The sequence below is a fragment of the Anarhichas minor genome, unplaced genomic scaffold, assembly GCF_050575085.1.
Source record: "Anarhichas minor isolate MPS153535 unplaced genomic scaffold, ASM5057508v1 ptg000007l, whole genome shotgun sequence".
NCBI classification, from domain to species: Eukaryota; Metazoa; Chordata; class Actinopteri; order Perciformes; family Anarhichadidae; genus Anarhichas; species Anarhichas minor.
The window spans coordinates 3,019,452-3,090,564 of NW_027466453.1; the positions used below are offsets into that span (position 1 = coordinate 3,019,452).

General features: G+C 43.4%; 3 protein-coding genes across 13 annotated transcripts; 1 reads left to right on the forward strand and 2 right to left on the reverse strand.

Moving 5' to 3' along the window:
* The first annotated feature begins 216 nt into the window (after positions 1 to 216).
* Positions 217 to 49,924, forward strand: hdac5 (histone deacetylase 5). 10 transcript variants are annotated; one of them, XR_012950116.1, is made up of 32 exons: positions 217 to 579; positions 8,954 to 9,122; positions 15,157 to 15,421; positions 15,593 to 15,649; positions 22,906 to 22,992; positions 23,116 to 23,372; positions 23,467 to 23,626; positions 23,739 to 23,844; positions 25,404 to 25,537; positions 27,309 to 27,440; positions 27,616 to 27,725; positions 30,604 to 30,720; positions 31,134 to 31,245; positions 31,440 to 31,553; positions 31,672 to 31,865; positions 31,943 to 32,061; positions 32,159 to 32,354; positions 34,955 to 35,066; positions 36,928 to 37,061; positions 37,453 to 37,573; positions 38,123 to 38,172; positions 38,274 to 38,381; positions 38,478 to 38,533; positions 38,698 to 38,785; positions 39,803 to 39,922; positions 42,694 to 42,791; positions 42,888 to 43,006; positions 43,163 to 43,296; positions 44,233 to 44,314; positions 44,405 to 44,585; positions 44,852 to 45,170; positions 45,282 to 49,924. XR_012950116.1 is itself a non-coding variant. In XM_076082783.1 (31 exons), the coding sequence occupies exons 3-31, from the start codon at positions 15,265 to 15,267 to the stop codon at positions 44,889 to 44,891; spliced, it is 3,495 nt and encodes a 1,164-aa protein (XP_075938898.1). In that variant the 5' UTR covers positions 217 to 615; positions 8,954 to 9,122; positions 15,157 to 15,264; the 3' UTR covers positions 44,892 to 49,924. The 10 variants fall into 10 exon arrangements, 9 of the variants coding, with proteins under 9 accessions (XP_075938898.1, XP_075938891.1, XP_075938909.1 ...); XM_076082783.1 differs by having other exon boundaries at positions 217 to 615; positions 44,852 to 49,924; XM_076082776.1 differs by having other exon boundaries at positions 44,852 to 49,924.
* Positions 49,925 to 52,291: 2,367 nt separating this feature from the next.
* On the reverse strand, positions 52,292 to 61,885 carry spdl1 (spindle apparatus coiled-coil protein 1). The gene is made up of 14 exons (XM_076082812.1): positions 61,141 to 61,885; positions 59,979 to 60,140; positions 59,523 to 59,699; positions 58,595 to 58,789; positions 58,276 to 58,425; positions 57,612 to 57,710; positions 56,869 to 56,979; positions 56,629 to 56,769; positions 56,338 to 56,444; positions 55,145 to 55,265; positions 54,160 to 54,226; positions 53,852 to 53,989; positions 53,595 to 53,658; positions 52,292 to 52,826 (listed from the first exon to the last, which is right to left on the reverse strand). Exons 1-14 carry the CDS (start codon positions 61,312 to 61,314, stop codon positions 52,709 to 52,711), a joined length of 1,824 nt encoding a protein of 607 aa, XP_075938927.1. The 5' UTR covers positions 61,315 to 61,885; the 3' UTR covers positions 52,292 to 52,708.
* A 1,360-nt stretch (positions 61,886 to 63,245) lies between these two features.
* pex12 (peroxisomal biogenesis factor 12) lies at positions 63,246 to 67,485 on the reverse strand. 2 transcript variants are annotated; one of them, XM_076082813.1, is made up of 4 exons: positions 67,245 to 67,485; positions 65,907 to 66,034; positions 65,115 to 65,638; positions 63,246 to 63,948 (listed from the first exon to the last, which is right to left on the reverse strand). In XM_076082813.1, the coding sequence occupies exons 2-4, from the start codon at positions 66,027 to 66,029 to the stop codon at positions 63,519 to 63,521; spliced, it is 1,077 nt and encodes a 358-aa protein (XP_075938928.1). In that variant the 5' UTR covers positions 66,030 to 66,034; positions 67,245 to 67,485; the 3' UTR covers positions 63,246 to 63,518. The 2 variants fall into 2 exon arrangements, with proteins under 2 accessions (XP_075938928.1, XP_075938929.1); XM_076082814.1 differs by having other exon boundaries at positions 65,907 to 66,066.
* Between the last annotated feature and the right edge of the window lie 3,628 nt (positions 67,486 to 71,113).

Consider the following 71,113-nt stretch of genomic DNA (forward strand, 5'->3'; position numbering starts at 1 on the left):
TGGCCCCCGAGCTAAAAAGTTTGCCCACCCCTGAGCTAGACCAACTCTATAGTGTGTACTGAGGCACAATATGAGTAGGAAACAAGGGAAAGTAAGGTGAAGTAGGAGACAAACTAAACTGAGTCTGTCTGCCTGTCTGTCTCTGCCATGTCTGTCTGCCTCCGTAGGTTTCTATTGGGTCTATTTTTAGCCCCAGCAGACTGGTCACGTGGCAGGAGGAAGACGTCAATAATGTTGTTGTTGGTGGTGGAAGAGAGAGAGAGAGAGAAAAAAAAGAGAGAGAGGGAGGGATAGAGAGGCAGACTGTAAATATGGAGGAGGTTAAAACGATAGGAGGCGAAACACGTCCTGCTCGTTGAAGTACACGTTTTAATGTATAAATAAAAGCGCAGAGGAGCTCTACGGCGGGGGGCGAACACACACCGAGCCTCGGCGGAGAAACCAAAGCCGAGAAGAAGCGACCTCTGCGCCAATACGCGTTCCAGCAGGAGGACCCACCGACATCCACGGTACCGAGAGAGCGTGCGTCCGTGCGTGTGACCGTTCACGAAGGGATATACCGACAGGCAGTTTTTAAAGGTTTGTCTTCGAAGCAACGGTCGCAGAGTGAGAAAGGTGACATTTTCTGTGCTTTTCCTAAGCCATTGCCTGCACTACAGTTATAACACAGTGGCTAACTTAGAAACAAATTGTCACACGGCTAACTTACGGCTAGCTAAAGGACACACGCTGGGCACCTGACCGACACAACAGCTAACTAACTAGCTAAGTTACTGAACAGGTAACACTTTACGGAATGCCATTATTCGCGTTCACGCAACAGTTGCCTGTGTTCTGGCAGTTATTGACCCGGGGAGTTTACGTCACAGCTAGCAGCTAACGTCACAACTAACAGCTAACAATTAAAAGTTAAACAGCGGTTAGTAGTTAACTCCTTACAGGATGGTTAGTGGACGGCTAGAAGCTAGCAGTGACCGGTGTAGTGCAACCAACCGAACAAGCTAACAACACAACAGCTACTACCAGCGAGTATCATAACTCAGTAATAAGAAAATATACGTACAACGTTAGTATTGTGTACTGTATTATCTTGTCCAATCTACAATTACATTCATGAATGAGGTCCCCTTATTAGATAGAACCTGACATACGGGTACATTGCTCACTCATTGCTCTTCTTAAAACTGTCTGACACTTTGCAGAGGCTGCTTGCAGTTGCATTGTCCCCAAAATGATCACGTTGATGCTCAGCATGAAATATGGCAAACTTTTGCTCGCTAACATAAGTTTAGAAATGTATATCTTGCACGGTGTTGTTCATGTTGCTGTCAAACTTCATTATTATCAACTGTCACGCTACCTGGCACACATGCCACCTGGGTAGGCCAGAGGCCAGTTGTGGACTATGCACAAGCCTACGCTTGTGCATAGTGAATTGGAGAGCAACAGGGCATAGCTGACTCTCAAGTATTTGTTTTTTATGTCTATAATTGTCAAAAAATCAGCCTGGTACAAATGGGCCCAAAAAGGTAGGTATAGTTACAGCCACTGCTGCTGCTGTAGAAACATCTACAGTCACGACTCGGCTGTATTTGGCCAGTGCAAAGTACGGTTTGCCGCTTGGATTTAGAATATCCTGCAAAATGCTCCTGTACAATCTTGTAGCCATAGCAATGGAGCGAGGGGGCCTCCGCCGACAGACAATCGTCCCCTCAACCGCAGTTGTAGCCTTGAGTAGTGTTTGTTTATTTTCATTAACAGATACATGAAGTGTCACCGAGGATTTTGCCTCAAGGTGGTAGTTTAAGAAGGATGCAACTTCCTTCCAAAAGAGGTGGACTGCCGGATGGCACCATAGCGTATGAGAATGAAACCTGTTGACAACATCTGTCATTTTTTGGCTTTCAAAGAGAAGTAACGGTGATGAAATAGTCGCTGTTTACATTTCCTGGCCTGCCACTGAAGGGGAATTTAGGAAATGTCCCAGCAAATCCTGCAAGTTGCCAGCCTCAAGGGATTTTTGAACATTTCACTTCCTCCAGAAAATTGGACGTCCATAGTTGGTTAGGAAGCTTTCCGCGGGATGCTTTGTACTGTAAATACCGTGTCAGCGTGTTGCGACCCACCCGAAAACATTGTTTGTTCTTGGGTAATGATTACCCACGGTGTCAAATTTATTCACAGTGATGGATTGTTTATTGATTAATGATGAAAGTCCCCAGTCTGGGTAACAGCCTGTGCCAGTCAGAGGCCACACCTTTTCAAGTTGATTGATGCAAATTTTAGCATGTGATAATTACACATTCTGTTCTCCAAGATTGCTTTAAAAAATGAACACCTCTTTAATGGGTTTTGCGCAATTACAATCGCCAGAAGTAAAAAGCTAACGGTAAAAACAAAGGAAAGGATGTAAACAAACCACGCCATGGTCGCATGACTTCGCTTCACCACCGCTCAGCTAAAGGCGGACTAGTATCTTGCGAGGTGATGATGATTTGTAGTCTTGTTCAGCCACCTGTTAGCGACCGCCTTTTTTAAAACATGACACACTTCAAAAATTCACGAGTGGGATATCTGCCGGCATATTTTATCTTGTAGAACAACACGTTAACATCCCTTAAGCTTGTGTCAACCACATACCATATTTCAGGCGTAAATAAAAGCCATTGACTTCGAGATGAGGGAACTCATTTCCGGGTTTTAGCACTCATTCCGGCAGAATTATCCATTCTGGTTGGAAGGGCGGTGGAAAGGGATTTGCAACTCTGTCATGCACAGAGATTTTTACTAAAGCCCAGAGGTCAAACCTCACGGGTCAAAGGTCACTCCATTAGTTACATAAGAGCTTTAGGGCCATGCCACCAACTTTCAACTTCAGTGTCTGGATTTTATATGATACCTATTATATTCTATTCTATTCTGGGTTATATGTCAAATTTATTTTGCTTGTTAATAGTAGTTTTACAAAAAGTCGTGATATGCTACCCGCTAGCTTTTCCTTCGGGTTATGGGTAGAAAGGATCCGTCTTGTGTAAAACTCTCGCGAGAGTTTGTATATGTGCGCGAGAGTTCGTGCTCAAGTGTTTACGTTCGACAAGGAAACTTGAGGGGAAGGTGGCGGTTACAGTTCTTCTCGTGCTAATTTGAATGCAATGTGTCAGTGTGCTGGTCGCTGATGGAGGACCCCCCCCCCTCATCTGTATTCTAAGCTGAAGAAGTTTTCTAGCAAACCTGCATGATTTCGTCTTGATTTCGACCCGGTGAATAGCTACGTAGAAAAAGGCCAATCTTCTCTCTGATGGTCTCGTTGACTTACAGTATCGGTCATATAGGCATCAGTGTTACATTGAGACTGTTTACCAGTTAAAATCAACATACAACGTTAATACAGCAGGAACAGTCTTCATAAATATATATAATATAATATAAATCCAATGTATCCACTGCAATATAAATAATCTATGCAATCTACTGTGCAATATTTACAACCATTCAGTCCGACTAGATCATATTTTAGTTTTTGTTTCACCGCTTTTTTTACTTGTTTATTATACCTTTACTGTGTGATTACGTATTTATTGTACTTGTTTTGATCTTGTGTTTCTACTTGTTTCTTGTTTGTTCGTTTGCACCGTCCACTCTGCTGCTGTAATCCTGCACATTTCCCCGCTGTGGGACTAATAAGGGATTATTTTATCTAATCTCCTCCCCAAAATGTTTTAACTTTTTGTTTCTGCTGCCCTCAAGTGGCCACATTTTGTTTTTTATTATCATTTAAACAATAATGATCATCTAAATAATTCACAGAGGGAAAGACGAGTAAAGAACGTCTTCAGTAATATGTCTGCTTTCCTCCATTGTCTTATCGTCTTGTTGCTCCTGTTGTGGATACATTTTTCTGCCGATCAATCGACTGATCTTTGCAGCTCTGCATATAACGGTAATCGTTCACATGCAGTCCTGATGTCACGTCTGTGAGGACAGATACTGTGTGTGTGTGTGTGTGTTGGACAATGTGTATTTGTCTTCTTTCTCCTTGAGCCTGCAGAGAGGGTGAGAAAGAGAGAGATAAAGAGCTGCTGTCTTATAGGCCTGGTTGAACAGATGAGTGTGTGTGTGTGTGGGTGTGTGTGTGTGTGTGTGTGTCTGCGTGTGTGTGTGTGGTGTGTGCACATTTGTGTGCGACGGAAAAAGCGAGCGAGGAATACAGACTATAAACAAATACTGCTGAGGGGCCGACTACGGCTCCACGTCCCGCTCGCTGTTTGTTTAGGGAAGAGGTGTTCAGGTGGAGCGTTGCCACGGCAGCCAGCTCCCCGGTTGCCAGGCAGCACTTCCTGCTCCTCTCCAGAATGGGAGGGGCCAGGTATTTTGGGATATTTCGGTGTGAAGAGGAAGAGGAGGCAGCAGGGAGAGTGAGAGATTTATATTTCTTGATTTGTTTTATTTATTTTTTCCAAAATGGACTCAAATGTTGCTGTGTTCTATTTTAAAACAGGCTTTCTCTTTCTGTGTGTGTGTGTTATTAGGTTAATGCGTATCGTTGGCCAGCAGGTGTGTCTTGTCACCGTCACTACCTAAGCACAGACTCACCCGCAGCGTTCCATCCCATTATCTTTTGCCCCGACAGACGACACACGGCGCCCGGCCAAGTGTGCCTGTCGGGACACGGACTTCCTGTGACTTCTTTTTGTGGAGTTGGGGGGGGGGGGGGCGCATACTGTAAAGGCGGCGTGAGCCCCAAAATAGACGGACCAGTTGGACCCGGGCTTATTATAGCTCAGAAGCGTTGCAATCGTTTATTGTTTTTGATTTAGTTTGGGATTTTAGATTGTAGATTTCAGTTTGGCTTCTGTTACTTTTTTTCGTTGTGCTTTAACTGTTTAAAATATTAGGTTTTAACCTTGAGAACTAACCAGACCAGGGCTGCATTAAATGAGTATTTGCATTAGTGAGGAATTAATTAATGTTTTGGTTCATAAAATGTCATGAAATATAAAGGAAAGTGTCTCGATTCCCTGGAGCCCAAGATAATGACTTCCAATTGTGTTGTCTGACAGAAATAACCCAGAAATTAATATTTGATATCATTTGTTATGGGATATTTCGTGTCGATCAACTTTAGAGCTGCAACGAATAGTTGTCACTTATTAAATTAATCACAAACTATTTTTAAATCGATTCATCGATTCAAAATAAGTCTGATGCCAGCTTCTTAAATGTGAATATTTTCTGGTTTCTGTACTCCTTTCTGACAATAAACTGAATATCTTTCAGCTGTGGACAAAAAAAAGACATTTGAGGAAACACTGATCGACTATTTGTTTTCCACCATTTTATGAAATTTCATAGAGCAAACAACTCATCAATTGATCAAGAAAATAATCTCTTGGCCTTTAGGAAGTTGTCATCAGTGTTGTTTTATTGTTTTCATTGGAGAAAGACCAAAGACAATAACCGTCCGATTTAACTGTAAAGAAAACTATACCACAGACTAGGCACCATCATTTCGGGTCAGTATTGAGATTACGATTATTCGTTGACTTTTGAAACCTCATGCATTTAGAAAGAAGGAGTTCTGTTGCCTACATTTTAAAGGTCAACGCTGCATGCTGTAAAGCGCCACCTTCACCTCTGGCCTTTCCAAGTTGAACGTGAGAACTGCTACTGGAGGTCCAGGGGAGAGTTCCTACAGGGGGGGGGGGGGGGGGGATCCTCCCACACTGCAAAAGCACACCTGAAGGAAAGGTTGGGCTGGATTTTTGTAACAGAAAGCAAGACGAGAGCGGCCGTTGCAAAAACGGAATGTGGCACGATGATCGTTTAATGGCAAAAATTGGATTGATGCCACGGCCCGAGTACGGTCTGCGTTGTTTCCTCTGGAGTTCTTCCTGTTCAGGCTACCTTACAGTGCCGAATCGATGGCAGGAACTTGTACAATCTTCCTAATGAGGTTCTTTGTCTTTTTTTTTTTTGGTTGGCTGCCAACTGTCATTTTAGAGATGCTGTGATTTCAATAATGGTATAATAAAAACCTGCTGAGGTAATACTCAGTGTTACCTTTGCATATTTTGACGTTAGAAGGATTTTTTACCCCACATTCATCAGCAGAAGGGGGCAAAAGCTTCTCTGTGCTCATATTAAATCTTAGTTCATAAAGTGAGCATGAGTTGTGACATTATATCTGGTTCGGCAAACCAATCACAGTCCGGTATGCAACCTAGTGTGGATGTGTCGGATGGGTTCTGATAGCTGGTTCTATTTTTGGATACGCTTCCTGGTCAGCAAAGTACCCAGAATTATGAAGCTCTGTCGTAACAAGTCTGCTTTAAAATCTTCTCTCTCATTTTTTTTTTTTTTTCATTTTCCACATATTATGCCTCATATCTCAGTTTCAGTGAAGTAGTGATGTGCAACGTAATCCTCCCCAGATGCACGTATGGAATTAATTAAGTGGGATGTAATGGAAATTCAAATTACTGGTGCGACATTTTGCGTTAATGTCGAATTTTCTTTTTTTTTTTACTTGAAATTTGAGGAAAGAATATTTTCAGGAGTTGTATGTCATTGATTATGTTGCACTCAATTTAAATGGTTTTTTTCACCTTCACACCATCGCATACACGACTGAGACACAACATTAGAAATACCGCCACAACTGCAGCTTCAAATGGCACCATAGAATTGAATCACTTTGCTAAAAATGCCGCATTTGAATAGTGATTGTGGGGCTGTTGTATTGGATCGCATTAGATTGTATACAGCTAGACCAGTTTACTGCACTGTACAAGTAGTTATTGTCACATACGGTCCTCTCTTGCTCTCTCTCATGCTTCTATACACATAGATTGCACCGCACATGACCAGTCGGTGGTGCCAGAGGACCAGGGGAGCCTCGGTGAGCAACAGGGTGCAGCGTGTTCTTTTTAATTCCGTGTAATTCCTGTTCAAACACAAGTGTCGCTTCAGGACACGACATACAGATGCAGGAACACTCTGATATGTAGAGCAGTGAGACGCAAGTTGAGCTCAGGCCAGAAGTTCTGAGTTACATGGAAATATATATATATATAACTATAACTAAAAACAAGCAGACAAAACCCAAGATAGGATACAATTCTAAAAAGTAAAAAGGGATGAAACACAGAAATTAGATAAGAAATTAAAGAAACTACATTCAAAACATACATTATTCACTTTATAACAGGGGTTATTCACCTTCTTATCACTTAAGGCCCACTACTGATTGTTAAAAACAAAAATCTGAGAACCACTTTCTCACATAAATAAGGAAATTAGAACATGAAGGTGAAAAAATAAACATGTGTTTAGCCTCTGTCAGCTGCACCCATCACCGCCTGCCATTATGAATCCAAATTGAATGTATTCAGGGTCGTATTTCCTCACCAAGCACTTAGGAGCTTTTATTGACGCAGGGTCGTCTCCCACATCACTTTGTTTTGTTTCATAACCGATCCATTTTGTGTCACTGCATCCGAGGGAACGTTAGCTAGCTTACAGTAGAAGCAACACGTTTGTCTCTAGCTGATGATGTGTCGTGATTGGCGTGGTGATATTCAAATGTCACTAGTCATTAAGAATTATGCTCTGAGTGAGTTACTTAGTTTTTTAAATATTTATATTTATAACATTTAGATATTTTAATTTAATCCAACCATTTGATCATGTCTCCGTGGCCCACTAGATAGCTCTACTGTAGCTCCTGTCGTCACTAGTTATGACATCACTGGTGTCACTAGAGTTCTACTGTAGCTCACAATTTAGCTCTCATGTGATATTACAATCAAAAGGCCTCTTATGTAGCTCTCAATGATAGTTCTGCTATAACCTTCAACATCAAAGGAGGTCTTGTGATGACACAATTGTGTCTTTTGGTTTTCACAAACCACTCAAGATAAATCATGACCAGGATTACAAAATATGAAAGTTAAGTCGAAAAATAGGGCTTTTCTCCCGGGACGTGTCAAAATCTCTTCATTCGGAGACAATAAAGAAACTAAAGTGCAGTGAAACTGAATGCCGTAGCAATGCAGGTACTAGTTGGACAGACTGAAAGATCCGAGCATTTGGTAAACGACCTTATCAACTGGACTCCAGGAAATTGTTGCACAGACTGCTGGTCATTTATTGAGCGCATTTCTTCCTCCATCCTTTCCTCGTACGATGTTAAAACAAAAATAGACGCAGAGGAGGAGAAGCCACCGGTAAACTCATTTTAGTGGAAACGCATTCTCGCTCAACGGCAGTCCAGTTTATGTTCATTAGTATTTGGCTACTTAGCTCACATACTTGAACAAGCAAGACAGAGGTTGGATTTATTCTCGTATTTGAAACTGTACGTTTCACTTTTAACACAACAGGGGAAAAGGCTTCTAGGATGAGGACTAATTGACGTAATTGGTAAAACGTAAATGCTATCTCAGATAGCTGCTTTGGTTGGGGCTGCTGGGAGTGTAAGCTAACCCAAATCCAAGAGACAGCAGGACAGAGCTGCTAACGTTAGCCTCAACTCTGACATCCCGGACGAGCTTCCACAATGTGAACGATGAGACGAAAATACGACAAACTGGAATTAATTTGAAGACTTCGACCCGTCTCCTTGGTCAGATGGGTTAGGTCACTACTGTAGTTAGTAAGCTAGCTAAGTATGTTAGCTCCTAACTTACAGTTAGTTAGCTGCTAACTTACAGCAGCTATAAATTAGCGGTTAACGTTAGAAATGCATGTCGAATACACTAATCCATTCCTTACACTTTTGCTCTTGTGTTTTTCGTTTTAGGAAGGTTAAATAAAATGATACCACATTCAAAACTCTTGATATAACACCTATCACCGCTTCAACATAGACAGACAAAACAATAACCGAAAAAAATGACAACCAATGAATAGAATGACTAGCAAGTGCTGAAAAACGTAACTTTCTCTTTTGCAGAAAAGCCGACATTGAGAGGAAAGCCTGATTCGTCTGTCTGCCCGTCCGTCGTCTGTCCCCCAACACATGGCCGACTTAGAGGACCCACTTTAACACACGCGTGCACACAGTGGAGGGATTGGGGAGGGTGGTCCAGGTTCGACCTTCATGAATTCCTCACACGCCTCAGGTAAGTCTCGTATCAGTCCGTCTTCCTATCTCAAAGAGCTGCCGTGGTTAATGCCGTTGTAACTGGAGAGAGACCGGTGCCTTTGTGCCGTATGCTGGTTGAACGAATGAAACGGTGTCCGACTGGTTGTGCTGGTGTTGAGTTTAACGGTGGCGGTAGCTAAGACATCGGGGACTGGTTTTGCGACTGGAGAGCATCTCTAGTTTTTCTGCTTCGTCTCTGTTTTAATCAAGAGTTTCTATTATTCACATTCTTTCACATTACCTCTGTATTTCCTGTTTTGTTAAAGTTTTGATATCTCAATTGAATCCATATGAGCAATGCAAGCTTTGAGCCTCTCTCGGGGTCGGATTACTCAGTTGTGTTACTTTATTGTTGCACTTGTCAGCTTAGTACATTTTTATAAAGGGAACCTTTTTAAGCTAACAGCTCAGTATACGAACTCTTCATGTAATGTATACTTTGGTCCAGTTTAAAATATCTATGACTTTTGCCTTGATTGCCAATAGATTTGGCAACAGGTTGAATTTCAATAACTTTGTTGACCCTCTGACCAAATTCCTGCAAAACTAATGGCATCGCCATCAGCTTCACCTGCACTTTCTGTTTAGTGCTAATTAGCCGATATTAGCATGCTAACACGCAAAAATAAGGTGTCTAACGTGGTAAACGTTCTATCTGCTAAACATCAGCATTATAGCATTAGCTGTGTCCAAAACCATCAATAATAATAAATATATATTTTATTGCAGAAATGAATATAGTCGCAGTAAAAGAAAATCAGTACAGTCAGAAGAAGAAAAAAGGACTAGAGTGTACAGTCACGCTAGCAGCTCTGTGAGGCTGCACATAGGCACAATGGTGCTTTAAGCTAAATTCTAACATGAGCATGCTAACAATGAGGATGCTAACATGCTGCAGATACAATGTTTACCATCGTCACCATCTTAGTTTTGCATTTTGGTATGCTAGCTAGCACTTAACACAAAGTACAGCCGAGGCTCATGGGAATATCAGTAGCTTTGCAGGTACAGTATTTCGTCATGTTTATATTTGACGACATTTTGACCCAATATTGCTGCTGGATGAAAATGTACTACCATTTATTCTGAGGAGGAAATGAATGTAAGAAAAAACGTTCATGGCAATCCATCCACTAAATATAAAGTCAGGGGATGGTCACAGTCCAAAGGGTTCATCCTCTTGGGACCAGAGTACAAAGTTTTGGCACACATCAAATATGTTATACATACAATTAGGGCTGGGCGATAGGGCCAAAATCTTCTATCCCGATAAAGGTAATTTCATATCTTGATAGCAATATACCACAATATAGTCCATGTGAAATAACTAAATGGTAAAGCCTATATTTGTATGTCTCCTGTGTGAGCATTTCTCATTTTAATCAGAACTGTAGTGCAAAATGAACATAACGGTTTCAAGTAAAATTAAAGAGAAAAATAAATAAACAAATACAGGCCTGGCCTAGGGGACAGAAAATGTAATATGGATCAAAAAACAGCTGATAAATGCATTTCACAGGACAGTTGGCAGACATTAAGACCCATAATAATTAGAGAATATTTTCATCAAAATTCTTATATTGTTTTGAATATATATATATTTATAATATATATATATTATATATATATCATATCAGCCAGACCTACATCCAATTATTTAGGAGGATGCTCTCATAGATCAGGATGCCCCAAAAAAACATAGCGCAGCAGTATTGAGCCATGGATGTGTTATGTGCACTGACTGCAGTTTGATTAAAATCTGTGATACAGAGGACCGGTGGTTACATTCAACATTGTTAACTGATGTGAGATGCGGCCATTTTTTTCTCAGCAGGTAATGTGCGTATTATTTACTGTATTAGTGTGTTAGTTGGATGGCAGACGAATGCATTTTTTGGTAGCAGACAGTCAAGACACCTGTGCGGCCCTTCCGTTGGTATTTCTTGACACTTTTTGTCTCGGCTTGAGTGACTGATCGACTGACTTGACTGTAACGCGGTTGTCATGGATACAGATGTAGTACATAACGCTCGCACACTCACACACAGACACACACACACACCCACAGAAACACACACACAGACAGCAATGTGACTCCAGGGGTTGATGCGCCTCAAATAGAAACGCAGAGATGAGTCATCTGCTGAGCTACTGCAGTACACACACACACACACACACACACACACACACACACACACACACCTTTAGCGATGTGTTTAGACCATTAAGATGGGAGACATGTTGCCCGGTCAGTGCCATCTCTCTCCGTCTCTCTCCTGCTGCCAAAGTGATGTGAAAGGGCGACGTAAGACAGCAGAGCGAGTCTTTAATATATAACCGTTGCAGCAGCTCAAGTCAATGTAAAAACAACGGAGAACTCCGTTTATCAGCCTTTACATTTCCTCCTCTTTCCATGTATTCGTCTCTCTGTGCTTGTGAGTCACTCCGAGGCAGCCCTTAGTCTGCTCGAGGGACACGTAGCTGTTTAACACAGGAGGTGGGGACGAGGAGGAGGTGGGATGAAGGTGATGATAGAATGGCTTAAATATTCTTCTTCCTGGAGCGAAAAAGGAAACTCGTCACAGCGGCGACGATGACGCCAGAGCTGAGAAGCTGAGGAATACAGAGGTGTTAAATACATCCTTCTTGTCGAAATGATCAGAATTGACCTGAGCTGATCCGCTGGATCTGTACTGGGACCATTTATTTTTAATATATGAGCTCATTTGTCCTGATCCTGTGTTTTTTTTTTTTCTTTTTTTCTGGAATCTTTCCAGCAGTCAGCGACAACAGCGTCACACACGTTAAAACACTGGAATCTGTTCCTTAAAGCACAGCGTCACTCAGGACTGAGCCACTGAATGGAACAAACAAATACTATAAATAGCAGCGAGCTGTTTCAATTAATAATACCCGACGACAGCCGAGTGAGAAAAAGTGAGCAGTGCAGCTTTTTGGTTATAAAAACACAATTTCTTGATTCTCCGTCAGTGACATTTGTGTAAAAACAACCCATTGTGGTTTTCCTGGGGGTCAGGTGTTGGATTGTTTCTTGGCCAGGCACAGTTTCTGATGGGGGGGTCTTGACTTTGGTTTTTACTAGGGCTGCACAATTCATCTGAATTTTTATCGAAATTGCGCAAAAAATTTTAAATATGTCTCAATATATCATTTTAGATCAAATATTGTGGTGCTGCAGAGATGTCCTGGCCTTCACATCACATTACAGACTTAAGGATAATCCTTTGTTTGGTACAGATCCCCGGAAGAAATCGCACCATAATAATTTTGATATATTTTTCAATGAAAATCTGAATAATGATGTAAATATTATTATTCATATCGCATTTGCAATATCAGTCAAAATAATCTCGGTTCGATATTTTTCCAAAATCATTCAGCCCGAGGTTTTACATATTTTGCATTGATTAAACACTAGATTAGTCCCACCCCTCGAACGCAGACGTGCCAATTGTAGCGTTGCATCGGACATCTGCGACAAGAGTCCGGCAACTATCCGGCTCTGCTCCGTAGACTCTCATGCCGCTTTTCAGATTTTCGTCATTTCTTGGCTGGTTTTCTGAGCTTGGAGCTAGTCCTGGTTAAACGCTGTGTAATAGTGATACTCGTTACCTGAGAGGTTGGAAGGAGATAAACATTTGTAAAACGTTGCGTTTTCACCTAAAGTCATCAGAATTCTGGATCCATCGAGTAGATGTTGACACATTTTGATTAATAATTGACCTGCTAGATTACAGATTAGATGAAATGTCACAGGAAAAGTCAGGGGACCTCCCAAGTCATCAGGATTCTGGATCTGGGGACCATGAATGTGTGTACAAAGCTTCATGGCCATCATCAATTCATCTTAGTGTTAGTCAGTCTGAAGTATCGGAATATAAGATTTGACTCAATGATGATGCTGGATGGTTGAGGATCACCGACAAAGTCAGGAGTCATCCACTGGGGACCACGAGCTTCTTGGCTAAATTTAGTGCCAGTCTATCAAGTAGATGTTGACACATGTCAAAGTAAGTGAAAAACATTGACCTGCTGGTGGCGCTAGATTACAAGTCAAATTATCACCAAATTTATCCAAGAGTTCCGTCCCTATAGTGTGACAATGCTGGCACGGTGAATATTTAAAAAAAAAAAGGAACCACGGCATGGCTGTTGCATCTCACCGTACAGGACTAGCTAGCATCAACACAAAATCAAGAGGAGGAAGAGGTCACAGTCCCGCGGTGCGGGAACATGACAGCGCCGAGTGCCTCCCCCACCGCCCCACCCCACCCCAGAGCTGTAGGCTTAGTGCTCCCTCCCTCGCTCTCTTTCTCTCTCTCTGTCTCTATTTTTATCTCTAGCTCCTCCTCCTCCCTGCCAGGCTATTTTCAGCTACAGCCTGCCCCCCCCCCCCCCCCCCCCCCTCATCTCCTGTGTTGGTAAATGCGTCTATTCTCCTCCCTTCTCTCCCCCCTGCATGTCCTTTTTAATCTTTAAAAAAAAAATCATAATCATTTTAACAACAGACACAAAACAGTCAACAGAGAAAAAAAATGAATGAATGAAGGTGAAAAGGGAGGGATGGACATTGAGGGAGTGTTCCTCCTTCTGTGTGTCGCGAGGCTTCTGGTATGAAACGAGCCGTTGTTGACTTTCTCCTCATCCGTCCAACTTCCTTTCCACCCAGTGATCCACTTTTGCCCTCCTCCTTTCTCTCTCTCTGTCCCTCCCTCTCTCTTCAACGTTCATTCAGCAGCTCAAAGAGCGTCACACACTCACACTCTGACTCTCAGACAGTGAATATTAGCCGTCTGACCAGCAGCTGTTTCTGGTCGCTGCTCAAAGCTCGACTGCCCCCCCCCCCCCCCCCCCCTCTTTTTTCAAAGCCGGGGATAAGAAGACAACGTGTGGTCCCTTGCTGTTTTTCTGGGGAGGATTCTAACTCGCCTACTCGTCCTCCTCTCCTCACAATTCCTCTTCTCTTCTCTTTTTTATTTTTTATTACACTCCCTCTCCCTCCCTTCCATTTCCCTCTCTCTCTCTCACTCTCTCTCTCTCTGTCATTCTCTCAGCGCTTCGTTTCTAATTTTGGAAGCATGGAACCTCGGGGAGCACTCTCCCAAAGCTATTTACGTCCTCGCCTCTCCTCCTCCTCCTCCTCTTCCTCCTCCTCCTCCTCTCCTCTCTCTCACGTCGGCCAGGAGGAGAGTGGCATGAGGATCCTTTGATGCAGCCGAGCAGGGGAATTCTGCTTCTCCTCCTCTCCTCTCTGTATTTCGTGTTGTGCCGTTAGCTTGCGGGTGAGAAGGAAGCAAAAGAGGCTGCAGCGCCCGATCCCTCCCATCACTCCCCGGCTTGTGGGAAATGCACGGTTCCACACGGCGAGGGGATTTCGTCGATCACCCCCCCTGGTCTTGCTTTTGCCTCTTCGGTTTGGTCGGTGGAGACTCGGTGCACCGGAGGAAACTTTTTTTTTTCTTCCATCCGCAACACGCCAGCCACCGTCACTGTTTTCGGGGGAACCAGCAGCGTGTCAGGACTGCAGGTGATGTCGACAAGACCAGCTGACCAGAGAAGTCACATTTCAGGTCAAGTCTGCACTTCCTAAATTTGGTTTCATTCCTCAAAGCCAAGCAGAGGAGGAAGGGGGATTTCTTTGGACCTGCAGCCAGGGCTGCAACAGTTAAAAAAAAACAAAAGGAGGATTTTAAAGAAGAAATGAAAGGCAGAGGCTACCTGCAAAAACCCCACTGAGACTGCAGCCTGAACAGGATATGTTTGCTGGATTACACAATAAAAGCAGAGAGGAGTTTTATGGGGGAGTTGTTGATGGAATTCGCTGTGCTTTTTCATTCAGATCATTTTGCAATAGAAGCACAAAACATTTTGAAGTTTTCAGTTTCGAAGTAACCGATTATTTATTCCATCCTGGAACGATTAATCCACGATTTAATACCTTTTGACAGCATCTTTCAACATTTGTGTCCCCCCTTCCCCACTGTCTCTAGCGCCCTGAATCCTAACCTGAACCATGCCGATACCTCGGAAGACGAACTGACCGGGCCTTATTTTTTTCTCGTTTGTGACAAAAATCGAGCGCCGCCTCTCGTATTGGCATGCTGTTGCATCCCACGGTGTCAGGATTGTGCGCCATGTTGCAGACAATCTATGAAACGGAGTCCTGTTTTTCCTCTGCCAGCACAGACAGCCACCACCAGCCTCTGGAGCTCCTGACTGGCAACCGGGGCTCCAGCACGGCCATGCCCACCGCCGGTGAGTCATCATCTGGGAAAGGAGAAGATGGGGAGGGGAGGGGAGGGGGGGGGCTGCTGTGTGCTGGAGGTTTTGATGGGGCATCGGACTAAAGGTTTGGATCTGAATGTGAAAAGTGTAATTTATAACGTCTGGTGAATACTTTGTTTGTTGTTGTTGTTTTTTTCAAAGGAAAGGCTTTTGCTACCCTTTCCATACTATGTGTTGGTGGATCACAGAAGCTGTCAGGTGTGTTCGGGTGTTAGTTAAGTTAGTTATCATGGTTTTATCAACACGGTCAGCCGTTTGAGGCAACCATTGCTGCCTTTTGCTTCACAGTTTGTGCTGCTTCTCAGAGTCATAACTCAGTCAATGTTCACACACGTTTTTTGTTCTTAAATAGAATCGACTTCCACTTTCCGTGGATCTCATCACCTGTGATGTCCATAAACTTCTATGAATCTGCTGAGGACTTGCCTGAGAATCACAGATTTTTCTTCAGTGTCAAAGTAATCAAGTGATAGCTGTCCGTACAATCATTGGCAAACAGGAATCGATAATAGCTTAACACATTTTTGCACTGTGTGCGTTTTTTTTTGTGCGATTCAAATGTATTTTATTTTGATATATTTTTTGTGATCTGTTATTTTCGTAATGAGTACTTTAACACAGACTGCGAATATTACGCAGCAAAAAACAGTTACATTTTTTGCAGCTTTCTCACCGCGACCAATCAACCAATCACGTTGTGCGGAACGGACTTATTCAGAACGGACTTATTAAAAACATACTCTACAGTAGACAACAACACAGAGGCCCCGTAGTCCGAACTGAAGCGGCAAACCTTATTACTCTTTTCAACCATGACAAAGGCAGTGCGGACCAGATCCACTCTTTCCGCTCTTGCCTTTCACAATAAAAGCCCTTGACATAAACACAGCGTTACTGTTTATCAGAGGGAACTCTAAATTCACTCAATAAAATAGCCCACAGTAGCTTCAGGCTGTGCAACAATTGACCTCAGACCGCCAGATGCTGCTCCGGGTCAGTAGGGTCCTGGTAGTTGGTCCTCTGCCTACGCCAACCGCTTCAAACCTTCTTATTGAAAAAGTCTTCACGCTGCCGCAAATTCCCATCAACGCCGGTATGAAAATACTTGCAATGAGTATTTTACTGCCAATTTACCAAAATGTAAACAAATGTAACAAAATGTAATAAAAAAAAAAAAAGTTGTAGCCCACAGCTAACTCACTGACTCCAAGGCAACAGAACACTTCCTGTTTACATCCCCTAAAACCCCTTCATTATAGGAAATGTAGTTCCAAAGCCGAAAGCATGAATATGAAAGAATAATAAGAATAATAGCCACAAAATCCCATCTCAAAAATCTCATGATACTATATTTACTGACCCACTCATCTATCCATTCACAAACCCCGTGGACATACAAAGAAAATAACTCAATCATTTCTAATTCCAAATATAAATGCAACAGAAAGGCATATCAAGGAATCACTCAAGACGTTCAAGGCAAAGAGCAGATCCTTGAAGCACAGTAACGTCTCGTCTTCACTTTTTGTATTTTTTATTCTTTTTAGGAGCATGAATGCCACGGGCGCTGCTCCATAAATCACACTCTCTCGTGATTCCCCTGCAAAGTTCCATCCACAGCTCCGTGTCGGTGTAGGCAGCGTGGATGGATGACCTTTGTTTGGGAACCTTTCTGAAGAAGAGTTTATTTTTAACACGGACGGCGCGAGGACACTACCGTTATCTTTATTTTTAGTCCCATTTAAGTGATGGCTCCGATGCTGAACGCACATCTAAGAGTGGGAGCAAAGAGAGACCAATGTCTCGTTGTCGGTATTCAACCTGAGGAGCCTGCCCAATGGGTCTCGGCTGCCAAAGCGAGGTGAGCCCTGCGCTCGAACCAGCAGGTTGTTAAGTTCCAAGCAGGACGTACTTCCGCGCTAATCTTCTTTTTTTTGGTGTGTGTTTGTGTTCAGACTTTAACAGGCTTATGCGTTTAGCGTGAAGTCGGCGAGCGCCTGTGCACTGATTCGATTGCTTGGCTCCAAAAGAAGTAAAAATAAACGGCCAGCGGCCACAATTGTTGTCAGAAGCCCGGTGTATAACACCACAGACAGCATCCTCTTTGGATGACCTACAGTCTGCCAGCCCATAATACTTCTGACCCACCCAGCAGTCTCTATGGCAACACCACACATGTGACTCCCCCCTCTCTCTCTTTCTCTCTAAGCTTCTAATTTGTCGAAAGTACACACGGTCATTATACTATTTTCGCCTCTCTCTCTGTCTCTCTCTCTCTCTCTCTCTCTCTCTCTCTCCCTCCTCTGGCTTTTTTTAGTGTTTTGCAGGGCTGGTGTCATAGTGCCTATTTTCTTTTAGCGGCGCAGACCGAACAAGACAAGGGGGTGGCGGGGGGAGGGAGGGAGGGAGAGAGAGAGAGAGAGAGAAGTGAAAAGACGAATATTGGTTTCCAGAAATACCTCCCAGCAGCAGCTGTGTGAGATCAGAGAAACAGGGGTACAAAGAGTGAAAAGTCCTCTGAACTGGACATCAAACTACACACCTCTGTCTTCTGTCTTTATGAACCAGTTTTTCACAATCAGCACTCGGTGCAGCATCTTTGTGACAGACAGACGATGGCTATACATGGTTAACGTAATCAGAAGAAACGGATAAAAGAGCAAAGTCAAGATTTAGGTTAAAACGACATCCGGTTAGCTGCTAGACCAGTTGTGTTTTTGTTAAGTTCCCAATCTTCCTGGCTTAGTTCATTGCTGAGATCAGTTTCAGTGTTTTTAGGTGGACCGCTTTCCTTTTGTTCTGGTCGTTAACTTCTTCTTCTTGAGTGTATTCCAAACTTAGTGGACCCATAAAAGTAGCGGTAGCGTTCCTGTCTAAGGCAGAAGTTGGAACATGAAAAAATAAGTTACTGAAAGTCTTGGACGGAGCTGCAACCCGGGGAGTCAACAGGGGTCCGTCGCCGGTGTCAAATTGATTACAAATAGAAATGATTGTTGCAGAAGTGTTGGTAGCAGTTCAAGGAGGAAGTCCACTCATATATTATAATCTGTGCTTCCTTATTAGTCTTCATCAGTTTTAGCTAACTATGCGAAAATGCGTCATGATTTTGAGTTTTGAGTCATATTAGCACCAACGGAATAATAAAATCTGTTTGTACCAGGATTCACTGGCTGTGGACAAACTGAGTCCGTCTTTCATTCTCTCCACTGCGTCCCGCCCCGGGCGCTGGAATGTGTAACTGCAGCGAGCTTCAGTCGGTTAGATCCCGACATGATTGACTGAAACGTTGCCTCTTTGTCAGACAGCGCGTCAAGTGCGCGTGTGTGTGTATGTGTGTGCGTGCGTGTGTTTACCAGACTATAAATGTATTCGGTTTGACGTCAGACACTGGCTGCTGTGGAATGCTGCTCTCTTGCCAAAACGGACCATTGCGCGTATGTACACACACACACACACACACACACAGACACACACACACACACACACAGGGACAGTGTGTGTGCTGTAGTGGAAAGGGGAGACACGTGCGTCACAGTGAAACGCCAGAATATTTGTTTAGGTAATTTAGATGTGAGTGGCTGCACACAGACACACACACACACACACGCACACACACACACACACACACACACACACACACACCCACACACACACACACACACACACACACACACACACACACACAAAGACAGTTTGAGTAAGGAGTCTGCACATTTTTATTTCCCTATAAGACAAAATAAATGGATATTTGGCAACTACTAGAATCAACTATTGTAAAGCACAATACAGACACCACGTGTTAAGTGTGAAGGTGATGACTTATTTATCCTCTACTCTCAGTTTTGGGACTTTTTAAAAACTTTTTTTTCTGGAAACGGCCGCAGTGACTGAACCAACCAAACGGTTACGAACCAAAAAAACCTGTGCTGCTTTGTCGAACGTGTGTGTGTGTGTGTGTAAGTAAGAGGAATGTAGTCGCTTCATTCTGCAAGATGTAGACAGAAATAAGCTGTGATGAGGGATTTGATTAGTACGTGTTTCTCTCTCTGAGGTCAGAGGTCAGATTGTCGTCACAATCCTCCCCTCACGGGGCTAATGAGGTCGGCCTAATTGCGGGTGTCGATGTTTTGATCAGCTTTTGGACCCACGTGGGACGCAGGAGCAGAAAGTATAGGGATGCGCCAAAGCAACAGGATGCCTCCGTATGTAAAGGTCGTAGGTCAGACTACACAGTAGGTAATTCCTGATTGGATTTCCTCCTTGGCGAGCAGACGGGTAACATCCTCCTGACATCCCGACACTGATCTAATAGCAGGGGGGGGATTGGTTAGCCGAGGCCAGGAGAGCGTAGTCGGCCGGCACAGGTCGGGGTCACTGCCCTGCTCAAGGGCATGTCGATGGGATTCCAAGAACCCCCCCCGCCCACCCACACACACACACATCTCCCCCCCCCCCGTCTGTCTATCAGGCAGTGTGCTAACATATTGCAGCTAAGCTGATAGGGGAGCTTCCTATCTGAGTGCTAGCATTGTAGCTACACATACACTGATGCCGTAAAAAGCTAAACAACCGCACACAGAAAGTGTGTTTCCATCCAACATCATGCTTAATATTGCTTTTCTATTTTAGTTTCCATCAGGCACAGGTGTTAGTATCACTTCTTATACACTTTATATTTTTTACTCTTCTTTGTTGTTGTATTTAACTTTTTGTATTGTAGTTGAATTTTTTACTTTATTTGACCGTACTCTTATTGCTATTGTGTTCTATTTTTCCAATGGTGTCGGTATTATTTCTTTTACACTTAGTTATTGTTATTCTATTGTTCGTATGTGTTTATATTTCTACTCTATTGTTTTTTTTTGCTATTCTTCTGTTGAAATCTTTTATGAAACTCTGGCACAAGAATTTCCTTCGGGATTAATGCATTTCTCTCTTATCTTCTTGTCTTATCTTATATGCATTTTCTATTATGTAACAAAAATCTGAGCGGGGAAAAATAGAGCTTTGTAGAGTTTGAAAAATTTGTGTATCGATAAAAATCGAAATTATAATATCATAATTGTGTGGATTTAAACGTCCACTGAAGAGACAGGGTTTTGTGTGGTGCAATGAAGAAACTATAACCTTCATAAAGGTAGATAGAAAAAGTGTGCGTGGTGAAGAAGTCAGCGCAACAAAATTAATGAATTAATGAAAGAAAAAATGAAGCATGCATCACAATGGAGACATACAGAGAATCCTGCATTATACATGATACAAAATATAATCAAATATGCAAACAATAGTCCATATTCAAGTTCCAAAACATACCGTATCTTTTTTGAATTCACCGTCTACCAAATACACCCACTTAACCTGCAGGTGTCCACACAAAAGCAGGACCCCCCCCCCCCCCGAAACGCTACACTTCATGGGTCGAAAGCTTCAATGAAGTCGATGAAGATTTGAAACGATCGCGTCTTTCCCGCGTCATTTCGTTTCACGAGCTCCAAAAGGTCAGCCAGCGCTACTCTGGCGCCCGCTGCAGGAAATCCATTTCAATCCGTCACGCTGATTAGCTCGAGTGTCGACCCCCAAATCCAGATCAGCACCAGACGGCGCAACACCGAGCAACTTTCAGCTACAGATGACAGCAGGCTTCTCTGACACATGTTAACATTTACCTCAGTGTCCTTTAGCCCTGTGGCTCTCTAACATCTTTGGGCCAGGGACCCTTAAAGAGGAGAACACCCCCCCCCCCCCTCTTAATCATAACACCTATTATGCGTATGCTTACTAGCGTTTGTACTGTTAGATGCTATTGGAACTACTCGTATTATAAAACTTACCAACTATAAGTAATACTTCATGGTGATAAACGGACAGACATTTCAATTTGAATCATGTTCTGATAAGATGCATTAATGTAATCTTTTATTAGTCCCACGGGAAATATGCAACTTGTGTACCTTTTTAAAGCGTCGATCCTTAAGATTTCAGTCCCAATTTGTATTTGAATGAAAACAATGGAGTATTGCAGTCTGGAGTCTTGGGCTGCTTCCGAAAAATTCCATACGAACATGCTATTTCTCAGAATTGGGTGCATAGTTCAAAGAAAACTGTAATACAGCATTTTTTCCCCGGGCATGTCGCCACAGTTGGTAATACAGCAAATATATAAATCTTGCAATACTTTCCTCACCATTGTGTTACCTCCTCCAGCAATAGATGAGTGACTAAACAAACATTTATCGGAATGAGAATCTTGAAGATTGCCACTTTAAAAAGAGGTTGTTTTTATTTATATTGCATTTGGACTCATCTTGACAGCATTTATAGCCCAACAGTAGCAGGACCAGCATAGTCCAAATAAATCCAGATGTTTAAACTATCTCGTCTGCAGCTGACATTCTGTAAGTGCTTCAACTTAAAAATAATGAACTTACTGCTGCGTGTCACAATCACAGCGGAGTTTCTGTTGGTCCAAAGCTAACGTGAGTGGGCGTAATGGAGACTATATGCTTGTTTTATTGGCACAAATGGTAGATGTGCACAGTTTTAATAATACAGCACAATTTTATAATTCATAGCAAATTATTTAGCAAACCCCCCGACAAAGTGCCACTGACCCCACTTTGAGAACCACTAGATTAGCCCATAGACTGCATAATAGAAGTGGACGTAGTCGTCGTGACGTCACCCATTGGTTTGTGGATTGCGGTTTTCGAGCCTGAAATTTGGCTTTTTGGCGGTCGCCATCTTGTTTTTTTGCAACCAGGCAACAGAACTGACCATATTTGGACTGTGGAAGAGTGACGGAGTAACGTAGAGACGCCGTATACGGCTCTGGTAGCGACCTGTCAATAACAAAGTAATCCCGCCCTAAAGCATACTCTGCTTTATGGTCTATGTGACTCTAAATGGATCATCATTTACTAAATGAACATCATGCTGTATTGAAGAAGACTTGAAACTAGAGATTGAGATCATAAACTCATGTTTACAATGTTTACTGAGGTAATAAATCAAGTGAGAATTAGAGTCATTTTCTCACAGACTTCTATATAATCTGACTTCTTTTTGCAACCGGAGGAGTCGCCCCCTGCTGGTCAGTAGAGAGAATGCAGATTTAAGGCACTATTGCATTGGTGTCACTTTTTTTAGAAGCGGAGGTTCCCGCCTGGTTTAGCCTAGCCACGCTGAATATTGGATTAGCTAAAGCCGAGTGTTGCTAATAGTAACACTTGGGTGAATCTAAATCAATGCTAGGCTAATGTTCGTCTTGTGGCTATTTTTAGGGTGGCAGCACGTTGGGTTCTTCTTCTCTTACAACGCTATCACATCTCATCTGAATGAAACGGGAACTGCCTGTGTGTGTGTGTGTGCGTGTGGATCGAGTGATGTAATAGTCTGACAACATTGTCCGGACTAATCAATCGGTCTGTCTCTCTCTCTGTTTGTCCGTCCCACAGTGGTGGAGGTGAAGAGCAGCCTCCCATCGGGCATGCAGAGCCCAGTCGGAACAGCAGGCGAGCAGAGAGGAGGAGGCGGAGAAGGAGGTGAGTAGGGAGTCAAGAGTTCCTTAAAGGGGAACTCCACCGATATATGAACACAAAGTGAAGTAAGCAAACAGAACAACGTGATCAGGATAAATAAAGACGACCTCTCGTCTTTTTTTCCAGGTGGGGGTCCAGGAGAAGGCCCAGGAGGAGGAGGAGGAGGCCCAGTGGATCTGCGGACCGAGCCCAGGGTGGGGTCTCTGTCTGGGGGTGCAGCGGCGGCGGTGGACACGGCCATGAGGGAGCAGCAGCTCCAGCAGGAACTGGTGCTCCTCAAGCAGCAGCAGGAGCTCCAGAAACAGCTGCTGTTCGCGGAGTTCCAGAAGAAACACGAAGTGCTCACGAGGCAACATGAGGTCCAGCTGCAGGAGCACCTGAAGGTAGGCATCCGCGCGTTTCGGTCGCTCCCCGACAACCCCCCTCTCTCCTCGTCACTTCAGTAAAATGTGAATGTGTGTGTGGGTGCGTGTGCATGTGTGTGTGTGCAAGCAACAACAGGAGCTGTTGGCGGCGAAGCGGCAGCAGGAGCTGGAGCAGAAGAGGAAGCTGGAGCAGCAGAGGCACGAGGAGCAGGAGAAGCACCGGCTGGAGCAGCAGCTGCTGCTGCTGAGGAACAAGGAGAAGGGCAAAGAGAGTAGGTGACGCCGCCACCGCTGTCCACCCACGAGACGTCGGCACAGAGACGCCGAAGCCCCCCCGCCCCACCGCCCCTCACTCTCTTGTGATGTGCTTTGTTTCCCCTGAAGGTGCCATCGCCAGTACAGAGGTGAAGCTGAAGCTGCAGGAGTTCCTTCTCAATAAGAAAGAGCCCGGCATCGGCGGACTGAACCATTCCTTCTCCCCAAAGTGCTGGTGAGGATTTTGTTTTTGGAAATAAATAAATATAATGTATATATTTTCTTAATGTGAATTTAAGCTGCGTCTTCTGTACTAGCAGTTATTTAGCGATTCCAGTTACAAAAGTGAAAACTGTTTCTCAGTCCCGGATCAGAGTGTGTGATCCCTCCTCATCGCCTGGGGTGAACAGTGTCCCTTCAGCACGGTTGTGTAGTCTGGCCCCAGGCTTAAAGGGACAGTTCAGATGTTTTTTGAAGTGGGGTTGTATGAGGTACTTATACATAGACGGGAGGACCAGCACAGGAGCAAAGCGAGGTACTGCCGCAGAAAAATGTATACCTAAAAATATCAAAATCAGTTAAGGTTTGTATGCTATATTTAGAATATTTTACCGCTTTATTTTGCCGTCAGCCATTTCCTAAGTGGGAACTGAAGACATTACATCACACCCTTTAAAATATCAGAGTCGAAATGCTGAAAAATAGCACCAATTTATTTACGAACATGAATTATGTCGATTGGTAACTTTTCCAAAATTGGTCTCTATACGTGTATATATACAGTATATATATATATATATATGCAAGTATTTGACGGCGACACTAATTCAAATGCGTCAGTTAGACCGTAAGTAAACATTAGCGGGTCACTCGCGTTGCTTTAGACATAACTGTAACCTATATGTAAATTAAGACAGGAGGTGATTTGTCTCCGATGACACATCATTTGATAGTCTATAAAAGTGCCACATCTTGCACACATTGCACATTTCTGTAATGTCCCATCTTTTGGGAAATGCCCCACAATATAAATTGAACCCTCCGATAGTATAGCCCTGCTATTATTTGAAAAAAGAAAAGAAAGAAAAAGGGACTGGACATATTAAACTGTACCTGTTGTCATTTCGGTTGAGATATCCTTTATTAAATAGATGACACAGTCTGTTCTCACTGAAGATCCCTGTTCATGTTATGAGGCACATCATTTTACCACTTTGATCTCAGAGAACATCCACGTTTTCTGTCGTAGATTTGTGACTTTAATCTCAGGAATGTTTTTTTCTCAAAATATTACTCACCTCCCCTAGCACCGCAATTATTTTTAATATTTTGCACCATCGTACTTTTTACTTTTGGCCTTGAAAGATCATTTTTTTGCCATGTAAGAGCGATTTGATACTCATAGTGGCTTGAGAAATACATAATAAATAATGAATACAAAATTATCACTTTTTTCCTTATGTTTGAATGACAAAAAAATACATTAACAGTAATATATGTCTGAAAAGGGCCAGAAAAGACACGATGTCACGTCCAGTTCATTTCAACAGTCCCTACAGGAAGAAAACGTCAGGTTTTGTGTCGGTCCTCGCAAAGCTTTTTCCCCAAATCCATTTTGAACCAACGTTGAGAAATAAAACGTCAATACAAAAATATTTCCACAGCAACAGGAAATAACAGGAGAGGCATTCTAGGAAATGTAGGAAACGACTAAGTTAAGTGGAGAAAATGACACTTAGCGGCCGCCTAATTTGCTTTCTCCTCCTGTGTGTGTGTGTGTGTGTGTGTGTGCAGGGGAGCCCAGCACATCTCCCTAGATCAGGGCTCTCCTCCACAGAGCAACACCCCAGGAACTCCTCCCTCCTACAAACTGCCCCCGCTGCTGGGGAACTACGAGGGCAAAGACGACTTCCCGCTCCGCAAGACAGGTAGGAGACGGATGCAGACAGTGGGAGGATACGTGTTTTTGTGTGTGTGTGTGTGTGTGTGTGTGTGTGTGTGTGTGTGTGTGCATGCGTGCGTGATTTGTCCCTTTGCCATTAAAAAGTTATCTGACGAAGGATTTTGCGGAGGTGGAGTGTGGTGTGTTTATGTTATATATATATATATATATATGTGTGTGTATGTGTGAGTCAGTGTGAGTCTGACTCACCAGGGAAGAGCTAGCCCAGTTCTAACCAGGCGGCAACCTTCGCTTCTGAAAAGTAAAGCTAATGCAGAAGTGCCTTAAACTTGCATTCTCTCTAATGGCCATCAGGGGGCGACTCCTCTGATTGCAAAAAGAAGTCTGATTGTATAGAAGTCTATGAGAAAATGACTCTACTTCTCACTTGATTTATTACCTCAGTAAACATAGTAAACATGAGTTTATGGTCTCAAAGGTCCTCTTCAATCCAAATACCGTCACTTCCATTTGTTGGTTGCAAAAATCCAAGAACAAACTCGATGTTTCAAAACGGCAGTCCACAAAGCAATGGGTGATCTCACGACGACTACATTCACTCCTTATATACAGTCAATGGTTCTAACTGATAGACATGTTCAAGATAGTCAGATCAATCATTGGCCGCCCTGATCCCACATAGTCCATAGGTAAGCAGTGATAAGACATCCAGCTTTTCCAGCTTTTAGGACCGCTGGAAGCTGTTCAGGTGGCTCGAACCAATAAAACCTTGATGCTTTTTTTACCCCTCTTGCTGCTCTTTGCCCTCAACCCTGACTTTTAGACCAAAGCCACCTTAAAATACACCTGCTGTGGCTGCTCATCCAGCAAACCAGCCAGCCGGCCAAAATGTAATGTAGGATTTACCAAGACAGCCTGCTCTCCGATAGTCTCCTGTTGGCAAATCACCAGGCGCCTTAAATACCCCCCACCAAATACTCTGTCGAGCAAAACCCTGCCCTTGAAAAGGGAATGAAACAAATAGCACAAGATTAAAAGCTACAGTCACGCAGTGTATATGTTTAGGGCTTTTGTTGTGAAAGGTAAGAACGGAAGAAGGGGATCTGATCTGCGCTGCCTTTGCCGAGGTTGAAAGGAGGAATAAAGTTTGCCTTCTTGGCTCGGACAACGGAGCCTCCGTACTACATAAGATTACCTATTGAAAATATCCGTTCCGAATAACGTGATTGGTTGATGCCTTTTCGCGATGTTGAAGCTACGAAAAATCTACTTGGCTCCGGAAAAAACAGACGTCGCTTTTTTTATGCACCTTAATATTTACGTTCTGTGTGAAATGACAAAAACGGAGGTTTGAACAAATATATTGTCGTGTAAATTAGGTCTGGGCGATGTGGAGAAAAAGTATTTGTAAAAAGAGTATTTGTAACAAAATACCTCACTATCGGTATTAGGACGATATTGTAGGGTTGACCATTGGTGCTTTTACAAAATATCTACATTTTAGATGAGATTTCTGATAAATAATCAGCAACAATGTGGATATGATGACTGAGTGCGTAAAGGCAAATAATAGAACTGGTAAGTTCAGAAAATGACATCATTCTACTGTAATGCAGCCTAGAAAAACCAGGAAAAGACAACACTTATATAACAATAATGGGTTATCCAAAATCTAAGAGAATATCAGTATATATAGCCCAGCCCTAGTGCCAAGTAATTGCACGGAAACACATTTTTTGGCACCGAGCTGAGCTGTTTTCACCCCCCCCTCCCTCTCTCTCTCCCCCTGTCTCCAGTCTCGGAGCCCAACCTGAAGGTGCGTTCACGGTTGAAGCAGAAGGTGGCAGAGAGGCGGAGCTCTCCGCTCCTCCGCAGGAAGGACGGAACCGTTATCAGCACCTTTAAGAAGAGAGCCATAGAGATATCAGGTGAACACACACAATGCTGCACTTGACAGTGTTCTGCATTCTGAAAGAAGCGCGAGGTTGCAAACAGTCATAAAAACACAGTAATAGTGTGTTTAATGTGTAATTTGGATTTTACGAGTTAACTCTCTCTCTCTCTCTCTCTCTCTCTCTCTCTCTCTCTTTGTCTCTCGACCAGTCTCCTCTCTCTGTAACAGCGCTCCAGGTTCTGGTCCCAGCAGTCCCAACAGTTCCTACTCGGCTATCGCCAATGGCAACACGGGGTCGGTCCCCAACATACAGACTGAGGTACATCAACACTTTATTTTTATGGTTCCTTTACACTCACCGACTCATGCTGGTTACATTTACACCAGTCATGTCTTCATACGGGACACACAGCTCAGCCTGCCCCCTACAGTTCACTGTGGTTTGTACATTTACAAAATAAGTGTTGACCTTTACTGGAAAAATGTAAAATACATCAAAACCTTTGCAGAAATGAAAAGGTAACAAGCTGTAACAGTTTGAACTAAAGCGATTTTATAGTTACGAAGGGGAATTCTAAAAGGGTGTGTCTTAATATCGAATTTTAAATATGTGATAGATGGGATGGAACAGTGAGGAGTAAAATGTTCCACAGTCTGACCCTTTAAAAAGCTCTCGCGGGATATTGTTCTTTGCATTATTGAAATAGTTGAAATGGCTCTAAAATAACAACCATAACAGCTCAAGCGTTCAGTCTTTTCGCAGCAGAAGGCTTCTATCATTACCTCACGTTACGTGCGGAACATAACGAAACTATCAACGCCTTTACAGTGTCAAATATTTAAAAAAAATGGCTCAAATTATGTTCGTTCTGTTGAAAAATATTCTGTTCATGTTTCTAAAGTTTTAATTCAAGAAAGAATATGCATATTGTGTATCTCTATTCAAATTTGATGACAGATTTAAAAGTCAGATATATTTTACTATTTAATAATTCATTACTTAAAACAATTATTATGGTTTGTTGAATTCCATAACCTTTTAGCTTAGGTTGTACAGATTTTAGGGATGTGAAGCATTTGAAGATAATCCCAAGAAATTAGATTAGATAGATTTACTTCCATCATCAAAATGTCTCAACCACCGGTGGACACTTTTATTAAGATGGAGAATATCTTGGGCATCCTCGAGTCAACTTAGAAAAGACTCAATATTATGTGTTTGGTTTGGTTTTTAGGGGAAATATAGCAGCACGTCGTCAGCGTAGCATTGATAAGGAATGTTTTATAAACTGATCCCAGCAGAGGCATGTTTAATGCAAAGTAAATAGGGTGTAAAATATAACCTTGGAGTAACACAAGAGACAGTAGCACAAAAGTCTATGTTGTAGATAAGAAACAAACCACTCTGAGGTGTTCAAATTGAACGCCTAATAAACATTTGAATCAATACTTTGGTACAGCCTGAAACGTCTTAGATTATCTCTCCAGGTTATTTCATTAAAGGTTGAATCACAGAATACTCAAACATAGCCACTCACTCGGGAGGAGTTTATTATGGGCTGCACTGTATCAACTACTTCCTTAAGAGGGCACTGAACAGATGTTAACAGGTTGTGGGTGTTTCCTTGTTGGAGAGCATGGTCCTCCTTTTATAAACGGGGATAATGAGGCTTGTAAATACCGGCTCACAAGCATCATCATCATTTATCCCAATATGTGCAGGTTGGCTTTTATTTGAGGATTGAAGCCTGGAGACAGTTGAGATCATTGGCAGATGTGTTTGATAGGGATCAGGGCTCAGCAGGAACTTTTAAAAGCGGGCTGCCACCCTGGCAACCGGGCATCAGCTTTCGGTTGCTTCTATCTTTCTATTTGTTTAAAACGCTCCTGTGTGCACGTAAGTAAAGGCACCAGCGCAATGTCAGCGTTGTTTGGTTCCGGTTCTGTGACAGCAATATTTAAATATCACTAATGTAACAAATACTAAATATTTATTTTAGTGCTGGGCAAGTTAACGCGTTAATTTCGCGTTAACGCATTCATTAATTAACGCCGACAATTATTTTATCGCGCGTTAACGCATTTTTTAAATTTATTATAATTTTTATTATTTTTTTAATTTTTTTATTGAAAGACAAGAGACAATACATATCAATAACAACAATAGGATGATAAGAACAGTGGGATAAAAGCCAGCAAACATCCTATAGTCAGACTGTCTCATGTTTATCGTTTTGTATTGGAGATATGATGTCCCTTCAGGGTTGCCGTAGAGAAAAGGCGACTTCCGCTTCTGGTCGAGGGGGGGGGGGGGGCAGAAATAAAGAGAGAAGCTGCACCAGCTGTTGCTCTCCCTGGAGACTACTGGACATCGCTGCAGTAAAGTCAGCAGACACTCAGATCTCCGTGGTCAACTCAGCAGACACTTACATGTTAGTGCACCTATATGCTGAAATTCACGGTAAACGCATTTAAACGGCACAGATCGGGAGCGAGCGAAGGACTTTGAAAGTTAGCGGAAAGATTAACGTGAGACAACATCCGGTTTCTTCAGACGAACATCCGGTTTTCAGAATAAGATGCCAACAAAGTATGGATTATATTCACATTAAGTATAAAACATGCTACCTGCATCTCGTGAACCAAATGTTATTGCCCTTTTGTTCATATAGCAGTACTTTTAAAATAAAAGTGCGCAATACACTACTTTTGAATTAATTATTGAACTTTGCCATAACAATGAGATTAATCGCATTAAATATTAAATATTTTAATCGTTGCCCAGCACTAATTTATTTTTATTTTTGCTGTTTATTTTTATTTTTTATACAGTTAAAAAGTTAAAAATTGGTTTCTAATTTCTCAAAATGGTGGCCAATGGCGACCTGGCAACTGTTGCTTTCGAGCCCTGTGAATATTATTTAGTTATTAAATATGCATTGAAACAGCCAAGCCCAGGAAAGAAGCACTAGAAACAGGATCCAGAGAGTGAACAGACTTGGTTTGAGAGAGAGATTCTGTTCATCGGTGCTTACGATAGATGTTAAAAACAATGGTTACCATAGCAACTTGGAAGAATCTACAGTGAATCTATAGCGAATAACCGTCAGACCAACCCCTCATCGTCCGCTGAGACTCCACGGAGCAAGACTCTGCAACTAACCAGTCTGCCGACGTGTCTGTCTGTCTGTCTGCAGCTGAGATCTCTCCATCAGACGCTGGGGGCTGATGGGACATTGAGTCCTCTGAATCTTTACACCTCGCCCTCCTTGCCGAACATTTCCCTGGGCCTCCCTGCCAACTCACACATCACGGTGGGTCAACGCAGCACATACGCACTCCGAAAAACACAGAGGCGCACAAAAACACATACTGAATATATGTAACACCAGCATCCTGTAGAGAATGAGACGATTAGTAATGTTATCTTCACAGTAGACTAAATGTAGGGTTGCTGCTTCTGTTCTCTCTGGGGCTCAGTGTGCAGGACAAGACAGAAATACTGCACAGTTGACCGTTCACTAGTTAGTTACCGTTGCAGATGCAGTTTTCAATGCTTAAGGAGGCAGATTTATAACACTGTCTTAAATAGTATTTCACCCAGAAGTAAAAAAAAAAATAGAAAAACAGGCTGAAATGATGGCTGTTCATTTTGATCAGCTCTCGTGGTTGAGTGGTGGCTGCTTTAACTTGTCTGTGTGGTAACCATGGTAATGCCCCCCCCCAGACCTCCCAGGCACTGTCCAACCAGCAAGAGGCTGAGCGTCAAGCCATCCTATCGCTGCGAGGGGGCGGAGCTCTAACAGGGAAGTTTCTCTCCACATCCTCCCTACCCGCAGGTAAGCTTTACCATAGCTCATAATTATAAGTTATTACACTTTAATTATTATGTTTCAGCAATATACATTGTAGCCACTGTATATAAATATGTATGTGTCGTTCAATATGATTTATTCACATGGAGAAACATTTAGTTTTCAAAGTTGATTCTATTATTTGGAGCGAGTCATGACTTATTAATGTTTCTTTGCAGGGGTGGGGCATGAGGTAGAGACAGCGCCCCCCAGCTCTCACTCTGCCCATTCCTCATTATTGCAGCATGTACTACTGCTGGAGCAGGCCAGACAACAGGCTGCTATGCTAGCTGGTACCTACACACACACACACACACACTCACACAAGTACACTTACGTGCATGCTAACATCCAGGTTAGTGTCCACCCTTAACTCATTGTCTGTCTGCTATGACCCTTCCGCCTACTTAGTCCCCATGTACAGCCAGTCGCCGCTGGTTACGGCAGAGAGAGGCGTGTCCAGCAGCATGCGGGCGGTCAACAAGTTGCCTCGCCACCGGCCATTGGCTCGGACCCAGAGTGCACCTCTGCCCCAGTCCCCCCAGGCCCTGCAGCAGCTGGTGGTCCAGCAGCAACACCAGCACTTCCTGGAGAAACACTACAAGGTTAAAAAACAAACAAAAAACTTTCACACACGAGCACGCTCACTCACTAACATCACCTTGTGTGTGTGTGTGTATAGATTCTATCGAAAGTGGCGGAGCTTCCTAGGCCTCCGCCCACTCACCCGGAGGAGACTGAGGAGGAGCTAACAGAGACCAATGACATGCAGGAGGACGACGAAGGGGCGAGCCTACACAGGTGTGGCATTTTTGACAGCAGTCAGCATCAATGACTGAGCAAGTGTCTTTATTTCTATGTACTGTATGTTACCGTACCTGTCACTCTGACCAATCAGGCTTCAGAAGGAGGGGTCAGACGACAGCACACCCTCCTCCGAGCGGCTCGGTGTGCACGTGAAGAGTGAGGAAGAGCATGGGAGCGTGCACGTAAAAGGGGAGAGCACAGAGAGTGAGCTGGATGAAGAGGAGGAAGACGACGACATCATCCAGCTGAGGGAGGGCGACGAAGAGGAGAGGGGGAGCTACACGCAGGTTTGTGTGCTTGCAATGCTTTGCTCTGTAGAGGCTGGTGTGATGCTAGTGAGGCGAGGGTAATATAATAATAATATAGTAATAAATGGTTGAAATAATTAGCCAAAGTAATGGATGAATAATTGAAACACTTGTAATGAATATTTTTTTACCTAGCTGGCTAGAAGTAGTGGGTAAATGGTTGATACGTCCAGGATCTGGCTCTCCGAGTCTTAGTAGTTAGACTGCAAAACAATACCAACCTAAGCGCTGTTCGTTTGTAACAATATCCACTTTTTTTTATTGCGTCCCTCAACGGCCACTTTGACATCGGTTGAAACGAACACGTTTAGAACATGATGGGACGGATCGACGAAGGGTTACTTGAGCTCTTCTGATAGCAATGCGGGGGCATCGTCAGGTTCTTGGGTCAGTTTTAAGCTCGAGGCCTTTTGGTTGCGCAGAATCTTCATCCCACAGAGGGATGAGTCACACAAACGCATCATCGGCCCGACCTCCTGCTGTTTTCAGCCTCACTGTGTTTGCTCCGCTGCAGATGTTGCCGTGTTTTAGATATCTTACTCATCGCAGCTGACGGCCGGCCTTGTTACAGTACCTCAGTCCAAACCCGAGATGGCTCCGGGTGCGTTTTCGCCCTCAATTTTTTCACACGCAAAAGTCCTGAGTGCGTTTGCATGTCACTCTAGTTTTGTATTTTTTTTTTTCTCTTGTTGTGCTCCTTCTTCAGAGAAACAACACATTGTGTGCAGTTGGAGTGTGGACTGCTGAGGCCCTTTTGATCTAACCAAAAGAATGAACAACACAAGTTATTACTCTAACTATACAGCATATCAACCTTCTCAAAACTGTTGCCAGTGGAGGATTTATGATCTACTCCTCCTATTTGTTCCGTCCTCTTCAGCCATTTAAATCAGGTGATCATTTCACATTTCCACTGTTCTGACTCCTGCTACCGAGACCATGTCTCCTTGAAACGCCAGAATAGGAGAACATATACTGTATATTCTGGGTTGCTCGTTGAGCAGTATTAGCTGAAGCCTCTGGCATTTAACACTGCATAAATTAGCCTAACGGCTAGCAGACTTTTTCCTTACTCATAGCTCTTCTTCTCTTACCTGGTTTAAGGTACCGTATCTCCCCGACGGAGCACCTGAACAAATCGAATTTCGGCCTGCATGCACGTTTTTATTTGAGTGTTTGAGCTCCGTCCCCGCTCCGCAAAAAGCCCCGCCCACGATGAAACACAGAGAGCAGAGGAGAGGAGAGAAAAATAATGTGGCAGTTAAGGACACCGAAACGTGGTCAAGACTCTCACACTGAGCTGAAAGTGCACATAAATTAGGGAAATAAAATATGAAAAATAGTGGAAACGTTGTGTAACCCAAGTTGAAGCACTGTTCTTATTTTGCCCAGTGAATGTGTACGTTTTGAAAAGCATTATATTTCACGTCTGCATCTGCCCCTGGTGAGTCATTACGATAAACAGAAGGCATAATAATATATAATTCCACCCCGGAAGGAACTGAATGTTCTCTCTCGCAATTAGGTGGAAAAAAAAGATATGTGCGCACGGCCACAGCAAGGTGACTGATGACTGCAACGGGAGGGGGTCAAATCATTTTAGACCTTCATGTTGATATTGTACCATTATACATACAATACCATATCAATATAAAGAGTTATATTAGCCTATTCAAGTCAAACAGGATGTTGTCAACATAATTGGGAAGTGTTCAAACTCAAAATTGCTTCAAAGTAATTATATATACAATCCGTTAACAGACTGACTCCTAAGACAAGTTTGGTCCACTGATGAATGGATCAGTCCAAGATCTTAAATTCAATTTAAAAAAATGTCCTCTCTCCATAAGCACACAAGTACAGGATGAGTCATCCACAGAAAGCTTTGACATTTTACAGAAACAGAGAAAAGGGTGGGATTTTGTGACATGTACATACGGTCAGTCAAGCTCGAGCAGAGACACACACACACACACACACACACTGACACACACACACACGATTGCTGACGCTGCAGTGACATCACCAGCCTGGTGACTCAACCACTGGACCCGTTGCTGTGTGTCTTTCTGTACGTCTGTATATCTTGAAGTGTCTGTCTGTGTGTGTGTGTGTGTGTGTGTGTTTTAGTGTCCACCCACACATGATGAGTCACCCAGTTCGCAGCAGGGAGCACAGCAACACTCCCTATATATAGACGCTACAGAAGACGCGTGTGTGTGTGTGTGCGTGCGTCTGCAGTGCTTGGACCGACCTCAGAATCACTCCGTGGAGGTTGTCGATCATCGGTGAAGTTTCACAGACGGTCGGTCCGAGTTTCAGGAAAAGCTGAACACGAATGTAATCGTGAAAAGTGTTGTCGTTGCAATGATCCATTGATTTTCTATTAAATCAGTCAATACTTCAATCCTGAGTTTTAGCCTGTATTCGTGCACTGATGCACTTGTATAGAATTATAGTAATTTCAGTGTGTGTGTGATGAGGGGGGGGGGGGTGTTAAGCATGACACACAAACACACACACACACACACGCCGATCTCTATGAATCAGAACTTTCTCTCCTCTCTCTATCCCATCAGGCCTTGCAGCACCTGGGCGTGTTCCAGTCCCTGTTGCCCCACAGACCTCTGGGAAGAGCGCAGTCCTCCCCCGCGGCCACCGTCAATCCCATCAAACACCTCTTCACCACCGGTCAGTTTCTTTCTGTGTGCACGTCTGGTTGTCGTCACCAGACGGAGAGTTTTTGTAGCGTCAGACGTGTCAGTCCGCCCACTGAAAGACACCGTGGCTGTTGCCTAGCAACGTGGGGGGGGGCTGCCGGTTCTCTGTCGTGTTACACACTTGACTTTTCAATGCGACTTCTCCCATCCGATTACGTCAGGACGCATTAACTCTAATGACTAACTCTGAGGAGAGCAATCAGCATTTTAGCATAAAAGCCTAAAGTACCAAAATCCGGGGGGGGACTTTTATTTTGAAGAATTCTTAGGAAGCAGCTATTCTTCAATAGAACAAGTCTACTTATACTGCAGGGAGCGGCAACAATAACATTGGACTTTTATTGTGAAAACATTAAAGGGAATGGAATACTGTTCATCCACCGGTTAACAGCCGCTCCTTTGACTACTCTCCGATCCGGCGGGTCGCTTTGAAGTATGAGCTTTAAACTGGTGCATCCGATGACAAAATTCACATTGAAAAATCAACTGAAGTGAAATGATTGAAATGGCATCAGTTCTTAAGTATCTGTTTTGTCTATTGTAGCTAATTTCCTGGTTTATGAGTATTGTGGATCACGTTCAAGTGTGAAATCCCCGATCTGCTGCATTAATGCTACTGCTGTTTGCTGTCAGTACAAAGCCAGTATTTCCCTTTTATCAGTCACCCAAGAGTTCAGGGAACACAAGCTCCATCATTTATGACTATTCATCTTCGTTTGTTCTGTGCTTTAAGTATTTGGGAGGCATTTTATCAAGCAAACATCGCAGGTTAAAAGCAGCCTCTAACCTGCCGAGTTTGGAGAAGCTCCTTAGAATACGTGTTTGTTCTTTTGAGTAATTCATAAAGCCTCTTATCGCTAACAGTAGACGAGTTAACGAAGATCCAATCAGCTCCACTAAACAAGTCCAAACAATCCAATAACGCCAGAGAGATGATGATTGAATAAACATGATGCCGTCGATAGCAATAGAGCCGTTCTCTTAGCTGAGGAGTTCTCTCAGTTCCTTAGCTTTTATAAAAGGTCTTAAAAGGAAACTCTAAGTGAGAAACTTTTAGTGTAATTTAGGAAAGCTCCTAATGATGAGATCCTTTTGAACGACTACATCCTCAGAACGCTCCCAACATTAGCTCGTCATGTCAATAGTGGATTCAGATGAGGCCTTTTATATTAGCATTGTGGTAAATGTGTCCCGCATGTCTCACACATGTTACACTTGTAGCTGCTGACATCTTGTGGTGCTTATTTGTCACTACAAAATACACGGAGAAGGACCGTTAACACATTTGTTTTTGTACTGGTGAATTTATGATGCCAACCATTAACTGTATGTTGTTTTATTTATTGGTTTATTTGATAAGGGACAGTGCACATTAGTAAAAACATTGCTGTAAATGCGCCAGAGTTAGCCAAAAGGCTATTTTTCATCTGTAGTCCCAAGAGGAAGATGTTACAAAATAAACCTAAAAACTGAATATAAGATTACATTTAAAAGGTTATACAATATTGACGCTTTACAATGTGTGCACAAACAATGAAAAAAGGTGAGAATATTAATATACGTAGTATCATCACTCAGGAGACTCATATACAGCACATTGTCAAGTACGAACAAGACATGCAACACAGAGGCTCTCAAAGACAACATACGCAAAGTAAATAAAAAAAACTGTATGTTGTTATATGTTGCTTTTACTTTGCTGTTTATTTCTTTATTCCTCTTTCTTTTTCTTTTTTTTACCCAGTATTCAATTGGTCCCAGCTGTCATTTGTACAGGTATTGGAGTATTGTTCTGTATCTTTTATTTGAGAATACTCTCTCTCCTTCTCCAGGGCTGGTGTATGACAGTCTGATGTTGAAGCATCAGTGTGTGTGTGGCAACGCTCACATCCACCCAGAGCATGCTGGGAGAGTGCAAAGCATCTGGTCCCGACTGCAGGAGACGGGCCTACTGGGCCGCTGTGAGGTACGCGCACACACACACGCACACAATCAGGACCTTTGTACACACAGCAGAGCTACGCCCACAATGCCGAGAGGTCATGGTTTTGGTGCAGGCTATCCCAGCATGCACTACAATATGCTTCTAACATTCGCCTCCCAGGAGTCTACTTTAAAGCCTTCATGGCAGTTAGCACAGCTGAGCTCCTCATCATCATCACCTTCACACTTAACACGTGGTGTCTGTATTGTGCTTTACAATAGTTGATTCTAGTAGTTGCCAAATATCCATTTATTTTGTCTTATAGGGAAATAAAAATGTGCAGACTCCTTACTCAAACTCTCTTTGTGTGTGTGTGTGTGTGTGTGTGTGTGTGTGTGTGTGTGTGTGTGTGTGTGTGTGTGTGTGAGAGCAGAGGATTCGGGGGCGTAAAGCGTCTCTGGATGAGATCCAGTCCGTCCATTCAGAGTTCCACACTCTGCTGTACGGAACCAGTCCGCTGAATCGACACAAACTGGACCACAAGAAGCTGCTGGGTACCTGTCTGTCTGTCTGTCTATCTGAGTGACCTATATCCCTATATAGTATGTAGTTGTGACACATGTATACTGTATTTATGATATAAAACCCTTCTACATTGTTTAGCCCCCCCCCAGCATAAAGAGGCACTTAACCCCTGATGTGACCGGCTGTTTAGCTTGAGGCTAAATCTGTAATTCTGCTTCTCTGTAATGCATCCTGCCTTATGCTGCGTTCACGCCAAACACCGAGCAAATTCTCGCCTTGTGTTACTCGTGCTACTTTGACCGCGAGACGGGTAACCATTTCCTCAATAAGTGGAAGTCCCAGATACGTTGGGAAACCAAACGCCGTCCTTTCTGGGTTCATAACATCATCCGGAGGTGCTGCATTCACCGTATCACAGCATTATGCAAATTCCACGCGCCAGTTGAATTCCACGTTTCTGCGGCAATTGTTGCATCTGTTCGTGTCTTCCACTTTTATGTAATGGTGCTGCGCGTGTGTGTGAACACATCAATACACACCACAAGACCTGTAAGTAACCTATACTCTGGTTGTTCCAGGTCCAATCAGCCAGAAGATGTACGCTGTTCTTCCCTGTGGAGGAATTGGGGTGAGGCTATCTCTCTACTCGCCTCTCTCGGCCCACCTCTGTCTCATGTGTCTGCGTGTCAGTGTCTTAGCTCCGGTCTGATCTCTGCGTGTCCCCGGCAGGTGGACAGTGACACCGTGTGGAACGAGATGCACTCGTCGGCGGCGGTCCGCATGGCGGTCGGCTCCGTCATCGAGCTGGCCTTCAGAGTGGCGGCGGGGGAGCTGAAGGTAACGCGCAGGGAAACACTCACAAGTGCACTTCTGCTGCACAAACGTGACACAGCGTCTGACCCGTCCTTCACTCTGTGTCTGTTTCCACACTAGAATGGCTTCGCAGTGGTGCGTCCACCAGGTCACCACGCTGAGGAGTCCACTGCCATGTCAGTACCAGTTCATCGTTACACAGCTGAATACCTCACTACATGTCGGCGACGACTAACGGCTTGTATATGTGTGTCCTGTGTTTGTTTGTGTGCGTGCGTGTGTGCGTGCGTGTGTGTGTGTGTGTGTGTGTGTGTGTGTGTGTGTGTTTGTGTGTGAACAGGGGGTTTTGTTTCTTTAATTCAGTAGCCATCACTACCAAGCTGCTGCAACAGAAGCTGGGCGTGGGCAAGATCCTCATTGTGGACTGGGTGAGTCGCACTGACACACACACACACACACACACACACACACACACACACACACACACAATCTGTCGGCACCTGGAAAGAATTTCACTTTTTTATTTACTACTTTCGGCATAAAAGCGTGAATTACTCATTAATAATGAGCATTATTCATAGAAAATTCCATTTTTATTTCAAAATTGTTGAATGGAGTGATGGTATAAATGTATGATCATGCATTAATGCATCAATGCATTAAATGCACCAAAACCCTCAACACCTGCAGCTTAATGAAATTGCAAATAAATACACCTGTGGATGACCGTGCTGTTTCATGAATCAAACTTAAATAACGGCCCGGCATCTCCCAAGCACCCCACTGGTACTCTACAGCAGAGGGCGGTCTGCACGCCCGCAGTCTGGAGAAACAGACGGATACCAATGCACTGCTGGATGGGGCCACTAGCAAACCACCTACAAAAGTCTGTTTAAGTGTTCGCTATATTCAGAATATTTCCTCGATGGGGAGCTGAAGCTGTTATATGCTTCTGTGCTGTCTTCAAAGCCACAAGACTCCTTTGACAAAAATAGTCATTTGACTACCACGGCAACAACAGTTTAGTGAGTTTGTGTTATTGTGTGACTTTGGTGTTTTAAAGGGTTAGTAGGGATTAGATCTGATCAAGGCAGCGGTCGACCAGCAACTGTCGTTTTTCTGCAAGGTAAACATTTTTCTTGTCAATGGAGTCTAGTGGTCTTGAAGCATAGATGGATACAACGGCTTCAGTTCCCCGCCAGAAAGGGCCGTCTGACGGCAAGATGACTAATCTAACTATAGCGAACACTTTAACTGATAATGACTTGTTTCGGTGGCTTACATACATGTTGGTGCTGCCCCCCGTCCACTCCCACAAATCCAAACTGTACCGTTAATAGTTTTCTGAGCGGGCTTTTATTCAATACACCAAACGCAGTGTGCTCAGAGTGTCTGTATCACAACGACCGACTGACCGACTGACCGTCTCTCTCACGCCACCGCAGGACATTCACCATGGCAACGGCACCCAGCAGGCCTTCTACAGTGACCCCAGCGTCCTCTACATCTCCCTCCATCGCTACGACGACGGGAACTTCTTTCCTGGCAGCGGAGCTCCAGAGGAGGTACACACACACACACACACACTCACACACCACACACACTCACACACACACTCACACACACTCTCACACACACACACACACACACACTCACCACACACACACAAAGCAGAGGTGATAATTCAGAAATAGTTGAACCGGTGTCATGAGCCCCATGTTTTGAAAATGACTAATAACTACAACACTCCATGCTCACCCACTGGAATCTCTCTCTGACATTTAGCTAAATGGTGAATCTCCCCCGCTGGGTACAAGTCAACTATTATCTTAGAATAGCATGAGGCCTAAACGTTCATTTGTGTGTGTGTGTGTGTGTGTGTGTGTGTGTGTGTGTGTACCCGCAGTTATGCTTTAATTTGTCTGACTGAAACACTTCGAGTGTCTCCTTGAGGCCTGACAAATGCATTTACTTCCTCATGAAACTTTGTTTATTGAGCCCGTTCTTTAAAACACGGCCCAGTCCCAATGTTGCCCCCCTAAGGACTAAAACCCTGAACCCTCGGGGACTTACCTGACGTCACCCGGTAGATGGTTGAGTGAGAGAGGCCGCCAGAGCTTGAAATGGTGTAAATACGAACGGGACAGCACTGTGCGCCGATATATCACGTTACCTTGACAACATCTTAACGTTGTAATGTTATGCACAAGTATTTTACTGCCTGATTTGAACATCTTCCAGGCTCTTGCCTTACGGGGCCACAGGTCATTTTCTTAATCTTTTTACTCTTTTTTTGACAAAGCAGCTTCAGCAAGCTAAATTAAAAGAAATGGTAAACCGGGTGTGTAATATAGTCTCTGCTTGCATCTCTCTGATTTCATGTGGTCCTTAATGTTTCTGTGTACATGTAATATGCCAAGCAGAGCACCCATACCTGATATAAGACATACAGTGGGTACTGAAAGTATTCAGACCCCTTTAAATTTTTCACTCTTTGTTTCATTGCAGCCATTTGCTAAAATCAAAAAAGTTCATTTTATTTCTCATTAATGTACACTCAGCACCCCATCTTGACAGAAAAAACAGAAATGTAGAAATTTTTGCAAATTTATTAAAAAAGAAAAACTGAAATATCACATGGTCATAAGTATTCAGACCCTTTGCTCAGTATTGAGTAGAAGCACCCTTTTGAGCTAGTACAGCCATGAGTCTTCTTGGGAATGATGCAACAAGTTTTTCACACCTGGATTTGGGGATCCTCTGCCATTCTTCCTTGCAGATCCTCTCCAGTTCCGTCAGGTTGGATGGTGAACGTTGGTGGACAGCCATTTTCAGGTCTCTCCAGAGATGCTCAATTGGGTTTAGGTCAGGGCTCTGGCTGGGCCAGTCAAGAATGGTCACAGAGTTGTTCCGAAGCCACTCCTTTGTTATTTTAGCTGTGTGCTTAGGGTCATTGTCTTGTTGGAAGGTGAACCTTCGGCCCAGTCTGAGGTCCAGAGCACTCTGGAAGAGGTTTTCTTCCAGGATATCTCTGTACTTGGCCGCATTCATCTTTCCTTCAATTGCAACCAGTCGTCCTGTCCCTGCAGCTGAAAAACACCCCCATAGCATGATGCTGCCACCACCATGTTTCACTGTTGGGATTGTATTGGGCAGGTGATGAGCAGTGCCTGGTTTTCTCCACACATACCGCTTAGAATTAATGCCAAAAAGTTTAATCTTGGTCTCATCAGACCAGAGAATCTTATTTCTCTTAGTCTGGGAGTCCTTCATGTGTTTTTTGGCAAACTCTATGCGGGCTTTCATATGTCTTGCACTGAGGAGAGGCTTCCGTCGGGCCACTCTGCCATAAAGCCCCGACTGGTGGAGGGCTGCAGTGATAGTTGACTTTGTGGAACTTTCTCCCATCTCCCTACTGCATCTCTGGAGCTCAGCCACAGTGATCTTTGGGTTCTTCTTTACCTCTCTCACCAAGGCTCTTCTTCCACGATTGCTCAGTTTGGCTGGACGGCCAGGTCTAGGAAGAGTTGTGGTCGTCCCAAACTTCTTCCATTTAAGGATTATGGAGGCCACTGTGCTCTTAGGAACCTTGAGTGCTGCAGAAATTCTTTTGTAACCTTGGCCAGATCTGTGCCTTGCCACAATTCTGTCTCTGAGCTCCTTGGGCAGTTCCTTCGACCTCATGATTCTCATTTGCTCTGACATGCACTGTGAGCTGTAAGGTCTTATATAGACAGGTGTGTGCCTTTCCTAATCAAGTCCAATCAGTTTAATTAAACACAGCTGGACTCCAATGAAGGAGTAGAACCATCTCAAGGAGGATCAGAAGAAATGGACAGCATGTGAGTTAAATATGAGTGTCACAGCAAAGGGTCTGAATACTTATGACCATGTGATATTTCAGTTTTTCTTTTTTAATAAATTTGCAAACATTTCTACATTTCTGTTTTTTTCTGTCAAGATGGGGTGCTGAGTGTACATTAATGAGAAATAAAATGAACTTTTTTGATTTTAGCAAATGGCTGCAATGAAACAAAGAGTGAAAAACTTAAAGGGGGCTGAATACTTTCCGTACCCACTGTAGGAGTAAAAAAAACCAAATTAATTCGCTCATTTCAAATATGTAATCATATTTTATTAAGCTTGCTGACTCTGAATTAAGTTCTTTGGCTCTTGGTGTATTGCCCAGCCGCCACTGCATAGTATTAATTAAACACCCAGCGGAACCAAAGCCCATGTGATTTATTGGTAATTTAATCTACAAATATTGGTGGTTCTTTGGTCTTTGATATTCCAGTGAAGCACACAGACTGACACAGAGTCTCCCTCTCTGCAGGTGGGATCAGGTGCTGGTGTTGGTTTCAATGTGAACATAGCGTGGACCGGAGGAGTAGAGCCGCCTATGGGGGACGTGGAGTACCTCACTGCCTTCAGGTACACATTAATATGACGTTTGGTGCATTGGTTAAAATTCGTGCAAATGCCGTAAGGTTAAGCAATATGCTGTAAAATGTGTGTGTGTGTGTGTAGAAGCGTAGTGATGCCCATCGCAGAGCAGTTCAGTCCAGACGTGGTCCTGGTGTCCGCGGGCTTCGACGCTGTGGAGGGTCATCAGTCTCCTCTGGGAGGATACAACGTCTCCGCCAAGTGTGAGTGCTACACCGGTCACCGCGGTGACTCCTAACCGAGACAATTCTCTGAACGCTGACATCTCTGCGGCGTGACTACCAAATACCTTTTAATCCGTGTTTCTTAACTGTGACCTGTGTCTGTGTGTGTGTGTGTGTGTGTGTGTGTGTCGGCAGGTTTCGGTCAGCTAACGCAGCTGCTGATGGGTCTGGCGGGCGGGCGCGTCGTTATGGCGCTGGAGGGCGGTCATGACCTCACGGCCATCTGTGACGCATCGGAGGCCTGTGTCGCCGCACTTCTGGGAGACCCGGTGAGAGAGACAGTCGATCATTATTCATGGCTGGTTGTCCAATATTTCTGTGAATAATATGGAATTATGGCCGCCAATAAGACAAGGACTCAGTCTTTAACTAAGTACAAACAGTCAGCCAGCGTTACTTCTCAGTACAACGTTATTGTCCATTTGAATGTTAAAGGAACAGTTCAACATGTTGAGAAATGTGCTTATTTGCTTTTCTTTTTTTTCAGACTCAGGACTTGGTTAGCGTAGCTTAGCATAAAGACTGGAAAAGGGTAACCGTTTAGCCTGGTTCTGTTCAAAGTTGAAAAATACGCCTACCAACACCTCTAAAGCTCACTGGTAAACACACTGTTTACTACTTGTTTATCACACCCGGCCGAGCCAATCATGAGCCGAGCACCATGGTAGCCGTTTGTCAAGAAAGACACAACTAGCAACCATGATATCTATAAATACATTTATGATCAAATTGACTTACGTTCTATTACACAGACTTGGGATTCAGCATACAACACCCCCAAAATCCCAACTCTTTTTTCTTTTATATTTTGTGACAAAGCAGATACACCGTGTAAATCAGTAAGCTTTAGAAGTGCTTGTAAGTGTATTTTTTTCACTTTGGACAGAGCCAGGCAAGCTTTTTTCCCTGCCTGCTTCTGATCATTATGCTAAGCTAGGCTAAACACGCCATTCGTAACACACAAGATTCCTATTTATCTTCTCACCTGACTCTGGGAGGGACAGTGAATAAGCGATTTCCCCAAAAATGTCGAACTACTCCTTTAGACACAGCAGTATCAGCGCACGCAGATGAGACTTACAGGTCGAGAAGCCTCCAGTCAGTCCTCGGTGGTCAGTGCTGTGTATTGTTGGATGTATTGAACTTAAAAACATGAAATACACAGGCTGATCTTTCTGTTAACACACGTTCTCTGTCTCTCTCAGTGTGACTCTGTGTTTCAGTGGCCTCAGGAGAAGCCATGTCCAAAAGCTTGGGCCTCACTGGAGAGAGTAATAGAGATCCAGAGTAAGAAACACACAAACACACTCCAGAGATACACAATGATGTGAAGCTACAGCACGCCTTCATCCCTCTGTCTCTCCATCCCTCCTACAGATAAACACTGGTCGTGTCTCCAGAGTTTGTCTCAGACAAGTGGCCACTCGCTATTGGATGAGCCCCTGGGGGCTCAGGGCCAATCGGAGAAGGACGAGGCAGAGACGGTCAGTGCCATGGCCTCGCTCAGTGTTGATGTTGAGCAGCCGCGCTCGGAGCCCGACAACGCAGAAACCAGCAGGTCAGCGATGCGCTGAGCAGCGGCCGTACGGCCGTTTATTGCTAGTAACCGGCACAAAGACATGGCCTGAGGCTTCTCACTTTTTATTCACCAAAATATGTTTTAATTAGGATTAACATTATATGATATTGAAGGGTATTTTTGCAAGAACGATATTTACACATGTGTGTGTGTATATATATATTTGTATTTATATATGTGTACACATAGACATCTATGTTTTGACAAATGCTGTTAAATCTGACATTGTTTGATTTCACCCTCAGGTCCACAGAGGAGCCGATGGAAGAAGAGCCTGTGTTGTAGGAAGAGCTTAAAGGAGGATCACACACAAAAACCTACAAATTCACCTCCTTCTGGCACCTCCTATTCCTTCTCTTCTTCCTCCGCTGAGTGTGCGCAGGTGCACACACAAACACACGCAGCAGAATTGTGCCGTTGTGGAGGACTCCCGATTTTTCCGAGGAGAACGTTATGAACGCAGAAGAAGACGGGGACCGACGAAGACGCGTCTCTTTTCTTCATCGGCCCAGAGGAGGAGCAGACGACTTGTTGGCATCTCCATGGACACCAGAGGAGGAGAGGGTCAGCGAGGGGACACGCGTCTTGTAACCTGCATACTTTGTCACCTGCACACAGCACCACTGAATTCTTTCCCTTCCATCCGACTTCCTGTTTCTCCTCTTGTGTCCACAGCGGGACCACGACTGTGGAATTTGAGTCAACATGTCAGACGCCAAGTGGACGACTTGTCCTCTTGTCTGTCTGTCAGAGAAACAGGCCGAGCGAACGTGGCGGAGCAGGAGTAAACTGTTTTTAAAATGAACAGAGGAGGAACTAGGTGCCTTTCAAAAAAAGAGAAAAAAAACAACAACAAAAGAACAAAAATACCATCCAATCAGAAACCACAAAACACCACAGCAGCACCTCAGCAAACCCACCAGCCAATCAGGACTGAAGAAACACTGATGCACACGCTCATACTGCTGTCGTCTCAGTCACTTCATTTCTTGTTTCTTCATCTGGATGCCTTAATTTGTTCTTATCTCACTATTCAGCAACCTTGAGAGAGAGAATCATGAGAGTTCCTATATATATATATATGTATATGTATATGTATGTATATGTATATGTATATGTATATATATATATATATATATATATATATTTATTTATTTATAGGGTTATTGAAACTGCTAAGAATTGTATTTTCTTTCAAATCTGACAATATTCATGCCAGGTACTCCCAACAGACTTTAATTTAGTTTGGGAAGAGAATCCTCTAAAGCCATCATTACACACTGGAAATCCCCAGCAGAAGTCTCCATTGAATATTTCTGTCATTCCCGTTAACGATGACGTTCACTCAGACTTTTCTGGGATCTGGTGTCAGTGTCTCAGGATCCGGCCCGTTTTAACAGTCTTCATTGGTTGAGACATGTGACGCGTCTCTCTCTCTCTTTCGCTCGTTCCGATTGGGAGTCACGTCAGCTGATCCCCTTTTCTTCTCGAAAAGGGGATTGTGGGATTGTGGCACGTTTTCAAAACACCACGACGACCACCACCACGTCCCTCCCTCGTTTTTTGTTGTTGTTGTTAAATTGTAATATTTCCTCTTTGGTGTAAATATTTCCTCCTGTCCTGTTGCCCATGGTTACGTCACAGCAGACTCAGTGTGGTCACTTTTCTATTTCTGTACATACGTATATGTATAAAAAACACAAAGTACTTTCTCTTTTTGTATAAAAAAAGAAAAAAGAATATTATACACACACACACATGTATGTATATATTATGTTTTATCCAATCGGATTGGATTCATGAATATATTCTATTTGGAGATTTGATGTTTTAAAGGTTTGGTTGTTGACAGGAAGTAAGCACATGGTCTGATGTCACCAGACCGCCACCTGTATGTTTGTTTGTTTGTTTACAGATGTTGAGGATGGCTGGATACTGTTGTTGTCGTGGTTGGAGGTGGACAGCGGAGCTCCAGTTCCTCTGGCAGGACCAAGCATGCAGTGCTGCACTCCACAGGCCAACAGCAGCAGCTACAAAAGGGGGGATATTAAGGTCAAAGGTCGTGTTGGTGAATAGGTTGGTCCAGTGATGATGAGCTACGCCTCAATACGTTGTACTCGGCTAGAATTCGGACTTGAATGAGCTTTTCGTTGCACTTTTGCGTTCCGTGTTTATGTCGCCGAACAGAATGACCGTTTCAACTGTTTTTACTTCACGCAGTGAGCGCGTTGTGAAACACGCTGGGGCAACGTTGTAGTTGCCATTTCCATTCAGTTGATTTGTGCTCGATAAGTATTTTGCGAGCACGGGGTTCTAACTTTTGGGGGGGTTGTCGCAGATTCTTAAAACGTCTTAAATTTTTTTTTTTTTAAATGCATTTTTTTGTTACGGCAAGTCTTACGGGGATAGTAACTGTAAAGTAACCTGGGCTAGCTACAGATCGCTACCGGTTCATTTTCTCGAGAGAACGTACCCGGTGGCAGACAGAATTGCATCGTGAAAGCGCCAATCTAAACCACGTGAATGGAGGAGACCTTTCTTGGTCAGGGTTAGTGGGGTCATTTTCCCGCCATTGAAGTGGCTAAGACCATCCTGTAAATTGATATTTTCAATATTCTCCCCGTAACAAATTTTATGATTTTTTTACCTAAACCGACTTCTTTAGCTTCATGATTACGCTGCACCAAACCAATTACACAAATATATTTATTTTGTTTTAAAGATTACAGTTTTAGTTGGCAAATCAACTCCGCAGTATCCTTCAATTGAAGACGTCGTGTTCTGTACGTTCTGCCAAATGATGCCAGAATTCTCCCAAGAACCACCGCACTTAAACGTGGAAGACCGTTTGTTTGCCACTTCTTTAGTCCGAACTCAAGAAAGCTTTAAGCTACCGTCCTCCGCTCACTGGAGAAACCCAACGGATGCAGAGCCTCAGAACTGGACCATTCTATCACCCACGTCCATAAATACTCAACTCTGCCGGACACAACCTCACTAAACTCCATTTCCCACGACCCTCTGCTGTGTGGCGTGCGTCGTAGCCGACGCCGCTAACCTCTGGGTCCCCTCTGTTCAAAGCAATATAACACTAATAGGACAGCAGTGACCGGCAGGACTACAAAGACCAGCACACGCGTTGCCATGGTCGCACATTGGTGAAGCTCTCCCTGGCTTTTGATGGGGTCGAGCACCAGCATGGATTGATCAACGGGTTGATTGATTTATTGAGCTGTGTTTCCTGGCGGTTCAGTGTAGTCTGTTCTTTTCTGTGCTCGTGTAAACACTATGGCCATTTCGTCCGTCACAACAGTAGTCGGTAATAGCAGGGCCTCAGGTTGGGGGGAGGGGGGAGTTTTGTAATGCAAGACAAAAATTAGCCATCAAACACGGCAGTGCGGTGTTGACGACTGAGCTCAGCTGGAGTTCATGTGGAACAAGAAAGCGGCAACTACCACAGAGCAATTTATACTTTACACTTTCATTTATACGGCACTTAAAAATGTCTTAGTAACAACACTACAATGTTTTAAACTACTACCGACAACGAATAGTATTTTACCAGCATCTAGTGGCCATTAGAGGAACTGCAGTGTAAGATATATTGTTTTCAACATTGAAAGGTAATTCTGATTTATCACAACTTGGGCCTTATTTTTTTGTAGATTTAAGCCATCATTTCCATAGACAATAATAACAATGTACTAATCAGGTTCATCTGGAAACTCGAGAACTTCAATAAATATAAGTTTGACGGAGAAAGAAACACGAGCCGGCACAAACGCATAGAAACCCACGGCGTACCCGCCACAGCTGTGTTCCTGTACAGTGAGGGAGTATCGCTGTTTTACCGTCAATGTGAAGCGCTTTACCCAAAGAGTCAATGTGTGTATGAGTTGCAAGCAGTTCAACCAAAGAGCGGTCTTAGAGCGGTTGTAGAGGTCTGAAACAACTATTTCACAATAAAAAGAGAAAATGTGGATTTTTTTTTTTTAAATATCTTGTTTTGCTGATTTTTGTTTTTCTCTAATTTTCTTTCCTCGCCAATACGATGATTATGTCATATTGTCCTGCAGAGGTTTAATGGGATATTTTCACACTGCGGCTGAACGGTCAACTAGCATTTCCTGTTGCCTATTCTCTAGAAATATGTTTCAAATCCAGATGGGAACTTATCTGTTGACCTCAGGCTCTTTTAACCGGCCTGTGTGTAAATACAGCTGTAGACGCTACTAACTAACTCACCTCAGCCTTCTGTAGTGGTGATGTTGCTGCGTTAGGACATTTCAGCTCACTTTAGTGAGTTAAACAATAAGAGCCAGAGTGTAATAATCGGAAGTCGTGGTGGTTGCCGCTCTATGACCAGTGCTGACGGGTCTGATGGTTTGTGTCGTCTAAGGCCAAGATTTCTCCTCCCCAGCCCAGAGGCCGCACAGCTTTACTGTCACTACCGCCCACTCACACACACACACACAGGTGAATCGCACACTTTCACGCACACGGACTATTTTGCTACACAAGTTAAATACTGTATATTTCTTAATATGTTTGATACTGTGGTGTAAATGTAGTGTCCTGCTATGATGCGGTGTGTGTGTGTGTGTGTGTGTGTGTGCGTGCGTGCGTGCGTGCGTGCGTGTGTGTGGGTGGGGGGGTATTTTTTGGACTCGGGTGGGGACAGAGGAGGTTCGGTATCAGTGTGACTGTCTCCTTCTCCCTCCCTCCCTCTCTCTTTTACCTCCCTCTCTTTTTGAAGGGGAGACGTTCTCTCCGTTACCTTTTTCTCTCGTCCGGCTCGTGACTGAAAAATTGGAGAAAAAAACAACAACAAAAAGCCCACACCACGCCGTTTGGTTGGAACCGATCACAAGCACATTCCTGACTCTGTCCCGTGCTGTCGTTTTATCCGGATTCTTTCCCGTCGCGACGATACAACACGTGTCTAGTTCTCGCAGACTCACATGTACATAAAGCGCATATATGTGTACACATGTGCAATACACGCTATTCGAGCAATCTCTTACTGTGACTATTATTGATGATGATACTTGTCCCTTCTCTCGAAAGTTTCAGCCCATTTCTTTTTCCACCTCCTCGGCCCCAATTGTGTTGCAGGAGCTTAAAAAGGGAAGAACTCTTGTGATTCTTCACGCTCAGTTTCATTTCGGGGGTTCGCGGACATTTTAATGGAGCCCTTTATTTTTATTACTCTCACTGTAATGTTGTGACGTTGATCCTGATTCTCTGTTTCTTTGTGTTTTTTTTAAGTGGGCCTGTTGTTAAACTTGTCTGGAAACTCAATAAAGCAATTCACTGACTGTCTGTTGCAGGTCACAGTTCTGGTAGAAAGGGTCCAGAGGACCGAGCGGGGCTACCTCTCCCCTGTTTCTGCTCTGTATGCTAAGCTAAGCTAACCTCCATCCATACTCCTCTCATCTAACTAACTGGAAAAAATAAGAAAAAAGATTTAACATTTCCCAAAATGCCGAGCTATTCCTCTTAGCTTGAAGTCGAATCGTACAATGCTGAGGCGACATTTGGGATTTCCTTCATCAGTTTCGTCTCGTCATTATCTTCATTTAATAATTACATATATATACAGTATATGTCAGCTGAACAGTGTCCTCGTCAACTGCACGTTTTAAATTAACACCAACAAAATGACACTCAAAGGTTGTGAGAAGCTCGTCTTTTAAAAGTAAAGTCTAAAATAAGAATTGTAAAATGTATGCGCACTCAAAAGCAGGACTGTAGTCAGCATTATTTCCCAACATAAAGGTCTCAGTGATGTTTCTCCAGTTCTAAAGTTTCGTTGGAAAATACAGATTACCATTTTTTGTGTGAACAATTAGTCGATTAATTCATTAGTCAATCGATTTGACTGATTTGGCAACTATTGTATGTATTAATAACCAATTATTGAGGTTCTTAAGCCCGAAAAGCGTAATTTCAATGTAATAAAAAGTCATAGTATAGTTTGTTGAAGAAACCAAAAAGCAAGTCATTGTAAATATGTTTAAAAAAGTCATGATGGCCTAAGTATAGCATGCCAAACAAGTAAACAAAGAAAGTCAGTATAGTATGATAAAACATTGTTAAAATTCTATAGTATAGTATGTCAAAAGAAAAGTTATAAAAAGCATGCTAAAGTATTGTTTTGAATAAATTATGAATAAGATAAAGAATTAGTCATAAGTCAAAAAAATCCTGCTGTAGTATTTCATGAAAAAAATAGTATATTATCTTGTGAAAGGTCTTAGGAAAGTCATAGTATAGCATGACATAACGGTCATAGTATAATATTTAAAGTAAGCCATACTATAGTTTTTTTTAAAAGTCATAAAAAAGTGATTGAAAAAGTCAAAGTACAATATACCAAAAAAAGTCATAGTAAAGTATGTTGAAAAAAGTTAAAAAACGTCATACTATATGGTATGTTGAAAAATTACTTATAATAATAAGGTCAAAGTATAGTATTTAAAAAAAGTAGTCAGTATAGCATGTAGAAAAAAGTCCTAAAAAGGTCCTAGTATAGCACGTTGAATAAAAGGAAAATGAAAGTTATGATACAGTATGTGTGGGGGAACAGTCACAGTATAGCGTGTCGAAAAGTCAGTGAAATGCAAATTGGGTAATCTTTTCTTCCAATCAGATCAGTGAAACGTGCCACGCAAACAAAACATAATTAATAGAAAGACTTATTATTATTAAATGTCTTAACTATTATACACCAAATAATTCAGTTCAAAACAGTCTTACGGTCTTAAATCCATCAATTGACTGATTCCCAATCTCAGGTGCAGGTGAGATTTGGGCTGTAGTTCCCATACAGTACACAAGATGCAATATAGTAGCATTCGAATATGAATTTGCAAACAGACGGCTTAACAATGTTAAAAGAATAATTTGTGGAGTTACTTGCAACAGTTTAACCTTTTGTTGCGACTTGTTGCATGTATGATTTAAAATATCTGCAAAGCAATAGACAAAATGTGTTTTTTGTAATATACAGTGTTATTTCATTACTGCTAATGCGTCATAATGTCTGGAGTTTTATGAAAACACGATGAACGCTGGACTAGCAAATAGTGAATTCATAAAAGGAGACATTATCTGCCCTTGAGAATAGAATGCTGGATGGAACTGGGTCACAGCCGGGTTCTACAATGATGCAGTAGAACATGTTCCCACACTCCAATAGATCAGAATGTTGAGGTATCATCTTGTGTATAAAGCCAAGTGTCTGTGCAAAGGAACCTCAGTATCTTCAACAACAGCTGGACAGCTCTGAGGCACTGAGGTAGGCATTAATTGGCAGATGTCGACAACACGTTACATATTTAACTTGTTCCTACAGCGTTTCACTGAAATGACGGAACAGTTATACCGTATGTAACCTACCCGGTAAGTAATAGTGATTTTGAGTCCAGGTATGTCGGTTCAGTGGTGGAATAGTCTGTAACTGAGTGCATTTACTTCAAGTATTGTACTTTAGTACTAGCATACTTCCACCACCACTGGTAGGTTAACAGAGCAGAGCTCACTGCAGGCTTCCGGTGTGTCCGATGTAGGATGCTGTGGTAAGATACGCGCATCAAACTCCCAAATCCTTCCTTGAATATCAAACTGTTCACATTGATTATTTACTTAGAGTAGAATAAAACAGAGCTTAGAAAGGGAAATGTAGATACATCTTTATTTTAAAAATATTATGACATTTATTATAGTCGTCATTATATACATATGAAATGTAACTTCTGCATTTAACCCATCCCTAGCATATTGGGATATATATCCCAATATGCTAGATAGATAGAGAGATATATATATTTCATTGCAATTTCAAGTAGACCAAACTACACATCATGGAATGTATTTAAGATAACTCTTATTATTGCAATCTAAACAGGGAATTGAAGTCAACAGATTAATGTTCATGAGTTTTGGAAAACAGAGAATACTGTATCATGCAAACAACTTGTAATACTGTAAGATTTAAATATATTGACAGTATAGAGCAAATACAGTGACGTCAGCAGAAGGATGGAAATATAGAAAATATATTTCAAAGAAAGCAGTGTGTACACACACACACACACACACTACTGCTGAGCACACTGGTTCTCCATAGTGGTCTGGGAGCTGACATGGATCACCTCCACTGTTTGTTGCTTTCTTCTCTCCTCTATCTCCTCGTCTTTGGATACAGTCACAGGAGAGCTGAGGATCACACACAAACCATCACTCATGAGATAGAGAGAGAGAACATATACACGACTGTTCATTTTAACACCCGTTTGTCATTCGTCTTCTTACTTTTGGTCTAGATCTATAGTATTTCCCCACCAAGTAGGAATGTATACGTTGTGTTTCTATTGCACAACTTCAGTCAACAAAATAAAAATTGTGATCATTCTCAACAGTCCCTGTTCAGCTTCATCATGCGCACAAGGACACACACTCTTCCTCACGCCTCAGCTCCTCCCAGCAAGGACGAAGGAGCTGAAGCTGCCAAATGAGAAACTTTGTTCTACCCAAGACTGACTTAGGCAAGTACTTCAAACGGTGTGCCACATGTGGAGTGGCGGCATTTATACGTCATGTTTGATTTCATAAGCCTTTAATTGGCTGTAATTCATTGAGTTGTAATTTTGGGAAATCGAGATGTTAATGAATATTTCTTTCAAATATCTGTCGATAAAATAAACAGCGCTTGCGTGTTATGCCAAGTATGACGATGATGTGGTGTGTGTGTGTGTGTGTGTGTGTGTGTGTGTGTGTGTAGAGAGAGTCATCGCGCAGTCAAAGTCCATGGACCTCACTGGTGTCTCTGAGGCGAGCACACGTGACCAACGGTGACACAGAAACATACAAACGGCTTCATACAGAATCAGCGGCACAACACTGAAGCCTGATGATGAACTTATTTAAGTGTTCTGTACGCTTCAAAGGCCACTGAAGGACCCGACACCGGGCAGGTGTACTGACCTGGGAATGGCAACAGGCTCTTCTCCACCGATCTTCACACACTTGGCAGGTGGTGCCTCAGGCTCTGAACCAAAAACATAAAATGGCAAAGTGATTAACGGTGCTACCACATCACAGAACATATATAGTGTATAGTGTGGATAAGTACCTCATACAACCCCCACGTCAATGTGTACTGTGTGTTCGTTTATGTAGAGCAACTGCACTCAATTCTAATCCACATTTGCCTCCTGGAGCACCAACTCCAGTGAACACACCTTGTGCGAAGCTCACTGCCTTAGCCGTACGATGAGAGCCCGCCTCAGGATGTGCAGTCTTTGTGACATCAGAGGAGGGTAAGGTGTCCACAGGAAGCTTCTCTCTCCTTCTCTTCTGGATCACATTCTTTTTGGCATCTAGACACAAACATTGCCAGAGGCAGCAATGTCACAGTCGTACAATAACACAAAATGTACGCGCGTCCATGTCATTACGAGCAACCGGTCTCTAAAGTTCCATCCATAACACCAGCGACGCGTAGGTCGTGACCAATGAGCAGAAGTGGGTTTGGTGTTCATCTCATTACCTTCCGGTTCATACTTGTGCTGCAGCTCTTCTACTCGTAGCTGCAGTCTTATGTTGTCACCCTGAGTCTGCAGCAGGGAGCAGAAATATACAAAGTGTTTCTGTGACTCACGGTTATGTTTGCATGTCGCGATTAGTTCATCATCGTTAACAGCTACCATAGTCACCGACTACAGCTTAGAGCTGCAGCAGTGCTGGATGGGCATTATTACTTCTGACACTTCCCAAGTTACCATGTTTCAGTGGTTGTGTTTTGTAATATCATATCATGGATCTTTGTGTATGTAGCAGACAGAACGGACTAAACATGTTCACTGTGCTGCTCATGACTCAAACATGTGCTCACAGTTCACTGAACTACAACGCTGCTCTCTCTCCTTTTGGAAATCCCTCTCTTTGCACTTTACTACTTTAGACTACGGAAGCCTAGAGGGTCAAGTGAAATGGAAACATTTCTGGTAATCCATTTTCAAAGTCTCATCTAAGTTTTTGTTGCAAAAACAGACGTTTTTTGATGCGATTTTATTTTTGTAAGGATAAAAGTGTTAACAAGAGACTGAAGTGCACAACTAGCCTATGGTTTAAATAGGATTTTGCATTGCTCTTTGAACACAAGTTTTGTAAATTAAACTCGCCTGGAAGAAAACATGAATGCATGTATTCCTATTTTGAACACGGGTAGTGGCGTACTTCAGCCTCTTGTGGCCGACATGAGTATTACAACAACAAACACACAATTATCCTGTTTTTACAAATGAGAAAAGAATAACTTACAAAAATGATTCTGGGAAAAAAAAAAAATGTACCCGACTTTTATTTTAAGGAACTTAGAGAGTATTTGTTTTATTACTAAAAAAACAAATTAGTTTTCTTCATAATGTTGTTATATGAATATCTATTGGATGGTACTAGTGGGGCAAGTGTTGCTTCCGGTGGCATTGCTCAGTGAGCGTTGGGTTCAGAATGTACGCAGTTGGAGCCGTTACCTGTTTGAGAAGACGCTCCGATGAGAAGAGCTTCCTCTCCAGCGCTAAAGCTCTCTGGCTCTCCGACAAAGACTTCATCCTCTGCAGGGAGAGCTCATCTCCCTGACGCTCTGCTTCCTTACTGACGACGCACACAAGAGAAGAAGAGTTCAGGTTAACCAGGGAGGGGGGGCAGACAACCAGCTTATTCAAGTTTGATCCAGTGCCACCGTATAGTTTTGCATCAAGGCAGTTTCAAATCACTTCTCTAGGCTCGGGGTATTATGTTTTAAAAAAGGGATTTAGAAATGATGATCCGATGGTAGGATTTCAATAGTGTCAAAAATACAAATGCTGCAACTTTGCTGCTGGACTTGGGAATCAGCTGTAAAACAATATCGTAACATTAGATAGCTAGAAATATCAGCATACTAGCTTTGTTTCGGCTGGTTATAAAGAAAAGCTCTGAAATACATTGAAACTAAGATAAAACAATGTTATCATAATTCTTTGGCCTTCATTAACGTGTCACTAACAGAGCCACTGCAGATGAAGTGTTCAAAATCATGGACACTGACTTTAATCTGAGATGGGAGAACTGTGTGGGGATTGGCACAATGTGCACACTGTATGATACGCTAGCATCTAGACAGCCGAGTCCCCAGCTGTACGATGTAATTCAAGACAGTAAACTACATCAAAGGCCACATTGTTTCGCGCTGTGCGAGTAAATTGGATCCCGTGAGTCGGTTTGTTTTACAGCGACAGTCACGCGGGAACGTTTGATCCAAAATGTTGGAATTGCGGGATGATATCAGAATGACATGAGAGAAAGATGGGGATGAAGTTTCTCACATGTGTAATAATAACTTCCTCAATGTTTCAAATGAATTCTAAAGGACATGTAGGTGTTTTTCTTTACACAAATACTGAACTGTACAGTATACCCAGGTGAAATGTCGGGAAGGTATAGAAAAAAGAAAATACCACCCAAGCCTAGTGTACACCATTCTGTGTGTCGTCTCTGCCGTCCTCTTCTTTGTGGCAATTTATGAAAAATACAAGTTTACCAGACTACAGTGGTCTTTAAGCGTTGAAGAGTTTTGGTAGCTTTAAATGTGACTGCTGAGTCATCGATGTAATAAACCAAACTGTTTGATAAAGTGAGCTGCAGTTCAACCCGAATGACTTGAGGCACGCAGACTTGAACTCACACAGAGTTGTTGAGCTTCATTTTGAGCAGGTCAGTGTAGTAAGTTTCATCTCGGCTGTCACCACCTTCTGCTGGAGCCGGATTGGCTGGCTGAGACTTCAACATCATCTACACACACACACACACACACACACGCACACACGTAATAATAATCCAGGTTTCAGATAATAGATTATATTAAAACAGAATTTGGGTTATCATTACGAGACTTTTAGAAATACTTTGTTGTTGATGAAGCTTAAATATCTCCAGAAGTTCTGCACAGCATCTGTACATTGTTTTAGGAGCTCACCTCTACCTTCTCAAGTCTCTGCAGTTTAGTGATGAGGTATTGGATCTCTCCATTCTTCTCAGAGAGCATGGACTGGAGTCTCTCCAGCTGAGCGGGATCAGCCCTGGAACCCTGGAGCTGCATCAGAGTGGCTATCTGGACCTGCACAAGACGTCCACTCCGTCATTCATGTCACAAGCAAAACGGGACATTGTTCATAGCCGGCGTATTCGTCCGAGTGCGCTCCACAACACGCGGTACCTTCATGCGCTGCAGCTGCTGTTTGCTGAAGGCGTGTTGTTTCTGCAGCGACAGATACTGGACCTTCATACTGATGAGCTGTCTCTCCATCTGACTGCGCTTATCCTCCAACTGCAGCAGAACAACACACAACATTTAGCACACTGATTTACATGGGGTCCTAATGTGCGCTCTCTTCAAAGCCACCAAAGACTCTGCCGCTCTGACTCTGTCCATAACAGTTAACTACATATACAGATCACATTATAATGTTGTTAATTATTCTAATACATTATAAATAACATTAGTTTGGACATAACGTGACGTCTGACATAGCATAAACTAGCAACGTTAGCATTGGCTAATTGCAGTCGGATTCAGACTCCTCGGTCGTTAATTAAGATTGAGTAATATTTTGAAACGGCTGCAATGAGAGTTCAGAGACAGACGAACCTTTAAACAGCTGGAGAGCAGTTGTCAGTTGAGCCGCTTAGCGGTGCAACTTCTAGCAAAACTCAAAAGACGTTAGCGGGCTAGCTACATCAATCTGAGGTTTACCGTCACAGGGCCGGAGGAACAACGAGGTTCTTCTGTTGTGAGATTGGACACATGGACACATGAACATGGACTAGCAGAGCTGGGGTCGAACCACCGATCCTCTGATTGAAGGACGACCCCGCTCTAAGCTATTTCGTTTTCTACGTCAGCAAACACAGAGCCTTCCTTGCCTGTCTACATCATTGGCAGCTCAGTTTGGTTTTTACCTCTGCGAACAGAGAGTTCCCTTTGCTGTTGGGATCTTGGGCCTGCTGCAGAACCTGGTCCAACTGGATCTGGAGGTCTCGGTTCGCATCGCGACATTTCTGCGGAGACAGAGAGACATGAGCATCCAGACATGGGAGACAAAGAGATGCACAGACGGCGTGTTCACATGCAATCGCAGTAAGTGGTCCGGCTACACTCGGATGAAGGGGGAGATCATTTCACGGAGTGTGTAGTGTTGAGGTATCCACCACAAATGTCTGAGACACACTACACCTGGTCTGCTACATATGTAATCATATGTGCTTCTATGTTCACTGATGGAAAAGATAAGTGAATCAGTGAATATTGGGTCTGACCTGATGATTGTCAGAGCATAGGAAACGGGTTGTAAATGCAGAAACTTTGCTTTTGAAACTGCTTTGAAGTGCAATGGGAGAGTAGAGAAGGTTGTGCTCGTCCTCGTTTCCTCTAAAGCGACTGAAGTCCAGGGGTGTCCCGAGGTCTACCACTATTTTAAGACATCAAGTATTGACCGTCAGCAGTTTTTTAGTCCAGTCAATGTTGGAATCAACCTTCAGCGGCGTGTGATGATAAGACCTGACGGCCTAAAGCATATTAACGTGCACACGAGCACAATAAGGACCACAGCTGATGTGTGTTTACCTGTAATGCATTGAACCAGGAAACAGCCTCCTTCTCCCGCTCCTCTTTCTCCTCAGTGCTTTGCTCCAGGCGGCGCTGCAGGCTGCTACTGGTCAGCTCCAGCTGCTGCCCTTTGTACTGAGACTCCTTCAGCGTCTGCTCCAACTCCACCTGGTAGACGGGACTCATTAACACAGGATGGGAAAGAGCAGCAGATTACAGTACAAGAAGTTAAAGGCTGCAGAATGTAGGCGATTAGGATTACATTCTCACTGAAGAACGGTACAAAGGCAGATTAACTCCAGATAAGCCTGGTTTCTCCAGCTCTGCTCCCGCTCACCATAATGCTCTCCAGCTCCATGTACTTCATCTGCCCCTCCAGCATCTCAGATGTCATGGAGCTCTGGGTGTGCTCGCTTAAACCTCGCAGCTCCTCCGTCTTGTTATTCAGAGTCTCGGTCTGCACCTGGAGTTTGTTTTTCAGCTGTTGCTCACTCAGCTGGGATTCCTCCAGGGTGGACTGCAAACTCAGAATCTGGGACGACACGCAGGACAAACATGTTGAGCAACACCGCGGGGATCAGAAGGTTTGCCGTTAATTAACCTCGTCTGTGGCGGCCCGCCAAAGTGTGTTCTAGCCCATCGTAGGATCATAATCCACCGAAAATAATCCACGTTTGCGTTCTGTATTCTAAATGTTGCAGCTGGTTAAGTTTAACTACTTTATTTCCTTAATAATTAGGCTATACACACTACTTAATAAATCATAGTTTATTAGCTCATTTGTATTTTCTAGTAAGAGTGCGAATCTGCAAAGTAGCCGAACTAGTAACTAATATTGTCAAATGAATGTAGTGAAGTTAGAAATATCATATTTCTCTCTGAGATGTAGTGGACTAGTAGTGTCAAATTACATGAAATGGAAATACTCTTGTACAGTAGGCTACAAGTACCTCAATATTGTACTTAAGTACAATACTTAAATGTACTTAGTAGTAGTTCCTCCTCCTCCTCCATGATCAAACTTGCACGAGTAACACAAACTTGCTCTGCGTATGGCGTGAACACAGCATTAGAGGAATAGTTATGGATTTATGGATGGAGCAGTGGCGTATACAACACTAATGATGGCTCTACTATCACCAAGTGTGCCAGTAAAGCAAGACAGTGAGCCATCATCAATGTTATCAGCAACACCTGTGCTTTTCGTACTATGACATTTACTAACGTCTGCTGTGAAGACCAGACCAGACCGCAGCTCGTTGTACCTTCTTGCTGAGCTCCTTGAGCGCTGTGCCGTGGCTCCTCTCCAGGTGCATCTGTTGGTCCTCGAGCTGCCGCGTCTGCTGGTTCTTCACACAGTCGAGGTCCGACTGCAGAGAGTTCTGCATCCGGGTCTTTAACTCCACTTCCTTCTGAAGGGAGTACTTCTCTTGCTCGAGGGCCTTTGACAAATAAAAAAAAAAAAGGCGTAGAGGTTTGAAACAATTCAGAAGAATCCACAGACCGACCTGTAAGCAGCGCTCCAAGGCTATTCACTGCAAGCATTGGTGTGCTGATGTGTTAAACTAAGGGAGCACACCAGTGCAAAGGACTAGAACCAGAAGAGAATGTTCGACTGTTGACAGTTCTGTTCTGGGGTGGTTGCAAAGCAGCAACTACCGTCAGTTGTGTCATTTTGTCCGATTTGGCTAAATTGAGCCTCTGTGGTGCGGGCATCATACCTCCATAGCGTTGGTCATCTCCACCCTCTGTTCGTCCAGTCTGGTCTGCATTTCCATCTGCTGGTTGAGGAGATCCAGACCAGCTCGGGCGGCCTGCTGGACCTGCTCCTCTTTCTCCCGCAGCTGGCTCCTCAGGTGCCGCATCTCCTCTTCCGCCGCCATCTGGAGAGTGGTGAGTGGATAGGGAGGCTTATAAAACCTTTGTGCTTCCGGTGAAGTGCTCTCTGCAACCCAGCATGGGCCTCACACATTAAAGGGAATGGAATGATTTGGTGAATTTGTCACATTTGAGGGGAACACTTACCACTTTGGTGAGATATATTACATATTTATTATTTTAGAGTTGAGCTTCATTAGTCATTTGGTCAACTCAGTGTAGTATTTCTATTTAAGTATTTGTATTGTGTTTTATCTTTCATAGATCAGATGGTCGTGTTCTTGTGGAGAGGGTGCAAAGACCAGAGGGGGGGTCTCCCTGTGACGTCACGCTCCCACAGGTTACAGATTCACTTTTGGTGCTCGTGATTTTGGTTTTAAGTGTGCAACTATATTCCTTTTTATCTGAGGTAACGTTATGAAATCTGCGTAAGTAAGTATTTTGTGACGTAACGTTACACATAATGTATCAGATCAGCGTCATTTTAACTTCGTGGCTATGTGTACGTGCAGGTCTGCAGCACACAGATACTGAAGCGTTTATCCAATGAACGTTAACGTTGTGTGTAGCGAACGCTGTGTCCTAGTAACTGCACGTTAAATACAGTAGTTAGCCCCATCAAGTGTTAAAGTAGCAGCCCTGAAAAATAAGCAGCTGAAAAAAAAAACACACAAGCTCGCTAGCTAAATGGTTATTGACTCCAAGATAGCACTACGTTAGCACCACTAGCTAAGTAACACAACGACACCGGCAGTTATATGGACCAAAAAGCTAATAAACGTTAACGCTATAACATTAGCGTTAGCTAACGTTAACCATTTTATCAACAACAATGGCGCTTGAACTAACCCCGGCTCGTTTTTCATCAGACAGAACACTGTTCACATGAGGAAGTCCCTTGAGAAGGGCGACCAAGTAACTCTGGAGATCATTTGTTAAATTGGTAAAGACAATGGCTATAAGTATAACAAATGAATGCATTTAACGTTAGCTGCCTAACGTTACCTTTCCACTGATCAGGTCAAACCGCTTCAGGTTTGAATTCAGCTCCCGTGAACTATCGCGAGACGTGGCTTCACGTGCCCTGATTGGCCCAGCAGGGGCCAGTGATAAATAAGTCTTCTTCTTCTTCTTCTTCTTTTTTATTTTTTGGCGGATGGCATCCAGTGAAAGGTGCATTACCGCCACCTACTATATTGGAGTGTGGATCCGATAACCTATCCTTTACAAAACCTAAAACAAACAACAACAACAAAAACTAAACTAAATAATATAAAACAAAAAACAAAATAAAACAAAACCAAAAAAAAGGAGTTCTCCATTTCAGAGACTTAAATTATTTTGCTCAATGCTGTTTCTTTCACATATTGTAGTATGTTTCCTGCCCCCAAGGTTAATGCATCTTTTAGATTGAGTTCCTCCACTCCCAGCCTCCTCTTCAACCTGTCTCGCCAGTGAGAATTTCTGGCAATGACATATGATATGGTCTACAGATTCTGGTATTTGGCAGTGCTCACATAGTCCTGTTGGGTGTTTATTTATTAGTTGCATTGTTTTGCTCAGCCTTGTGTGTCCAATCCTCAGTCTGGTTAATATGTTTTCTTCTGTGGTGCTTCTGTGGCAAAGGGTACCTCCCTTTGCCAACTTATTTCTGAACAGCATAAAGATGTCTTCCTGTGTCTCCTACAACTGTGCTGCCATTCCTTAATAATATTTATTTTGATTATTGATTTAGCTGCTGCTTTGCTGAGTAAAATGTCTGTCTTGTGCTGACTTCCTAAAGCTTGTTTTGCTAATGTATCTGCTCTTTCGTTTCCTTTTACCCCTCTGTGTGCTGGTACCCACAGAAATGATACAAAAATACCCATATTCTTAAGTCAGAACAGTGTTTCGTATATTTCATTAATTAAATCCTGCCTGCTATGAGATGTGAATGATTGTAATGAGGATAATGCTGAACTGCAATCTGAACAGACAACGACCTTTTCGAGCCGAACCTCCTCTACCCACTGCAGTGCTGTTATAATGGCCAACGTCTCAACTGTATAAACAGACAGATGATCTGATGTTCTCCTTTTAACTTCATATTGCAAGGTTGGTATGGTGACTGCAAAACCAGTTCTACCTGTATTAGGATCTTTAGACCCATCTGTGTATGCTGGGGTAAATGATTGATATGTTGTCTGTAGTCTATCCTCCACCACTCCAGCCATGTTATCAATATCTTTAAATGCCTGGGTTTTGTCCAAAAAATAATTATTAACTAACACTGAGGGAAATAGCCACGGTGGTGTTGATAACGGTACTGTAGGAGTGAATGTTATCTGATCCAATGAAACATCTCTTGCTAATTTTCCATTGCTCCATGCAAAACATTCCTGTTTGGCCCTTTCTCTTTCCCAGCATGGCAGAAGCACCTTTGTAGTTGGATGATTATCTCCAGAATGTCCTTGCAGATTGGCCCAGTAATTCATAGCTAAGAGCTTGCGTCTCAAATGATAAATAAGTCATATGATTTAGAGATATACATGATGCAGCTCAGCCAATCAAATATGGGTATTCTGATAAGTTTCCTGATTCGAGTGACATTTACACACACCATGACACTCTCTCTCTCTCTCTCTCACTCTCTCATACTCCCCGCCACACACACCCCATTTTAAAATAAAAGCCCCACAAAATGAATTCTAACTGAAATGCTTGTGATGAAGCCTGTCATTTAATAACCTCTGTTTATGTGTCAATTATTATTATGTCTCCACTCCCCACCACCCAGTCCCACCCTTTCAAAATAAAAGCCCCACAGTGATATCTAACTGGAATGCTTGTGATGAAGCCTGTCATTTAATAACCTGTTTGTGTTTCATACATTCTGATTGTGTCTCCTCTCCTGCTCTTGAAACTAAATGTTAAATTTTGTAATCAGCCTTTAAAAAAAAAACCTGAATGTACAAACTTCAGCCATCCAATCACCAACTTGCTAATGGCTAGTTTAGCCGCTAACATTTCCTTCCCATTAACTCACCATACGCGGAGTAGAGTTTGGGACGCTGATTTATTACAAATTAAAACTAATAAAAATAATGAAATCACCTTAATACCACTGTGGAAACAATTTCAGAACTTTTTATTTATAACAGAGAATTGCAGCATCGCATATAAATCAGCTGGTATCAGTGAAATATTTATTAACAGTATGTACATCGCAGAGCCCATTTTATACAAAAGAAAAGCAAAGTATCTCAACAGAGGGAAACTAATTATTGAATGAATTATGAATGAGTTATTTTAAAAAGGAAAGGAAAAAAAAGGCCACTTCCTTTCTCTCTGGAAGAGTTTGTATTTCGGAGAGTAAACCTGAAAACGTGGTGAGTAGACGTGTACTAACTCTCCGGGGAGTAGATCTTGATGAGGTGTTGCGGCTCGGTGGGGTAGCCGGTGACCGGGCAGCGGCGGTTGGCTTTCACGTACGTGTAGACGCAGCGGTAGCAGAAGACGAAGCCGGAGGTGGACAGCACCGTGGCGTTGGAGCGAAGCCCGCGGCACAGCGGACAGTCCCTGCTGTCGGCGCCGGGTGGAGCTTCCTCGCCGCGGTCGGCCGGGGAGTCCCGCCCGCTCCGCTCCCGCCGCAGGTGGAGTGGGGGCGGGGGAGCGGGCAGGGAGGTGAGGCTCTTCACGGTGCTCTGGTTGTCCGAGGAGTACCACCACTCCAGGAACTGCAGGAAGAAGACGCCCAGCGAGAGGGAGCTGGAGAGGGACACGGCCGCGCCGCGCGCCACCTGCGACATCAACCACCACGCTCTCTGCGCCAGGCTGCAAACGGGAGAACAATGCATTGTGGGTGGTGAATTCAAGAGCTTTGTCTGAGATTGGGACTCATGCAAGAACACTTGTTAAACATTTTTCTGACTTTAACTTCTCTTACTTTCTTCTGTGACCGAACTACTGCACCGACCGGAGGCAAGTAGGGAGGCACCCTCGAAACCCGGTTCTAAATAAGTAAAGCCCAGAGTATCGACAAGGTCTGGAGTTAACGGTTCTGCTATCAGTACTGTAGAAGCTACTGAGTGAGACCTCCTCATCTCAAACCTCCTCTCTCTGTCTCTTTGTGCTTTACTCTGACACACACACACACACACACACACACTGACTCTGGCTCAGTACAGCGTGAGACTCGCATCATGGCAGAGAGAAGAAAAAGATCCAGAGTGTGGCTACATTTACTCCAGTAGAGGCTGAGAACTCTCGTCGTATCAAATGCAATAAAACCTTCACAAGTAACGGAGGTAACACCAGCAGTTTATCACAACATGTGACCAACAAGCAGAACATCAATCTGCAGTAATGCTCAGTTTTCTACTGTTGGTGGAGCAGCCGTCCATCCTCGTCCACTGCAGGTAACGTTAGCGATGTCATACGGAGTTTGATCATAAGAATCGACTAATAAATGAATTGTTAAGCTGCGAATGTCTTTAAATGATTTTGGAACTTCTTGTGTTGCTGCTCAAGAAAGACTATTTGTTTACCTACAAGAATAATAAAGCAGTATCGATTCTTTTCTTAATGAATCCTCTTTTCTCACAAAATAATCAATAAGAACGGATAAGAGTACCAATATCAATAAAATCCGAACAATACCCATCCCTAGGTGCACGTTCTTCACATTTGTTCATTACTATGATCAAAGCCCCGCTAACAATACAAGGCAGCCTGTTCTGCTCCATCTGTGGACATGTTTCATTCCAAAAATGTTAGCAAAGAGTCAATACTTCACACCACAGAGCTTCTAGTCCTGCTGTTGGACATCAGCCGACAAAACCTAACAAGAAGTTATCAAGTGTCAGTAGTCAGTCGAAACCATTACAAATAAATATTTACAGCTGCGAGTGAGCCTCAAAGAAGGTGAAAAATAGATTGTCCTCCACGTGGAGGAGTGCACAGATTGGTTAACACTGACTGAACATTAAGCTGACACGTACCTCCCATCAGCTGGGTTGCCAGTTTTGTTGCTCCTCAGCTCCATGTCCCTGACATCCTGAGCGTTAAGTCGTGCCAGTCTGACCCTGGCCAGCCACAGCAAGGGATTATGGGTCCCGGCGACTCCGAAGACGAAGAGCAGCTGCTGGCAGAAGACCCAGGCCTGCCAGGCGGAGCCGACGTACGGGTACGCCGCCACGGCCGCCCGGTACAGCCTCTGGCTCCTGGTCTGCGCCAGCCGGATGGAGAAGTCCTCCTCGTCCCTCTGCCGCGCCAGCGTCGCCTCCAGCTTGGCCCGCAGGTACGGCGCCAGGCACAGCAGGAGGAGGGAGCGCCAGCGCAGCCTCCCGCGGACGGGAAGCCCTCGCCACCCCGACACCCTCTTCAGGCCGTAGAAGTTCTCGGAGAAGGAGGCGCTGCAGTGGGACAGGAAGTGGTTCTGGAGGAGGACGTCCAGCAGCAGGTAGAGCTCGTCGAAGCGGCGCCACAGGAAGCCGAAACGGGACGGGTTGGACTCTGCCAGAACCTGAGAGGGTCGCCAACACGGGGCTGGTTAGAGCAATTTAATGGAAGAACACAATTTCTGGCTCGTTCTATCAATAGGCCGGCTCATTTAAATATATATATATATATATATATATAGATATATAGATATGCAGAAATCCGGATTCTCACATTTACCAGAAAGTTCTTACACAATACCGCACAAATGCATTCCAAATGTCTGACACAGAACAAATAATAATGAATAAATAGAAAAAGTAAGAGCCGGTTGGCGGAGGTTGAAGGCTGACCTTGACGGCGTGTCTCAGTGCCGGTCGGACCGCCTCCATCAGAGACTCCTGAGCCAGGACCTCGAAGATGGACGGCTGCTCGGCGGCGGCCGTGGAGGTCAGATGGGCTCCGGCCTCGGCCATGGCTGCTGCAGGACCACAACGCAAGGACCGTTAAATACTACGGAGGAAGGGCATCCATGCATCAACATTATATTCAAGTCACAGAGCTTTGCTTGGGTTAGGAAACAGAATTGCACCTTTTAGAAGAAAAACGTTGGTGTCGTGCAACAGATGGAATATTTGTTCAAAAGCGTTACATTTTTAGCAAACAACTACCTGGATTTTAGAAGGATCCCTTTATTGTTCAGACAAAGTGGATGCTTGGCACGGTGACATGTCACATTAAGACACAAAGTCTGTTTACATCGCATATTTTTGTGACAAAATTATTATGTATGCATGTATTCATACTTACATTTTTTCTTTTGATATCCTTTCATTTACAATTCTTTCCCACTTTGTTTTTCAGAAAATAAAGTTTTTGTATCATGACCACAAATGAGTAATAAATGACCCTAATGCATTTCCTATGGAAATACATTAAAACCTTGTCAGTTGTACAGTATTAACAGTGAACAACACCTCAACTGTCTTTAGAATAAACACTCAGCTTACACAGCAACGATTCTAAGTATGAGTGTTTTTAAATGTTCTGTAAACTATTGTGTAAAGTCCAACACACCAGGGTGCAATGATCACAGACAGAAACAGGTCGTTTGTCTCTCAATTTGTTTATTACACTTTTCTTTTCAAATTTGTTACAAACTACAATATTTGTTGGGAAGAACTCTAATGATCATTCATGCAACGTTATGATCATTCCAACATCCTGTTTGACACACAACGTTAGGTACTGAATAAGGGTCAAAGTTCACTAGAGCGTCATAATACTTATGACCATGTGATATTTCAGTTTTTCTTTTTTAATAAATTTGCAAAATTTTCTACATTTCTGTTTTTTTCTGTCAAGATAGGGTGCTGAGTGTACATTAATGAGAAATAAAATGAACTTTTTTGATTTTAGCAAATAGCTGCAATGAAACAAAGAGTGAAAAATATAAAGGGGTCTGAATACTTTCCGTACCCACTGTATGTTTAGCTAGCTGGACAGTAGAGAGAAGTGTAACGGAAGTTGTCTGACCTGACGTTAGTTAACACAAGTACAGATCAAACTCTGGACACAGTGCACCTCTAGCCACAAAGAGACTTTTAGTATCAGTAAACTGTGTTAATAACAAGCACAGACAGGGTTGTAGCGGTAACTTTATGCAGCCATGTGTTTAAACGTCAACTTACCTTCCTGCGCTAACGTTAGCTGGAAGTTAGCACTGCGTCGCTGCTGTTTCCGGCTTCGTCAACATCACGCGGTGGTTTGAAAACACCGCTTGTTGCTCCGAACACTAGCTAAAGCTCCCGCAGAGGGACTGGTAATTTGACATTTTTTCTTCTGTTATTGAATGACCACTCGACGCTGCATGGTGCACTGGCACTACCCACAACAACCACTACTTCTTCTGTTTTATTTTTTTTTTATATATATGGCATCCTTTAAGATGCATTACTGCCCCCTAGTGGAGTTAATCGTCCACTGTCGTCCTATTCTGGTGCAGCCTCGTTTTATGCTTTTAAAAATATCAGTTTTCTTTCATCTTGGCCTGTCCTCGTCCTCGCCCCCATAGTCCTGCCATCACAGCCCTTCTTTCCACTTCATACTTCCTGTTTGAAAACAGGACGTGCTCTACTGTCTCCTTTTCTTGACACTGATTACAATGACCAGTGGGATGTTTATGATGTTTATGATGTTTATGTAAGTGTACTGTTCAAATAGCTGTGAGCAAATCTGAATCTACTCATGATCATACTGGTTCTTTTTCTCTTCCACTACTTCATACCATTCATACTTTATTTTGTATATAATGTAAGCGTCTTCCTTTTATCTCACTGTCCAAATTTGCACATTTCCAGTATTATATTCAAGGCAAGATAGATGATTGAAACAGGAACTTGAAGGTTGTGGACCAGGACCCACCTTCAGGCCACTATGTCAGTAGCTTTTGTGAACCACATTCCCCAAACAAACTATTTCCATAAACGTACATTCTGGCACACCTGGGCAAGCGTCCGCTGCGCCTGGTTGTAAACCCAACCTGAGAACCAGCATGGACGCTCACATGGGACGTTTTGTGGGCAAATCAGCTGCGGTTTTGTTTTCCTGTTGGGTCATCCATCTGGCTCCCTGCCTGTCTGCCTCACCCTCTGAAACATTCACATGCAAACTCTTCATAAGAGGTTAACAGCCTTTATATAATAATAAAGTCAGTGGAACAGATGGATGGAGGGATGCTGAAGGCTCCCTAGTGGTATTAGCAGGAAACGAGAGGGGGGGGGGTGCAGAGACAGAGAGGCGATGAAAACATCAGAAAAGCTGCCAGAGTTTAGTGGACGAGAGGAGACATTTGGTGATTGGACGGGCTTAGAGGATTACTGACACAGCTGCACGCCCCGAGTATCTCCACCGAGCATCATCACTCTGTCTTAGTTTCTCTACCTGCCCGTCATCTCCCCGGGCTCGTCTTTACCGAGCTGCCCTCCAGTGAGGTGAGAGGACGTGTACGAAGTCGACGAGGCAGCACGGGGATGTCTGGGCTCTCCATCAGCAGAGGAGGTGAGTTGGGAAGAGGGAGGCCCAGACCTCAAAGATGACATCGGTGTCCTTTGGATGTCGATTTTAGTCTAAAAAAATACACTTTTATGAGTGTAAAAAATGTATTATCAACCATGAAAAAAAAAAAATCATGTAATGTTTCTTCCGAATACTGTACAGTACAAAAATGTTTTTTATTTGCATTGATAGGGAAGAAGTTCTGAGGGAAAAACAAGCTGCTCATTCTGTAGCTGAAGAAGAAATAAATGCAGAATAACAGTATTGCTTTTATGACATGTCGGTGTGTGAATGTCAGACAGACTGGCCGGATTTAATCCTTGCTGCTCTGCTCTTAATGGCTGTGATTATGTAATTACATTTGCATGGGGAAGGGAGGGAGGGATGACAAATCCTCTGCTAAAAGGACCGTAGCAATTATGAGAAAGATTCAAGTCAGTTATGGAGTGATGAAAATGATGGTTTTGATTGTAGGAAGTGAGTGCGCTCTTATTGGGCCATTCTATTGTTTCAAGATATTGAGCATTTTTGGTGGTTTGGTTTAAGGTTTAAAGTATTCTGAAATCATATTGAAATAAAAAATCAAGATCACCCTTCCAGAAGGATATGGGGATTGTCACCAGGTCACCAGCTCTGAGGTCAAAGGTCTGTGCTTTGCTTGCTTTCTTATTTCCAGGCTGACTAAGAGGATTGGCAAAGAGGACATCAAACTACCGAGCTTCATTCAACGTTCCACACTTTAACTACCAGGCTGCCCTCCTCACATCCTCTTGCTTTGCGGTGAAACATGTGTCTCCTGTTCCTGGCCCCTCTCATCTTCCTTCTTGCCTTTTTTTCCCCACCGTCCCTTTTTCCATCCGTCGATTGCTCATGGTCGTGTCCGCAACACTGCATTTGTTACGAGCATGCCGACCTGGTAGACTGCCGCGACCGCGGGTTCGAACGCGTCCCCAGGGGCCTCCCGCACGGCACCTGGCTGCTGGAGCTGGGAGGAAACAATCTGAGCGAGATTGGCACCCGAGCCTTCACCGGGCTGTGGTCCCTGCGGGTGCTGGTGCTGACCAACAGCCAGATCCAAGAAATGCAACCACAGGTGGGAACCAAGGGACGTATGAACTTTAAAAGGTCGATTTTTTTTTTGGGACAATTCCTGATAAATAGCACTGGAAACATTTTGAAAGTTTTGGAAGAATGTTAAGGGTACATTTATGAAAGTCGCAGTAGAAGTTGAATCAATTAAGGAGTTAATGTGTCAATTTAAGTGCTGAAAGGAAACACAAAATGAAAAGCAGCTGAACTGTCGTCTGAAAGAGATAAAAACAGTTGAAATGTTAGTTGACTTACGGACATTGAAAGCCTTTGACTCATCAGTTCAAGTATGAAAGCAGCTGAGTTAAAAGCAATGTAAATGCCATGAAGTGGAACAGCTGAGCACTGAAAGTAGAAGCGTCATTGCTGAAAGCAGTTGAACTCTCATTTAAATGCAAAAAATGAAAAGCAGCTGAAGTGGCATCCAAAGAGTAAGAGATAAAAGCATTTGACATGTTAGTTGACTTATAAACAAGAGGTTGATTTATCAGTGCTGAGCGCAATTGCTGAAAGCAGCTGAACTGCCATCTGAAGAGTAAGACATCAAACGGAAATGTTAGTTGATGCGTAAATGCTGTAAGAAGTTAAAATGTCAGTTCATGAATGCACTGGAAATGTCGGTGGAAGTGGAAGTGTTGAGCACTAAAAACAGTTTAATTATTGAGTTTACATGCAGGCGTTGACAGCAGTTGATATCTCAGTAGAGGTCTAAGAGAGGGATGTAGTAACTTTTAGTTGAAGAGGAGAAGCCTGTTGAAGTGCCAGTGGCCCTGTTCACACCTGCATTGACGGATGCGTCTCAGGTGATCCATTCACCATGCTGTCCACCATGCTGTCCACCGACCATGGTGGACAGCTGTAACGTGAGTTCACACCTGGCATTAGAATGCCTCTCCACATGCGGAGCTCACTTCCCCACTCTATATATACAAATTAACATGTAGGCCAATGAACAGTAAAGGGGACCAGATGGAGGAAAAGAGTGACAATGGTGGAGGAGGAGAAAGTTAAAATAAAGGATTAATAATAATAGAAAGGGAGAATCGTTAAAAAGACCTTCGGGTCCATCTGGGTCACAGTCAAGGGAGGGGGACAGGGAAGATGGAAATAATCGCAATAGTTAAATGCATGCTTCTCTCTGTCTGTATTTCTTTCTCTCCACAGGCGTTTTTCTCTTTGTCCTTCCTGGAGAAGCTGGATCTCAGTTGGAACCAGTTAACAGCTCTGCCTGTCGACTTCTCGACCAGTCTATCTGCTCTCAGAGTGCTGCGACTGGAGCACAACAACTTACACCATATATCTGGAAACAGGTACCAAGTCCGTCCATCAAAGTACAACGGAAGTCCAGCTTTCTATCATTATCATACTATTCCTATTAGCCTCCTCAGAGGAACTGGAACTGGATTTGCAGGGG

Bases quoted from the DNA above. Each gene is read 5' to 3' on its own strand.
- hdac5 (XM_076082783.1), top strand. From the start codon at position 15,265: ATGCTGTTGCATCCCACGGTGTCAGGATTGTGCGCCATGTTGCAGACA. The intron at 22,993-23,115 runs GTGAGTAGGGAG...CTTTTTTTCCAG, and splicing joins AGGAGGAGGCGGAGAAGGAG to GTGGGGGTCCAGGAGAAGGC. The intron at 31,554-31,671 runs GTACCTACACAC...CCGCCTACTTAG, and splicing joins ACAGGCTGCTATGCTAGCTG to TCCCCATGTACAGCCAGTCG.
- spdl1 (XM_076082812.1), bottom strand. From the start codon at position 61,314: ATGCACCTTTCACTGGATGCCATCCGCCAAAAAATAAAAAAGAAGAAG. The intron at 55,266-56,337 runs GTGAGTTCAAGT...GTGCGTCGTCAG, and splicing joins ATGAAGCTCAACAACTCTGT to TAAGGAAGCAGAGCGTCAGG. The intron at 54,227-55,144 runs GTAACGGCTCCA...TCCCTGCTGCAG, and splicing joins CGGAGCGTCTTCTCAAACAG to ACTCAGGGTGACAACATAAG.
- pex12 (XM_076082813.1), bottom strand. From the start codon at position 66,029: ATGGCCGAGGCCGGAGCCCATCTGACCTCCACGGCCGCCGCCGAGCAG. The intron at 65,639-65,906 runs GTCAGCCTTCAA...CGACCCTCTCAG, and splicing joins CACTGAGACACGCCGTCAAG to GTTCTGGCAGAGTCCAACCC. The intron at 63,949-65,114 runs GTACGTGTCAGC...TCCCGTTTGCAG, and splicing joins GGCAACCCAGCTGATGGGAG to CCTGGCGCAGAGAGCGTGGT.